Source organism: Marmota marmota, unplaced genomic scaffold, assembly GCF_001458135.2.
Source record: "Marmota marmota marmota unplaced genomic scaffold, marMar, whole genome shotgun sequence".
In the NCBI taxonomy this organism is placed as follows: domain Eukaryota; kingdom Metazoa; phylum Chordata; class Mammalia; order Rodentia; family Sciuridae; genus Marmota; species Marmota marmota.
Window position 1 is genome coordinate 57,742,470 of NW_026000174.1, and position 55,974 is coordinate 57,798,443.

At 35.4% G+C, this 55,974-nt stretch overlaps 4 protein-coding genes across 6 annotated transcripts; all 4 read right to left on the bottom strand.

Annotated features, from left to right (window-relative positions):
- Positions 1-4,009: 4,009 nt before the first annotated feature.
- LOC107134985 (olfactory receptor 4C15-like) lies at positions 4,010-4,972 on the bottom strand. Its single transcript, XM_015476963.2, has one exon. It carries the CDS (start codon positions 4,943-4,945, stop codon positions 4,010-4,012), a length of 936 nt encoding a protein of 311 aa, XP_015332449.1. The 5' UTR covers positions 4,946-4,972.
- An 8,098-nt stretch (positions 4,973-13,070) lies between these two features.
- LOC107134996 (olfactory receptor 4C15-like) lies at positions 13,071-16,168 on the bottom strand. 3 transcript variants are annotated; one of them, XM_015476976.1, is made up of 2 exons: positions 16,158-16,168; positions 13,071-13,992 (listed from the first exon to the last, which is right to left on the bottom strand). In XM_015476976.1, the coding sequence occupies exons 1-2, from the start codon at positions 16,166-16,168 to the stop codon at positions 13,071-13,073; spliced, it is 933 nt and encodes a 310-aa protein (XP_015332462.1). The 3 variants fall into 3 exon arrangements, with proteins under 3 accessions (XP_015332462.1, XP_015332458.1, XP_015332467.1); XM_015476972.1 differs by lacking the exon at positions 16,158-16,168 and adding an exon at positions 14,369-14,382; XM_015476981.1 differs by lacking the exon at positions 16,158-16,168 and having other exon boundaries at positions 13,071-14,009.
- A 14,896-nt stretch (positions 16,169-31,064) lies between these two features.
- On the bottom strand, positions 31,065-31,973 carry LOC107135023 (olfactory receptor 4C6-like). Its single transcript, XM_015476991.1, has one exon. The coding sequence runs from the start codon at positions 31,971-31,973 to the stop codon at positions 31,065-31,067; it is 909 nt and encodes a 302-aa protein (XP_015332477.1).
- Positions 31,974-38,746: 6,773 nt separating this feature from the next.
- LOC107159001 (olfactory receptor 140-like) lies at positions 38,747-47,279 on the bottom strand. Its single transcript, XM_015505552.2, has 2 exons — positions 47,108-47,279; positions 38,747-39,585 (listed from the first exon to the last, which is right to left on the bottom strand). Exons 1-2 carry the CDS (start codon positions 47,208-47,210, stop codon positions 38,747-38,749), a joined length of 942 nt encoding a protein of 313 aa, XP_015361038.2. The 5' UTR covers positions 47,211-47,279.
- Positions 47,280-55,974: the final 8,695 nt, after the last annotated feature.

The following is a 55,974-nucleotide window of genomic DNA, read 5'->3' on the forward strand; positions in this document are numbered from 1 at the left end:
TGATGATAGAAATCTAAGTGCAGATCTAATTTCATTATACTTGAAGGAATAAATTCTAAATAGCACATGGCAATTCAAAGATTTGAATCTTTTAAAACAGACGTTGTTGTTTATTGGCACTTATGTTTTGGGTACTGTCCTGTGGGCTCCTCATGGATTACATCAATTACTTTTTTTTTTTAGTTTGGTAATGGTCACTAAATTGAGGAGGAGTCTGAGTCAGAAAGGCTGAGTAATTAGCACAAATATACACAGGGTAGGGCTAGACACTGCATTAAACTTGGTGCCCTCAATCAATATCCAGGTTTAATCACAACATTACAACTTGAAATCCTCCAGGCAAAAATGTGAATTATAAATCTTACCACTTATCAGTTCCTTGGAAATGCGAGTGACAAATGTCTCCTTTCTCCATGGAGAAGCACCTATTCAGTGGTGGCCAAACTGTGAAGGTGTTTCCAAGTCTTCCTTCTACATCTAAGGGAGAGACAGGAGGAGCACCCTAGGCACTTGAGATGGGTAATGTTTACCCTGCATCACAAGTGCTGCCATCAACAGGGTCAAAGGAAAAAAGAAAGTGAGGAAGCAAAGTTTCCTCCTTGATTTCCAACTGCAATTTAAAGAGGATTCCCTGAGAGGTCATGAACCTGTAAAATCGCTTCTCAGTTCCCTGTAGGGCTTGGGAATTTTCCATCAGCATGATTTGCCAAGAGACAATTTTGTGTGGGTTTTACACTTGCTCAAATGTTTGTGAAACTAATATATCCCCCCAAATTAAAGGCTTTCTTTTTCTTTTCTTTTAACTTCTCCCGGGTTTCCATTGGAAGATGTGTTCATGTGTATCATGGTAGAAATAGGTCACTGTGGACAGGGGGTGGCAGTTAGTGTCTGCTTGCACAAGTAGAACAAGATGCCATTGCACTTACCGAATGTAAGAGATGAGTTCTGCAATAAGGCAGCAGCAGTCACAAGGACAGTATATTTATATTGTATGTATATTTAGGGAAAGATTTTTATAAACTACAGTGCAATTTTTAGTCTCAGAAATTGATTTTAAGATCCTATGATGTTAAAACTAAAAGCATAATATCTAGAAATTATTTTTTTCTCTGTAAGTTTATTTGAATAGAAGTCACAACAGTCTGTTTAATAAAAAGAAATAGACACTGAGACTGAAACTGGAGGGAAAGCTAGGACATAAGTTCTCAGCCCCTTGAGGAATGTCCAAAGCCTTCTGAGCCACATGGTCAGGTTAGTCATAACAACAACCCCATTTCTGCTTCAGTGTGACCAAAAGACCCGATGAGAAAAATGTAGAGGAGAAAAAGCTTATTTTGCTCAGGGTTTCAGAAGTTCAGTCCATGGTCAGTCTACTCCATAGCTCTGGGCCTAAGGCAAAGCAGAACCGCATGGTGGAAGTGTGTGGTAGAAGAATTCTGCTCAGAGCACCACAACAAGCAAACAGAAAGCCCTCCACTCACCAGGGACAAAAAATGACCACCAAATCATGGCCGCAGTGACCTACTTCTTTCAGCAACACATTAACAGCCCATAATAATCACCTAGTTAATTCAGATCAGAGGATTAGTTCACTGGTTGTGTTAGGGCTCTACTAACCCAATCATTTCACTTCTGAACATTGTTGTGTTGTCTCACACATGAGCCTGTGCGGGATACTTCATATGTAAATCAGAACACCTACATTAAATAAAACTCCTGAAAATGATCTCTACAACTCCATTAAACAAAGAGAGGGGCAGTAATAATGTAGAATAGGTAGAAAATTAGGCATTAATGAGAGGAAAGTTAATATTAAAAATAGAGAGAAAAAAGGAAAGGAACATAAGAAGAAAGCAAAAGAGAAAGAACAAATTATAAGAGAAAGAAATAAAGGAGAGTAGGGAAGAGAATTAAAATGAGATAAAAGACAGGAGATGGAAAAAATCCAACTAATGATTTGTTTAAAATATGTAAAATGACTTAAATGTGTGAAGAAACAAGGAGAGTAAACAAAGCAAAGCAACAAAAATACTACACAAGAAAAACAAAGGGATAAACAAGAAGTCTAAAATTCCTCCTTGGCAAGGTATTTAAGATGATGAGACCTCTTAGAGAGTTTCTGGTTGTGAAACCCACCAGGTATCCAGGGGTGGCAAATGTCCAAGCTACAATACTATATCTTTTGAATACATGTGGGTGTACAAGATCAGCATTGGGCTGTAAAACTGTGATTATTTATTACCACATCTAGACATTGAAAATGGAATGCAAAACCGAAGAAATAACTGTGGTAGCCAAGATTCTGAAAAATTTATTAATTAGACGGCTAAGAAAAAAAAATTGCTGGGTAGATGTTTATTAGTATTTGTTTATTTTTTCTACTGAAAATTATATCTTCTTTACTCATGTACATCATTACCTTAGTATAAAATGATAAAATAGGTTTGTATACAAGTACATGATGGACCAGATATAAATCTATAGTGGTCACCATAATCTGTCCTAAGTAAATGTTTTATTTTATGGTATTTCAAATATTGGCTTCACAGATTCATAAATGTTGACCTAGTTGACGTAGTTGACCTAGTGATACCAGTTCCTCATTTCTCATGGTGGATCTTGAGAAAAACATGAACTATTTAATGAAGAGAACTGTGTCCCTACTATGAGAACAGACTGGTGGAGAAGAAAGGGAACAGTAAAGGACAGGTTCACTGGCATGCCTAAGCCTTTGTGACATACCTGGTCTGCTGCAGACCCTATGCTTTGTCCAGTTGGTGTTTTAGACCACATCTAAATGCTAAGATGGCTTACCCCAAAGATCAATGGAATCCTTTATATATTCTTTCATATCTGTTTTGAGGAAGAAACTAATATATGCATTCTTTTACTTTGAGCCTGGCATGAATGATTAAGAAAATAACAGAAAAAAAATCAATGTTTTTGTAGAGAATACTCAGTAGACATTTCATTAATAATGTTGATGGGCTTAGGAGAAAATTGAAATGCTTTTTTCTGTAAATATATTTATTCCAGAAGCCACATGGCAACATAGTATTAAAAAAATCTTAATTATGGGAATGACAAATAAGATGTGTTTAAATTTGAATGACCTCTTTATTGATAATTGTTTAAATAGAATTATTTTCAACTGGGTAGCACGAAATCACAAAAATTTAAATCACCAAGTAAATTAAGATATATTCTTTTGAAACTTTTTTTTCTAGATTTATTCATTCTTGATGCTGGGAGGAGTCAGTTCTTCACATCTGCAGCTGGTCCTGGTTTTGTTGGTAATGAGGCATCTCAAGAATTCCCTTTGATTTTGCTCTATTAGGAGATACTCTTGGCTGACTCCCCCCTGGAATCTGCCTCCTCTTCTCCTCATGAGCCTGATCCTTACCCAGGAGGAACTCACAGTAGGCAGCACTGAGCCACACTCAGGGTTTATCTCTCAAGAAATTCCTGAGGCTACACCAATTCTACAGAAATCATAATGGACTCACCTTTACCAATGGAGTCCTGTGATACAGAACTCCTAGCAGAGGTTCTGTTATTGCTCTTCTCTACGCTCTTCCTGAGTTCAGGTTGTTTTTGATTCCAAATCACTGAGCTCACCATCCTCAATAAATCTTTTTTGCACTTGAAATAGTTTGAGTAAATTTCTGATTCTCATGTCAAAAATGTGCTTGTCTTTTCTCCCCAAGATTTTGGAAAGCATGAAGTTAATGTTCAGCATTCTGACAAGTAATTTTTCTTTTCATTCTTTATCTTGATTAGATTTCCACTAATCATAAAAATCAACTCCCTTTAATTTACGTATCTGGATACTGACTGGCCAACTCAGAGTATACTTGCTATAAATATTAAAACATCATCTTCAATGGTTCAAATGCATTTTTTCTATAGAAATGTATTACCTCTTAGTAGGTACTGAGAATCCTATAAAGTTTTGTCTACCATAATTTTTATTTCTTTGCTCTTTATACTATTTTGGGGGTCTAATATCTTATTTTTCATCAGAAACTACCAACAATCTCTTCCACATTTTCCTTATAGCATTTTTTACTTCCCTATTTCTAAAAGTATAAATCAAAGGATTGAGCAAGGGAGTCAGGATGGTATAAAATATTTCCACCACTTTGTCAAAGGAGAAAGCAGAAGGAGGCCTTGCATATATAAATATGCATGGGACAAAGAACAAAACCATAACAGCAATGTGAGATCCACAGGTGGACAGAGCTTTCCTCCGCCCCTCAGCACTGTGAGTTCTCAGGGAGAACAAGATGATGCCATAGGAGACCAGCAACAAGCAGAAAATTATCATGCACATAAATCCACTAGTGGCAACCACCAAAAGGCCTAGGATGTGAGTGTCAGTGCAGGCCAGCTTCAGTAATGGGTACAAGTCACATATGAAATGATCAATGATATTGGGGCCACAAAAGGGCAACTGGAACATAAAGATAATCTGTATGATAGAATGCAAGAAGCCCCCTGTCCAGGCCACCCCCATCAGAATGCCACAGAGCCTCCAGTTCATAATGGAAGAGTAGTGCAAGGGCTTGCAAATAGCCACATAGCGGTCATAGGCCATGGTTGTAAGGATGATCATCTCTGCCCCACCAAAGAAGTGCTCAGCAGAAAGTTGAATCATGCATCCTTTATAAGAGATGGTTTTTCTCTCATATAGGGAGTCCACAATCATTTTTGGTGTGATAGCAGAGGAGAAGCAGGCATCCAAGAAGGACAGGAATGCTAAGAAGAAGTACATGGGGGAGCCCAGCAGTGCAGGGCTACAGAGGATGGTCACTACAATCAGCATGTTGCCTCCAATAGTTGCAATGTAGACCAACAAAAACACAACAAATACTGTTTTCTGAACAGTAGGATTCTGTGAAAGTCCCAGGAGGACAAATTCAGTTATGAAGCTTTGGTTTTGCATGATTTCCAAGGAAAGGGTAAACACAAATCTATTATCATTGAAGTTTGCAATTATGATAAAGATTTGATTCAGTCCAGTTTATAGTTTTTGGATCATCAAGTATTTCAGTGCACCGAAATGTACCATTGTCTTTAGTACTTTTATTTGTAATTGAGAACACAAATTTAAATATTTATTGAAGATAGGAGATTTAGATCAGGCAGAATTGAGGCGTCAATATAATATTCATTACCTTGTTAGAGCTTCTATAAAGATGAATGGAATCATCCATATATGGTAGAGAAGAAGAAGAATAGCTTTTAATCTCAAAAAAATTATTGATGATTTACTAGTGACTTTCTTAAGTAGATCATTGGGAAGCATTCTTCACCTCACCTCCATAAGGAGGAGATGAGGACTGTCACCGTATTATTAATTTCAGCCATTTTTATGGGAGTAGGCATTGGTGACTAGCTAGCCATCTCTGATCTGGAGACCCTCATGCCTACAAGATAAAATGACATTCAATTGAAGCTGTAGTTGTAAAGCATGGCTATCCCTCAAAACTTTCTTTATGATCTAAACTGAATTTGGTCTTTTCAGGATTCAATTTCTTCTTTATCAATGTAAAAGATCTATGAAAACAAACCAAGTGACAGACAGCAAATCACATGATGACACTAAATGCTTAGGTTTTTCTATTTTAAACACCTCATTTAGAAATTAGAAGAAAAGTTTATAAAACAATATTTTTTATTGTTTTTCAAATTTTCAAATGTTGTAATAGTGCATAAGTGAAATAAGGAAAAGAAAGCAATTATGCAAGATTCACTGCACAGGGAACATGCTAGAATTTATATCCTTATTTATTTGACAGGAAACTCATGCTTCCAGAGGTTATGTTCAAGCAAGCACCAGGTGCTTGTTCTGAAATATTACACAGAACATCTGTCTCCACAACAAGTCCTTTGCACTGAATGACTCTGGAAAGGAGTAGAGATTTCTCTTTTCCATGGAGGACTTCAGTGCTGGGATGACTTTTCTAGAGTTTCTCTCCACCTGAGTGATCACACCCTCTGATTCATCAATGAATAGGAATCTTAGGGAAGAAATGGAGGAAATGATGAGGAATCAGAAGGTGATGGTCAATCAGTTACATATGCAAACTGGTTACCAGCATCTTTCTATGTCTTAAGACTTGATTAATCATTTTCCAATAATTTTTACAATGTGGGTGTAACCAAGTGAAATTCCCCAGTATGCTCATTTATTGCTTACCCATTCATCTCCCAAGTTCATGTTAAGGGTCATATTTGGAAACTTGAAACTTGGAAATATTGCTTATGATAATATGTTTTTACTAATTATAGTTATTATGAAAAGCCAGTTGCCTTTTACACTGAAAGCATTTCCATGAGCCATCCAATTACTCCAAAAGGATACTTAAAATTCTATAAGTCTCAGGTAATACTGTCATGGGAGTTTAGTAAGAATGACCATCAATAGGACTCCTGTGAGGATCAGATTAGACCCTATGGGTAGAAACACTCACTGTTCAAAAAGAAAATAAGTGGAGCGGAGGTTAAAGGAAGACAGGCCCTATGTTAATTTAATAATTAAATAAATCTTGCCCTTTCACATCCTTTTCTAAGGATGTTTTTAAAATAATGCAATTTAAACTTTTAAATATTCATTGAATATAAAACACCCAACTCCTTATTTTATCAAATAAAGGAATTTCCTAAATTTGTGTCAGAATATCAATAGTGGAGAATATAGTGTGTTAATGGTTTTTATTACAAGGTTTATCATCTTAATTTTTTGAAAGACAATTGTCTTAAAGGCAATGGGTTATTTTAGATTTAATTCAAGAATAGAAAAAAAAACAGTAGTAGAAAAATTTGTTAACTGTAAATATAATATATTGTTTAGTTAAGGGTAAGTTACTAGTCATTATTATTTCTAGGCTAATTTAATATGAAAATATTAGGGGCAAGTGAATACTAGTCAACAACAGAAAGATGTTTATGCAAATCAGATGTTTACAAATTGATACCATATGATGGTAGCAAAACTGTTTAAACATAGGTGAAGCACTTTTACAGTAAGCTAAATGAGAAAAACAAGAAAATTTCCAATAGCTTAGCTTATTTGGAGTGATATATTTAAGATAATGTTATAATGTTATATCTGGAAGAAAATATATGAATGATAGAAACTTTCAAATTGCAACATATATCTGGTTATGGTTTTAATAATACTTAAAATTGATCATAAGTTTAAACATACAATACTAGATTTCCCATCATTTAGAGTTCAGCAAAAGAAGGTGAAGTTAAGGGAGATTGATTTGTGTAGGAGAAAATAACTAGTTAATATAGAATAACATAGAATTTATACCAAAAAATTTTAACTATTTTTAACTTTTCATAAAATGCTGCCCCATGGACAGAACCCTTCCTGTCCTGTATGCACTATTTTTTTAGATCAGTTTTAAACAGGTTCTCCTATAGCAGCAGCTTATTCTGTCCATATTTCTCCTAGAACATTCTGTGGTCTTTCTTTTGTGGTTGCCATACCGTTGAGTATGCTGGAGTTGTACCTGAAATTTCTCAGGGCCCCTTGGCAGCATGAACTCTGTGAACAACTGGGCCATCTCCTGAGCAGTAACGTTGGGAAGTTTGCCTCTCTATGTCCCACTACTCACATTGCCCACTGTTTCCTTTTCAGCAACAAAAGTAACTCTATCACCAATTGTACTGAAAATAATAGAATTTCTGTTTCAACCTAAAAGTACATATAACATTGAATACTAAAAAAGGAATTACTAGTGAAGTAGTCATTGTAAATAGTGTTATGCAACTATATTCAAGTAGTAAATTTCAAATGCAGTTATTATAAACATATGTGCATATCAATCACATTTGCATCCATATTACTATTTCAAGTAAATACTGCTATTACAAATTAAGAGAAAGATTCAGAATCCTATTAATAATTACCCTTTTTGATAAGTTATTTAGCCTCCATATTTTTGATCCAGAATTATCATTCATCTATAAAATATTTACTCCTTGTCCATCTAGCTAAGCAATTTTTTTGTGACAAGCTAAAAAATATGTTATTTTCAGACTTTAGCGTATTTTCTATATCATCATTATGACCCTAAATATTACATTATTTATACACTGAATATTTCTGAAATTAAAAAAAAAAAAACACATTTATTTGTTTCCAACTTGGACCTTTCTTATGGGTGCATGAACTTTCTTATCTCAGTAATTTAGCTCATTTTAAAGAAGTGACTAAGTCATGTCAAGAAGCATTAAAGAAGTTCAGAAATTCAGGCACTTAGATTCTCCTGAATAATTCTGAGGAAGGAAACTAAAGCAGTTTTTCTTTTTTAGGTTTATCAAAAAAGAAAAAAGAAAAAAGAAAAAAAAAGCTTACTGCCTTAGTATTCATTCAATTTACAAAAAAACAAACAAACAAACAAACAAAAAAAAAAACCCAAAGAATAAGCTCTTTGCTTTATTACAAACATATCAGGATTCTGAGAATATGTAGAAGTCAAAATTTTGCATATGCTTGAACAGTTTGGTATTAATTGCTGCATGTGAATCAGAACTAACATAATATGGATTTGACTTGGCGCATATGTTGAGTTTAATGCATTAATGCATATCTGTCTTTGTTTGTTCAAAACTTTCTATGGCTGAGCAGTAAGCACAATATAGTTTGTGCTGACAAAAAATACATTCCATTTTCCACATATATGCAAACAAATATGAAAAAAAAAATTGTCCTGTTTTTTCAAAGGTAAAAACTCTATCTTAAAGCACATCTCTTTAAGCTCAGTTCTTAGGCATTCTTCTCATGGTTTAAGCCAATTATTCTTTTTTAGAGTTAGGGATTTATCACATCTAATGCACTATTAGAAGACTGTACTTGGTGACTTGAGTTCTTTCTTATTTTTAATGTCCTTCTATGTGCCTCTTGTAAGTTCGTAGTTATGGAAATAGTAAAACCTACATTCTACATCAACAATTGTGGATAATACAGCAGTACTTACCATGCTTCAACCTTAGTACATTTTATAAAAACTCAGAAAATTCTACTTTTGGATCTTAAACCTCCAAATGGGGAATACATTAGAGGATAAGTGATAAATTAAAATTTATTAACAACAAAGAAAATGCTGTAGGACAACTAGGACAAAAATATGAAGTTGTTGCCTTCTTAAATTATTTGGCTTTAACTTGTTGATGAAAATCTAAACATACGTCTAATTTGGAATCATGTAAAAGATGTTTTATTATCAAGTGCTGTCTTACAGGATCCACATGTATTATTTATTCCCCCTTCACTGTCAGATTCTCATCTTTAATGAACTTGGTAATATAACGTCCATTAAAGATGAGAATCTGACAGCCACAATGGCTGAGTAATAAGTTCAAATATGCACAGTATTAATATGGCCAGGCATTGTATTAAACTTGGTACTCTGACCAAAAAACACACACTTTAAAACACTGCTTCACAATTTGAAAGCTCTCTGAAAAACATGAATTATAAATCTCACCACATATCAATTTTCTGATGATTCTAATGATGAACACCCACTATTCTCTTAGGAGAAAATTCCATTCAGTGGTGAACAAAATGTGAAAGTTGTTTCCAGTTCTTCCTTGTATATGTATGATGTGACTGAAGAGCCTCTCTGGCAGTCAAGGTGGAGATTGTTCTCAGTGGTCCACAATTGTGATCTTGAACATGGTCTCAGGAAAAATAAAAATGGAGAAGCAGGTTTCCTCCTTGATTTACAACTGGAATTTAAAGAGGTTTCCCTGAGAGCTCACGAACCTGTTGAATTGATTCTCAGTTCTCCCTGGGGTTTGGAAATTTTCCATTAGCATTATTTTCATGACAGATTCTGCATGTTTTTTCATTTGCTCCGTTATTTATAAAACTTTATGTCAACTACCAATTAAAAGATTTTCCTGCCTGTTTTTAACTTCTCTTGGGTTTCTATGTGAAGATACATTCGCTCACCTTGATACTCAGGAATGGAACACTGTGCATGTGGGGATGTAATATAGGGTCTCACTATAGAAGTAGGGTGAGATGCCAGTGTACTTATTAAATGCAAGACCTGAGCTCTGGGATAAGGCACCATCAATCCACAAGGACAATGTGTGCTGTACTTGGACTGGGGCAGCAATATGTGCTTGTTAAAGAGACACATTTCTGTAAACATATGGAAACTTTTACATTAATCTAATTTTTTACATCAAAAATTGATTTTGAGATTCTATGACTTTCAAACTCCAAAGCACAACTTCTTGAGATTAAAATAATTTTTCATTCATTTTTAGTTGAAAAGAAGGTACAATAGTTCTGTTAGATGAAAAGGAACAGGTCTTGAAACTGAAGTTTGAGGGGAAAATGGTACTTAGCTCCTCAGGTCCCTTTGGGTGGGACCACACTAAGACATTGGCTTCTTTGTATTATTTATGTGAATATCCTTCCTTTTAGAATATCTTTCTTTCATTTTTGCTTCAACATCTTTAATTTATTCTATTTTACTATATTTTGTGACACAAGATGGTATCATTTCTATTTGTGTGCTTCAGCCTAAACTAGGAGATAGAGTTTAGCAGAGAGAAAAATTTCAGAACCAGAATCCAAGCTTTTATACAACAAGGAAATCTCTAACACTCTGCCCCACACTGGCATGCAAAGTGTCACACTGCCACCTTCCAGGTGGAGCCAACCTAAACCCAAGAACCCACAGACAGACAATGAAGGAAACCACTGACTTGTTCAGAATACCTACTGTATACCATGGGTGCAAACTTCAGGATGAGTCAGCCTGATCAGCACGGATATGTATATTTGAAAATGATAGCAGGGAAGACATAGGAATATTAAATAACAGTGGGAGAATTCAGAGCCAAAAGGAAAAAAATATATATATTATTTTCAGTGAAAGAAAGTTAAGGAAGAATAATCAGAAAACCCCATAGTGCAAGGATGTTCAAAGATCCCTGGTAGGAATAAACAGTAGTTTGGGATTGAAGAACACTATGAGATTATGAGCAAAATTATGATTTTTTATCTGAGTTGTGATGCAACATACTATACTTCCTAAATAATTTCATTATTTAAACTTGAAATCAGCTATCATCTTGCTTCTGATATGTAGTTTCTTAAATTTTTACTTTTTATATTGGCATTATGTTTCTGAATATTAATTTGATAACTACAGTAAGTACAATAACTTGAATTGTAGTAAACAACAGTTACATTGCTAAAGAGGTAAAAACATTAGAATGAATTTCACCACACCTAGGTAAAATCAGCATAGAATAGAAAACAAAGCTAAAGCAATGACTGTTTTAAAGAGGCTTCTGAAAATTCTGTTAAGAAAATTAGAAAGAAAAAAAAAACCCTTTGACGTCTTTTATTATTTCTTTATGCTTTTGCTGAAAGTTTTGTTTTCTTTAATCATGTACCAATACCAGAGTATACAATGAGGGGTTAAGTCTTAATATTAAAAAAAAAATGGTCTATTTCAAGTTTATGATGGATCAGATACAATCTATGGTGGTCACTGCAGTAAGTTCAGAATAACATTTTATAGTATTTGAAATTTTGGATTTACAGATTCTTAAAGTCATTGAGCCAGTCATAGCAGGTCTGCATTACTTGAGCTAGCTCTTAGAGATGAATAAACTGATTTGAGTTTGTAGAGAGCAATGTACTTCTGTGGGCATGGAAGAGACATGATACACCTACTGTAAAGACAGAAAGATGATGGAGAAAAAAGGGAATGGTGAAGGTCAGTCTAAACATGTGTCACACACCTGGTCTGCTGCAGGACACTCACATTGTCCAGATGAAGTTTCAGACCCTAAATCTTAATCTCTCTGTGGATTTACAACAACAGTGAAATGTTACCTGACCCCTACCATGTTTATTCTGGGGAAGCAAACGATTCTCACACACTCTTTTACTTTTGGCCTGGCAAGGGAAAGACCAGAAAGATTTAGTGTTTTTTGTTTTTTTTTAACCCCACAATATTCAGTAGGAGTTTTATTGGTATTGATGGGCTAGGGAAAACTGAACAATTTTACTGTAAATACATTTCTTCTGGAAGCCACATTGCAACCTGAGATCAACCAACCTTAACTATGAGAATGACATATATGATGTATAAATTTGAATGATGTCTGTATTGATATTTGTTGAAATAGAATTATTGTCACTTGGGTACAGAAAGCCATAAAAATGAAAATATCAAATAAATTGAAATATTATCTTGTTTTAAAGTTCCCTTTCCTCTCTGGTGCCTCTGGATTTCCTCTTTAAGGCTGGAGAACATAACTCTCTGCTTCCACAGTTGGCCCTGGTTTTATTTATGTCGTATTTCAATTCCCTTTGATTGTACTTGAATAAGAAATACTCATTGTTAAGACCTCCATGAAAGTTGCCTCCTCTTGTTCTCCAAACATGATTGACATGAATTATGCTGACCAGAGAGGAGCTCATCGTCCATATGCAGGTCTGGGCCATCAGGGTCTACCTGTCATGAAATTCAAGAATGACTAAACCTGTACAGATGCTAAGGGACCCATCTTAAAGAACAGGGTCACATAACAGAAGAAACTTAAAGAAGTTTCCACTAATGTTCTTCTGAATGCCCCTCCTGAGTTCCAGTTGTTTTTTCTCCAACATCACTGATATCAATATCCTAAATCAAAATTTCTTTTCTCTTGAAATACTTGAAGTATCTGTCTCTAATTTCTAAGATACTTTTGTGATCCCTCCACAAGTTTTAACAAAGCATGGAGTAAGTGGTCTGCAATCTGCCAAGTATTTTTTATTTCCTTTTAAAATATAATAGATTCTAAGTAAGCATAAAATTCAATTAACTTCAACCTAACATAATAGGATGTTGACTTGCAAACTTGAGTAGATGCCTAAAAAGATAATGGAAAACATCATCTCTGACCCCACAGTGCTGGCATTTCTATAGAATTGTGTTGCCACTTTAGAGACAATGAGGGTCTCATCAAGTTTTTCTTGTTTAAGACCATTTTGAATTTGTTACTTATTATATTATTTTTTATGAAGTTTAATAGTTTTATTTTTCATCAGAAACCACCACCAATCTCTTCCATACTTTCCTCATGGCATTTTTCATTTCCATATTTCTAAAAGTATAAATCAAAGGATTGAGTAAGGGGCTTAGCATGGTGTAAAATATGGCCACCATTTTGTCAAAGGAGAAGGCAGAAGGAGGTCTTGCATATGTAAATATGCATGGGACAAAGAACAAAACCACAACAGCAATGTGAGATCCACAGGTGGACAGAGCTTTCCTCCTCCCTTCAGCACTGTGTGTTCTCAGAGAGAACAAGATAACACCATAGGAGACAAGCAACATGGTGAATATTATAATACAGATAAACCCACTGTTAGCAACCACAAAAAGTCCAAAGATGTGAGTATCAGTGCAGGCCAGCTCCAGTAATGGGTACAAGTCACATAAGAAATGATCAATGACATTGGGCCCACAAAAGGGCAGTTGGAAAGTAAAGAGAATCTGAATGATGGAATGCAAGAAGCCCCCTGTCCAGGCCACCCCCACCAAAATGCCACAGAGCCTCCAGTTCATGATGGAAGAGTAATGCAAGGGCTTGCAAATGGCCACATAGCGGTCATAGGCCATGGACGTGAGGACAATCACCTCTGCACCACCAAAGAAGTGTTCAGCAAAAAGTTGAATCATGCATCCTTTATAAGAGATGGTTTTCCTCTCATAGAGCAAATCCACAATCATCTTTGGGGCAAAGGCAGAGGAGAAGCAGGCATCCAAGAAGGACAGGAATGCTAAGAAGAAGTACATGGGGGAGCCCAGCAGTGCAGGGCTACAGAGGATGGTCACTACAATCACCATGTTGCCTCCAATAGTTGCAATGTAGACCAACAAAAACACAACGAATACTATTTTCTGGACAGTAGGATTCTGTGAAAGCCCCAGAAAGACAAACTCAGTTATGAAACTTTGATTCTGCATGCTTTCTGAGAAATAAGTTTTCTAATAAAAGGTATGTCTACTTTAAGATAAGCTATTCTGCTAATCTACAATTATGATAAAGAAATATTTTCTTCATACCAGTTTATGATTTTATAGTTCTCAATAGTTAGATGCACCCTGATGCAAAATTGTCTTTAGTGTTTCTTTTGTCACCGAGAGCATAAGTTAAGTCATTTACTGAGGCAGGAGTTGGAGATCGAACCGACTTAAGGGAGAGATGAATCTTTACTTATTAGAATGTCTAAAATGGGGAATGGAAGCATCCACATGTGATTGAGAAGATTCGTAGTTTCATCTTGAGTGTCAGCTTTGGTCATTTACTTGTGACTTCCTGAAATGACTTGTTCAGAAGCATTCTGAAGCTCATCTATGTAATGAGGAAATATGGACTCTAATTGTAGTAGTCAGTCGGCCATTGTCATGGAAGTGGGCTGAGGTGAATAGTCTCTGGCCTGGAGACTTTTGCATCTATAAGTAGAAGAAGTAATATGGATTTTCATGGATACTCCTCAAAAGTTTCTTTAAATTGTATTCTGAATGAGCTTTTTAATGATTTCTTTCTTATCTTTTTTTTTTCATAAAAAACAAGGATCTACGGAAAAGTGCCTGGCTACAGATGTAAGTATGCATAAAAGTTTTATGTTTTTAAATTCATCATTTAAAAATTAGAGCAGAATTTCACAGAGACAATAATGCCTACTTCTGATTGTTGACATAAGACCAATTGAAATAAGGCAAGAAATCATTTACCATATCATTTCCCATATTGTTTACAATAATGATACACCATAGGGGAAAGAATTTCCATCGGGAATCTGCCTTTGGTCAGCTCACCCCAGGGCAAAGCAGGAAGAGAATGAAGTGAAAGCAGCGAGAACCATGGTTCCAGGCTCTTCCACTGTATGCACCAGGTTACTTAAAAGTCCATGAGCTGAAAACTCTTTGGCCTATGATTAATAAGCACATCTGTCAACTGACTTCTTGTGAGAATCAGATAAAGACTTGGATGTAAAAACATCGATAGTCAGTAGCACTGCGGAAGATGAGGTGTGGGGAGAGTGACCTGCCCCAACCCCTCACCCAGAGCACAGATAGCATCAGTTTACTCCAAGTTCCTGCCTCATCATATCTTAGGCTTCTCTTTTACTCTTCTTCTAATGGTTATTAAACACAGAATATTTCCTTTGGGTAGTCATAGTGAAAAACTTGTTTTTAAGTGTGTGACACTTTTAAAGGTCCTTGGTAGACCCTGAATATTTGAAAATTTGATAGACCTTCAATTACTGTAATGGCAGACCCACATGTATCTACTCCTGTTTCATGTGGCCTCATTGAACAACAACAACAACAAAGCCAAGAAGGCTGGTGGTAGGAAGGAAGACAAGGTGCTATATGAATCTAATAACACTTCTTATGTCTCCACTTTCTTTACGTGAGGTGCTCTAAAAGTAACACTATTTTAGAATTGAAATAATTAACATACGCATACAATCTAAACAAACCAACTCATTCATTAGTTAAATAAAAAACCTAAAGTTGGAAAATAATGTGCTCATGGCTCATGATTTCAAGTAATTGTCTTAAATTCAATGAGTTATCCTGAATAGATTAGAGCAGAACAATCAGGGCAGTAGAAAAATCACTAATAGAAATGAGTGAAGGATCTTTGTTTCAAAAGGGGTTTATTTATAAAGCGTCTGGAGTTAAAGCAGAGGCTTAGCTGTAGGAATGAAGAGATTAACTGAAACTGAAAAGATGATGNATATATATATATATATATATATAATGGTATTTAGTTAAGAGTAATGTATCCATGTTTATTTCATCATCTTGACAGATGTAACTATGAGAATATTAAGAGATACTGCATGAGAAATATGCAGGAAATTTCTGTACTCTCTGAGTAAGTTTTCTCTTGATCTGAATTTATTCCAAATAAAAAATAAATTAAAAACCATTCATTTTCTGCCACCAAAATGCCATCAATTTTAGTTTCATCATCTAGTCGTCAAGTGTCTTTGAAAAAACCACCTTGTTCTTCTCTCCCCTACTATACAATAGCTATAGTACCAATTGTCCAGCTTCTTGATCTCCAAGAATCAAGTTCATGGTCATTATGAACAGTTTTACTAAGAATGCATCAAAAGGAAGATGAGAAATATCAATGTTGGCATTATTTTTAAGCAGTATTAACAAATGCAAATAAACTAGAAACTGAATTAGCATAAGAATAAAATATGTATCTTAAAAATCATGCTGTTATTAGTTACACCTAATAAAATTGCAATGAAACTGGTTTGTTCATGTAACTTTTTACAAGACATGTTGGTAAATACTTCTGGAATCATAATCTTATATGAGTAATACAATCCTAAAAATAAATAAAATTGAAATGACATGGAGAAGCTTTATTATAGAAAATAATGTATTAATATGAAACAGTGAAGTATCTAAAATATCCAATGAAACTAAGCTGTTTTTTCAAATTATACTATTACACATTAATTTCATATGATGCTATGAATAAAGCAAAAATTAATAATGTGAAGATTGAGAAGGTGAAGCATTTTGCAGTATGTTGTTTGTGTGCGTGTGTATGTGTGTGTGTGTAGGGGGGGTATTGGGGAATGTACCAAGGGGCATTTCACCACTGAGCCAGATCCCCTGTCTTGTTTTTGTTTGTTTGTTTGTTTGATTGTTTTGAGACAGGGTCTTGCTAAGTTGCTCAGGCTGGTCTTAAACTTGCAATCTTTCTGCCTCAGTCTCCTGAGTTTCTAGGATTCCAAGTGTGTGTACCTTTGCACCTATCAAAGAAGAAAATTTCTAATGACTTTTCCTATTTGCACAGATATTTTAAATATAATTTTACAATCTGTAAGGGAAAAATATAAAAATGATAGAGTTTAAATTCACAATACAAATTGGTTACTATTAGAACATTTAAAATTGGACATAAATTTAAAACCACAGCACCACATTCTTCATCTAAATAGTTCAGAAAGAGGATAAGAGGTTGGAAAAAACAATTTGTTTGTAAAGGTGAAATTAACATGCTAATATTTAAAAGCATCTTATATTAAAAGAAGAGTAAACTATTGTAAACTTTCTATTAACTGTTATACAATGGATTTAGCCCTCCCTATCCTTTATGCATTTATTTTGTTATAAATTTTAAATTCACATTCTATTACATTCTGTCCTTTTTTCTCCTTGAATATTTCATGGCTTTTTTTTTCCCTGAAAACCCATGCCCTTGGATATCTTGGAGCTTCCTGAGATTGCTCAGGGCCCCCTGGCAGCTGAACTGTGGGCTCTGAGCCATCTCCTGGGGAGGTGACCTGGGGAAGTTTGCCTGCCAACTTGTTCACTGCCCACATTGCTCACTGTTTCCTTCTCATTCATTTTAGTCAAAACTCATTCTACCATCCATCTCTCTGAAAAAAAAAAACAACAGAATTTCTGTTTCAAGTTGAAAAGTTGAAGTACATATAACATTCAAACCTAAAAGGGAGATTAGTAGTATGTCCATTATTATAAGTAGTGCTTTGTAACTCTACCAGTAAAGTTCAGATGCATTTACGTGTGTATATGTGAGTGTATAAGTCACATTTACATCTGTAGTCTCAATAAATGATTTATAAATAAATATTATTACAAAACAGAAGAATAATTTAAAATCCTATTTGTGATTAGCCAACCTGCAAGTTCATTCAATTTACCATATATATAAGTATATATATATATATATATATATATATATATATATATATATAATTTTTTATTCAATATTATTATTTACCAATAAAGGTTTATTTACCATGTGTTTCTCAAAGCATATTCCTTTTCATGACTACCAGGAAAACACATTCCTTTCAGATTTCAGTAACTTTTGTTCCTTTCAATGTAGCTCTATTGGTTTCCCCAAATGTCTCAATGTTTATTCTCTTCCTCTTTTGGGATTTTGGAAGAAGAAATCCATCTCTCTCTTTCCACCTTCTTTTTTTTTTTCTATTGTGAGCTTTCCTAAACAATTCTCAGGGAAGAACCTAATGCTACTCATAACATCAAATGCACTGAGAGAAGATTAAATGGACAGAATTAAATTAGAAGACTGTAATCTGTGACTTTAGTATGTCTTTCTTACCTTAGTGCCCTTCCCCATTCAATCTGACAGTTTGTGGTTGTTGATATAATAGATGCCACATTCTACATCAATAACTGTGTAAGGTCTGATAACACTTGAATTTATTAGACCCCCACAATAGCATTCTATATATGGCTTCAGAAAATTCCATATTTTAATCTGAAATATAAGGATGGGAAAAACATTAAAAGATGAGGGATCAACAAAATTATATTTAGAAAGAACACAGAACATGCTGTTGGAGATAGGACAAAAAATGTGCACTTGTAACATTTCTAGGTCACTTGGATTTAACTTGAAGTTGAAATCTCAATATAGTTGTAATGACATTAGTTTTGAAGAAATAGGTTCTCCTAACCACATTACTCCAGGTGTACAAAGATTTGATTCATTTAAAAGAGCTGCTATTGTGACCTGTTGTTTATTGGGTATCTTTCATGTATCAAGTGCTGTTCAGTGGGCTCCTTGTGTACTGTTTCACTCGCATACACACCCTTTTAACTTGGAAATGCAGTCCCCATTAAAGATGAGGGGTCTGAGAGCCAGAAAGATTAGTAAGCTAGCTCAAGTGCACACAGTCCTTGGCAGACCCATTCATAGTATTAAGCATGGCACCTGGTCACAACACACACACTTTTAAGCACTACATCATAGTTTAAAATCCTCTCTGAAAATGCAAATCTGTGAATTAAGAATCTCACCACGGATCAGTTCCTTGATAATCCTTGTGATAATTTTCTACTCTCTATGAAGAACAGTCCATTCAGTGATGGCAAAAATGGAAAAAAAATGTTTCCAACTCTTCATTCTGCATTTAAGGGAGAGAGAAAGAGCATCCCTGGCAGATGAAAGGAGCAGTGTTGTCACTACTGCTGAGTGCTGCCTTCAACATGTCTAAGGAAAAGAAATGAAGAAGCAAAGCTTCCTCCTCAATTTCCACTGAAATATAAAGAGGTTTCCCTGAGAGATCATGAACCTGTATACTTGCCTCACAAAAGCCCATGGGACTTGGAACTTTTCCATCATCATGATTTTCCATCACAAAATTTTGAGTGGTTTTACACTTGCTTAAGTGTTCATAAATCTCTGTGTCCCAAATATTATTTTCCTTTTTTTAAAATGTCTGTATTTCTATTGCAGATTTTTTTCATGTCTTGTCCTGTTCTGGAATAAAACAATGCAAATAATGGGATGGAGAAGTGTCCCTTTGCATCATGCCTGTGTTCTTATCAATTTTAAGATCTGAAATAAGATCTGAGTTCTGAAAGAGGCCAGCATTAATTCATTCAACAACTTGCATGGTATTGTGACTGGGGTAGTAAAGAGGGCTTATTAAAGAATAACATATATGTATATGAAAAGTTTATGTGTTAATCAAAATATATATTTTTCTCAGAAATTGATTTTGAGATTCCATGATTTTAAAATTTAGAACATAAATACTAGAGATTAATTTTCACTTTTCATTTTTCTTGTTTTTTTTTTTTTTTGCTTCTATTGGTGTGCTATGGCTGTACACAATAGTTAATTTTCACATAATCACAAGTGAAATTTAATTTACTCCAATTCAGCCCCGCTTTCCCTTCCCCCTTCCCTCCCTATATTCTCCTTATTCTACTCTTATTGGTCTACCTTTCACTCATCTATACATGTTTAATTTCTGGTATAGATGTACATAAAGATGGAATTCACAGTGGTATTTTTGTACATGTACATAATGTGATTTTGCCAAATTCTTTCTACATTTCCTCCCCTTTCTTTTCACTCCTTTCTCTTCCTCAATCTCCTACTCCACTGATCTTCACTGTCTTTATGGTATCCATCCCCCACACCTTTCCCCTTTTGCTCTAGCTTCCACATATGAAAGAAAACATCTGACCCTTGATTTTCAGTCAAGCTTATTTCACTTAGCATGCTATTCTCCAGTTCCATCCATTTAACAACAAATAACATAATTCCATTCTTCTTTTGGGTTGAGTAAAACTCATTGTGTATGTAGCAAATTTTATTTATCTATTCATCTGTTGATGGTTACCTGGGCTGTTTCACAACTCAGCTATTGTGAATTGTGCTGCTTAAACATTGATGTAGCTGTGTCACCATAGTATGCTGATTTCAATTCTTTTTAATAAATACTAAGGAATGGGATAGCTGAGTCATATGGTGGTCCCATTCTGAGTTTTTTGAGGAATCTCCATACTGCTTTCCATAGTGATTGTACTGATTTACAGTCCTACCAGCAATGTATGAATGAGAGTACTGTTTTTGCACCAGCATTTGTTATTATTTACATTTCATAATAAACAATCTGGTGATTTTCACAGTATGCAAACGTTGTATTCTATATAAATCACAAAATATCTAGTAAGTTTCCAGAGAGATGGCTCAACATCTTAGCAATTTTTCTGTTCTTTGGAATTCTTTATTACTCAGCCTACCAAAAACATTTTACAACCAGAGGTTTACTGTATGTTCAATGTCTAACAGATTGAGTACTCATTGTTATTTCATATTGTTGTACAAACAAGCCTGATATTCAAACCTGCCCACATAAGTTTTAGCATTGTCTTATCAATTTCTCTGAAAAAAATGGTTTGTTATTATGAAGGAATGGAGGCAGCAGAATACTTTTTTGTTTCTTGCAGGAAGCTCATTTTATATTCAGTGCATTAATTTACATTCCCACCTATGACGTATTAGAGTTCTTTGTTCCCTGCATCCATGCTAGGATTTATTGTTTGCATTCTTTATGTTTGTCATTCTAACTGGAGTTAAATAAAATCTCTCTATATTTTTAATACACCTTTCCCTATTTGCTAAATCAGTTCAAGTTTTTTATCATATAGTTGATATTGGCCACTTGTAATTCTCTTCAGAAGTGCCAGTTTGGTTCACTTACCCATGTAGTGATTGGGTTATTATTATTATTTTTTTAATGCTGAGTTTTTTTCTTTCTCTCTCTCTCTCTCTCTCTCTCTATATATATATATATATATATATATATATATATATATATAGTTAATGGACCTTCATTTATTTATTTGGATGTGGTGCTAAGACAAGAACCCAGAGCCTCACAAAGCTAGGCAAGCGCTCTACCACTGAGCCACAACCCCAGCTCCTGTTGAGTGTTTTGAGTTCTTTACGTATTTTTGATATTAGTCTTCTGTCAGAGGCGAAGTGAGGAAAGATTTTCTCTCATTCTCCCAGTTATCTCTTCACTCTGCTTTTTCTTTTGCTGTACAGAATTTTTTTTTAAATTTGATGTCATCCAATTTATTAATTATTTCTCTTATTTCTTGAGCTATAGAGGTCTTATTCAGGTAGTTTGTCTGAGACTACATGCTGAAGAATTTTCCTTATTTTTTATTCTATCTGTTGCAAAATTTCTGGTCTTAGATATTTGATCCCTTTTGAGTTTATATTTGTATAGGATGTGGGGTAGGGATCTGCTTTCATTCTCCTACAAATGGTTATCCAGTTTTCCCAGGACAACTTATTTAAAAGGCTATCTTCTCCAGTGTATGTTTTTGGCACTTTCATCCATAATCAGATGACTGTATCAGTGAGGGCTTGTATTTGAGCCTCCATTCTATTCCATTGATGTACATGTCTATTATTTTGCTAATACCATGCTGTTTTAATTACTATGGCTGCAGAATTTGATACTGGATATTGTGATGCCTTCAGAATTGCTCTTTTGGCTTGTGTTTTCTTTGGCTATTTAGCGTCTTTGTTTCTCCACATATATTTTATGATTTTTTATTCTGTTTCTGTGAAGAACACCATTGGTAGTTTGACAGAAATTGCATTGAATCTGTTGACCTCTTTTGGAAATACAGCCATTTGAATATTAATTCTACCTCTCCAAGAACATGGGTAGTGTTTCCATCCTTTACTGTCTTCTTTCTTCAGAGTTCTATAATTTTCACTACAGAGGTCTTTTACCTCTTTATTTGGTTAGGTTTATACCTAGGTGTTCTTGTTGTCATTGTTATTTGTTTGTTTTTTTAGTTATTGTGAATAGAATTGTTTTCCTGACTTACTTTTCAGCAGATTCCTGATTGCTATATAGAATACTTCTTGATTTTTTATGTTGATTTCATATCCTGTTACATTGTTGAATCAGTCTATCCACTTTAGTGTTAGGTGGAGCTTTTAGGGTTGATTATATCCTATGCAAATAGGAATAAGTTGATATCTTCACTTTCTATCTGTATCTCTTTCACTTATTTCTGTAGCTAATTGCTCTGGCTAAAATTTCAAATACTGTACTGAATAGGGGTGGTGAGAGCAGATATTCTTGTCTTATTCCTGACTTAACATCATTCCATGTCCTCTTGTTCTTTGGAGTTTCTTCTGAGAAAGCTACTGTTTTTCTTATGGGTTTGTCTCTACAAGGGATTTGGTATTTTTCTCTTGCAGCTTTTAAAACTGTTTCTTTCTTCTGAATTCTTGGCATTTTAACTATTATGTGTCATGGAGAAGTTTTTTTCTTGTCCTATATGAAGTTTGAAAGCCTCCAGTAATGTTATGCACATTTCCTTCCCAAGATTAAGGAAATGTTCTGCATTATTTTACTGAATAAGTGTTCTATGTAATTAGTCTGTATCTTTTCTTGCTTCAAGGTCTGTAATTCTTTTTGTATTCCCCTGGTTTAGTCAGAATGGACATCAAATTTGACAGTGTTATAATGCCTAAGCTCATACTAATCATTTCTCATTGAATCAAATTTTTGAAATATTTATTTATAAATTTAATAGCTATCTTTGAAATTAATCAGTTCACTCAAAAATCATTTTTCACACACATTTGCATTCGATTATTTATAATAATAAGATGTTTACACTTTTTTCCAGTATCGATCTGAACATAAAACTAACTTAAGATATGGGTTCTAGAACAAATATAAAATGGCTGGTCCAGGGTGAGACAACTAACTAGAAAATTTGTTCTAGAACCCATATCTTAAAAGGTGAAATAAGAACATATTTAAAAAATACTAAATGTTTTCTTTGCCAAAGTGTTTAACTATATTCTTTCAGATTCTTCCAGAGTTGAAATGAACAAGGTATCAGAGCATGAAAAATGTGTCCAAGACGTGGTTACATACCCTCTGAACGGCTCTGGAGGGAAACGGGAGACAGCATCCCAACCACTGGGGTCAGCATTGATGTGGGTAGTTCTGTATTTTTTTTTTTCAGAATCAGGGACGTGCTTCAAAAATTTGCAAAGCTCAGGCACTGTAGACTATAATCTAGTCTTCACCTCAACTTCCTCTCATCTGTAGTGAAAATAGGCAATTTTATCTCTTCTTGCATTTCCTTGGTGTGTAGTCAGGAGCACCAAGAACTGGGTTGATCACAAAGACTTCACCAAATGCTCCTCTGGTGCAGATCTAGATGACTTCAAAGGATCCAGAGCTTCTCTGGGAACCTGTGGGTCCTCACTTATTGCAAAGGAGCTGGTGCAAACATATCCCCTGCTTAGTGGAACACTCTTTGATGTATGTGTTGGTAGTGCTTTCTATGCATTCAGAATCCATCAGTGTGTGAGGACTAGCCTGTGTACATGGAGAGTGGATCAGGTCTATATCTCTTCTCCCTGATGGGCATTGTGTTTTTCAGTCTTTAGTTTAATCATGACCACACTGGCACAGGGAGTAGTTTTGTATGCTCATGGATTTCTTAATTAGCAGAAAGAATTCCTAGAGACTTGGGTTGATAAAAAAAGAGCAACACCCCTGAGTCTGTACCAAAGGGGAATTTAGGTGGCTCAGAAATTCAGTGACTGGTCTGGGAACCCATGGGCCCACTTGTATTAAGGAGGGGTTGGTGTCAGGGAATCCCATAAGCAGAAGACTGAACCTAGTTAGACATGGGAACTGCACATTTTATGCACTTTGGAGTCTTCAGTGTGTTAGAAGAAGCACTGTGCTCCTGAGAAACAGAGTGGCCTTTGCTCTATTCCCTGTTGGGCAGCAATTTTTGCAGACTTTAGGCTGGCAGTGATTTCACCATATAAATTATTCAGATATCTTGATAACAGTCCATTTTTCCATAATATTATTTGCTGCTATCTCCAGGAGAGATGAAGTTGAAGGGAATTATATTTTCCTAAGATGAAGGCTTAGATATTCCCAACAAGATTGTTCTTTGCTGGGGCTGGGGTTGTGACTCAGTGATAGAACACTTGCTTAGCATGTGAAAGGCCCTGGTTTCGATCCTCAGCACCACAAAATAAATAAAATAAAGGTATTGTGTCCAACTACAAGTAAAAAAACAAAAAGATTACTCCATGCCACAGTTATCCATGTATGATTGGGAAAGTGGAGTATTTCTCACACAGTGCTATGCCGTGCTGTGTTCAACTCAATCCGGACTGATGTTTTCCCTCTGCCACTCTTTCTGTCACAATTTTGTGAAACATGTCTCTCTCTTTCTTTGTGTGAGTCTTCCTCTAACCTACCCTAGCACTGGCAGGGATGCCAGTTAAGACCTGATTAAAAATGTCTCACTCTTTATTCCAGTAACCAGAGGCTCTGAGTCTCTCAAAGTCTTTGGCCAATATTGAACTTCAGTATATCCCCTCAATCACCCACCTCACTGAGTAGTTATTACTCAGCTGTTTTGATTCTCTCCTGCAAAGGAGCTGGGACATGCAAACTACTTCTATGATGCCATCTTCCAATTCCCTTCAAAGATATTTTCTTGATAATGATTACAGACATAAATTTAATGATAAGGCAAAAAAGAATGTGAATTCCTTTCTAATGATTACTTTCTAGGCCATATCAAATCTAAAGGAGTTTTATTATGTAAGTATAGAACTACACATTTTTTGTCCTTGTCTTCCATTGAACTTGTTAGGTCGTAATAAGATTCCTAGAATGCATTTTTTTTTTTTTACTTTGTCCACATACCTCCCTTCCATGCACTGCCACCAGCAGGTAGAATAGAGAAAAGACCAGACTGCCAATAAAGAAAAGTGGTCCAATTCGTGTAAGTCATATCCCCGATTACCAGGACTGAAGAACAGAGGAACGCATAATACGTACCACATAATATCCAATGAAAACCAAAGAGCACATCAATTTATGATGAAGAGAGGGGAGCAAGTCAGCAATACAGAACAAAATCCCTGAATTTCAAAGTGATACGCACAAATGTCCCTACAGAAGTGCCTGATACTTGCCATAGGGACTATGAAAGAACTCGGTGACATCCCTCAGTGATTATAGTTGGGACACACAGGATGAATACTGCCTGCCATACATCCACCACCTGCCATGATGTAGATGTTGGCAATTAGGTCAAAGAATAATAGGCAAAAGCTCCTAAGGGTTCACAAACACATGACCAATGGTAAGAGAATAAGGGACCATTTGTAGGCTACAATCTTGAATTTCCTATGTATCCCAAAATCTGTATATCAATACCAATCTATCAATCAATGTAGTGTAGTCATATCAAGAAATAATGAACTATCCTTCTATAATGGTTCTGGCCATTTGACCATAGGCACAATAGCAAAAGCTTCTGAAGACATCTGGTAAACCACGTAGGTATAATGTTGGAGAGCTCCCTGTATGGTTTGGATCTAGAATGTCCCCAAAAGTTCACAGATTGAACACTTGGTCCCTAATACAGCAATATTCGGGTGGGGCTTGAGGGAAGTGATTGGACTATGAAGGCTGTAACCTCATCAGTAGATTATTCCTTTGATGGATTGATAATTTGTATGGACTACTGGGAGAAAGTGGAAATTGTAGTTAACTATGGCATGGTTGGAGAAAGTAAGTCACTAGGTACATGCCTTTGTAAATATATCTTGCCTGTAGCCCCTTCCTTGCCTTCTCTCTCTCTGTGCTTCCTTGCTACTGTGAGGTAAGCAGTGTTCCCCTCATACCTTTCCATGAGGATATTCTGCATTGCCTCAGTCTCATAGCAATGGAGCTGGCTGACCATGAACCAAAACATCTGAAACCATGAGCCAAAGTGAAATTTCCATTCATTGTTATCATCAGATATGTTGGTCACAGTGATTACAAGCTAACATACCCTAAAATGGAAGAATCAGGATAAAGTCCAGGCCCTTGATTCTCATCTGAGATACTTCTTGAGAAGCCACTGCCCAATTCCAGATGCTTAATGAGAATTTTGAAAATTTCAACAAAGTTACTACAAGATACGGAGTCATGCCACATTGGCCAAGGTCTAAGAGAAGAACTGTCAGAAGTATTTTCTCTTCCAGTCAATTAGCAGTTAGTGAGTTAGTTATGAAGATAGTGGGGGGGATATATTGTAAGCAGACAACAAAATGGTCTATGCAAAAGCCTTACTTCAAGAACATAAATTCACAGTGACACACACCTATAATCCCAGTGATTTGGATGGGTAAAACAGGAAGATCACAATTCTAAAGCCAGTTCTAACAACTTCGTGAGCCCCTAAGCAACTTGATGGTAGCCTGTCTCAAAATAAAAAATAAAGAGAGACAGGGAGGTGACTCAGTGGTAAAACACCCCTGGGTTCAATTCCCCAGTACCAATATTAAAAAAAATTATAACCTTAAAAGTAGGAGAACCATAAAATTACCAGAGTTATCAATGAAATTGTCAAAAAATCAATTGTAAGAGAGTAGTCAGAGAGAGAGGGTTAGCTATATTTTGGCTGTCAGAACTTTAATGATTGTAGCATGAAGTGTGATGTAACCTGACTTATAAGTTTTAAAGACAACTCTGAATACTGTGATGAGGATCAAATATAAGAACAGGGGATACTGAGATAAAAGTAGGGAGAGTAGGCAAGAGTTCAGATGAACATTGGTGGTGGCTCGGAACTATATGATAGCTCTAAAAGTCATTAGAAGTTGTTGAATTTGGGATATATATTGCAAGTTGAGTCCACAGGATTTCCTGATGCACTGGATTTTATATATGACATAGACAGACCAAATGTGCCATCAACTGACAGAAAGTGTTTTAGGTAGAATAGACTGGGGGATAATGGTAGAACTAGGAAGACAGTCTTGGACATGTTCAGTTTGAGAAATTATCTGTTCCGGTGAGAATGCCATGGAAAAAATTGGATTTTCACAGTATAACATGAACAAATAAGTCTAAGCAGGAGATACTAACTCGAGAATCCTAGTCTTGTTAAGACAGTATGTCAAGAAAAACCAGGCTAAAAGTTGTTAATGGATTTTATTTTCTAAGGTGAGAAATGAGCATTGGCTATTAAAATTAATGACATAGGGGTCATTTGATATTCATCAGAAGAAATAAGCATGGTAAAGTGTTTTACAAGCTTACAAGGACTTGTAGAAAAATAAAAGGAGAGATGAAAGACAACATTATGGAGATAGCTTCGGTTTTGATTCAAAAGAGAAGACACAGGGCAGTAACTGATGAAGGAAGTGGGTTCATGGGAAGATTTTTTAAGATAAGAGATTGATTCTTTGCTAATATAAATGATCCAATGGAAAGGGAAATTAAAATAAAAGAAGAAATTAAAGCTAGTTTTAGATCAGTGGCAACAAGGAGAGACCTAAGTCTAGTGCATAGGTCAAGTGGCTTCTCTGGCTTTGAAGTGGGCCACAGATGATGCCTGTTTGGTAGCAAGTAGGACCTAAGTGGTCGGATGCTGTCAGATCAATAGAACCAGCTGTTGGTGTATGGAGAAGTTCTTTCCTGAGACCTTAAATTTTCTCAGTGAAATATGAGGCAATTCCACCTAAGAGTTAATGTTTTAGTCATTTTTTTTTGTCACTGTGAATAAAAACAACAAAGAGGATACAAAGTTAATTTGCTGCTCATGGTTTCAGAGGTCTCAATCCATAGATGGTTGAGTTCATAGCTCTGGGCTAGAGGTGAGGCAGATCATCATGGTGAATGGGCATGGTGGAGGAGAACAGTTCAGGACATGGGAATCGAGAAGCTGATGTTTCCTCACACCAGTGAAAAATATAAACCCCAAAAGCATGCCCCGAGGGACCTACTTACTCCAGTTATACCCTATTTGCCCAGTTACCACCAAGTTAATCCATATCAATGGATTAAGCCACTGTTTAGGTTACAGCCATCATAATCTGATCATTTCCCTTCTGAACAGTCCTGAATTGTCTCACGTATGAGCTTTTGGGGGACACCTCATATCCAAAATAGAACAGTTACCATTAAGTTTGATGTGTGCCCTTTGTTTTTGATAAATATTATTCTTCCAATTAAAGTGTGCCCTTCTATTCCTACTTTTCTATGCCTTTATATCATAAATAGTAATAAATTTTTCAAATTCTAATATGCAGATAATCATATGCTATAGTAGCTTTTATTGATAAGAGCCAGTTACTATAAAAAGATTAGGATTTATTTCAGAAGTGAATGTGTTAGAAAAAGTAAAGTGTTGAGCTGCTAAGTAATGTGTTTACTGAGCAAAACTTTTAAATGTGAATTAATATGGGGGATGTATAGAATACAGAAGACAAAAAATTTTTGGAATTTAAGAGGCCAGCAATAATTTCAGCATGAATTACCAGAATGGGTCTTTGCATGGTGTTAGAAAAATAGGTCCTGGTCCTAATTTTGACACTTAAAAATTATCAAGCAAATTGTAAACATTTAAGATTAGGGATCTCATTTTGAACCTTCCACTTTAATTTTGTAATCAAACTAAGAAAATTATCTACATAATGTCTTATGTACACCAAGTATCATACTATCAAGATCATTTTCTTCTTCTTTGACAAGGTAACTAAATATAAAATGAATCTGGGTATTTAATTCCAAAATAGTCCCATCATGCAGTAAATATTATCTTCTACTAATGATACAGCAAAGGGTAAGTGAAAGCTGTGTGCAGCTATTTATATGCTGTTTCTAAATTCATCTATAAATCCATGTATGATTGATTTTTAATTGTAGTCTAATATTAGAGTCTCTTTGATGTCACTGCTCTGTTTTAACTTAAGGATGAAAAACTAATAGCATTGTCTACCAGGGCCTGGTCTGCTTTTCCTGTCTCACCTTGTCCTACAGCCCCACTCCAACTGCAGTGCACTGATGACTCCATTTCTGGTTTCTCTCTCTGTAATATTTTCTCTTCCCACAGATATGTTTGAAGATGGTTGTTCTCATCATTCAGATTTCAGCTTAAAAATTTTTCTCAGAAAGTTTTTTTGCTCACTTCTCCAGAATTCCCCAGTCACCTTTGTTCTACTCCCTTAAGATTTTCTGAACATGTGATTACTCTATGATTTTTGATTTTCATTTTCATAAGTTGTTTGTCTTCTGCACTAACATATAAGCTCTGAGGTATAAAGAAAGTGAGTTTTCTTGTTCATTGCTGTAACCTAGCTCCTAGCAAAGTATCGGTACTTTATACAAGGTCAGCAAATATCTTTTAATCAACAAATGAATCTTGAAGTTACAAATACAGTTGGGGATTATTACAGCTAGATTCTTATAGCACAAGCATATTTTATTTCAAAATACAAATATTTGATTTAAATATTACCTTATTTGAAGCCATAATTCATGCTGCAATTATTGTCTTCATATATATCATGCATATTTGTTTTAATAAGGAAACAATTTGCTAAATCATGCTAGAACTTTAGGCTCCTACATACCCCAATAAGGGTGGTGACTTGAAACATTATCAGTGTCTTTTAGTCATTTCCACAGCAGAATCTTGGAGAAAATAAACATCTTTGGATTTGAATATATGCATTTTGAAGTTAACAGCAAAATCATTTTCCCCATAATTAATAAATTAGGTCTAGGTGTGCATAACTAAAAAGAACCAATAAAATAAATAAATAGGTCTATACTCTTGTTTTTTTCCCATAGAGAATATATAACCTTAAGACATAGACAATTGATTTGAAAGCATCTTGACTTAACTACCAGTAGAACTTGTTTTGCTTCTCTGAAGAATAGTAAGAGTTGAGAATTTGGGGAAGTTGAGAATACTTCTACCCTTTGTATTAAATAGCACACTAATAAATAAAAAGTGTTTCCAAATGGGACACTTGACTGTATGCCAAATATGGGGATTCTAACCCCCTAAAGTGTTTATATATATTTGTCTTCCCCATTTCTTTGTTTATTTGTAAATATTTTAAACTCTTAAGTCTCTTTTAGATTAGGAGTCATCCAATAAAGTTTATTAAGCACATATTGTGTAACTAGGAGTGTTCTTACCCCTGAGGATATAGCAGAAAGGAATAAAAATAATCCCTGCATTGACGATAACTATGATTTGGATATGATTTGGAGAGCAGAAAACGGAACATGGACCTGAAGATGTATTTTCAGGTAAAATTTGTGATTGTAGACTTTGAGGATAAAAGCTGAGTGGAGAACTGGAGGACAGCTGAAGGGAAGGACTGAGGAAAGACATCAGAAAATTCATTCTCTTTCTCTCTCTCTCTCTCTCTCTCTCTCTCTCTCTCTCTCTCTCTCTTTCAGATAGGAGTTCATTTGAAAATAGAAAAAAATAAAATAAAATCAAGGATCCAGCCAAGCAAAGGCTTTGGGAAAGACCATCTCCAAGAGAGAAAGAAACCCCTAAACTCGGGAAGACTAGGGTTGTTCAAAATAGGATTTAATTTAAAAGCATGCCTAGAGGATTGTGAGGAAGGTGAGGTAGTACAGAATGTACCTGTGTAAGTCGTAGAGACAAGTCCTAGTTAGACAAGACACTGCAGTATCTTGACTTTTTTTTTTTAATGGATTCTGCTGTGATATATAAGTAAAGAAAATGAATAAAATAAAATGATGCATCTAGTTGCCTGTGCCCAATGAATTGCAGTTATGGGGAGGCTAAAACTCCACTGGCATTGTGAGGCAAATTTGTCCCTTGGTCTGTAATTCAGTGACTACCCAGGGTCCCTCATTTCACCCATAGTTTCCTCATGGCATGTTTCACCTCTGCATTCCTCAAGGTGTAGATCAAGGGATTTAACATGGGTTCAACAACAGTAAAGGACACAGCCATAGCCTTGTCTATGGGGTAAGTGGCCACAGGCCTCACATACAAAAAAATACATGGCACAAAGAATAACACCACCACTGTGAGGTGGGAGCTACACGTGGAGAGGGCTTTGCGTCTTCCTTCAGAGCTATAAGACTTCAGGGAGCAGAGAATGACCACGTAGGAGCCCAGCAGGAGAAGGAAGATGATCATACACATCACCCCACTGTTGAGGATGACCAAGAGACCCAGGACGTGGGTGTCCATGCAAGCCAGTTTCAACAATGGAAAGAAGTCACACATAAAGTGATCGATGATATTGGGGCCACAGAAAGGTATTTTATATATGAAAAGAAGCTGTATGGTTGCGTGTATGGACCCGCCCAGCCAGGCCCCTCCCACCATCAAGTAGCACAGTCGGGGACTCATGATGCTGGTGTAGTGCAGGGGCTTACAGATGGCCACGTAGCGGTCACAGGCCATCACAGTGAGCAGGATGATCTCCACACCACCAAATAAATGCCCTGCAAAGATCTGGGTCAAGCAGCCTTTGAGGGAGATGGTAATGCTCTCATAGAGGGAGACCACAATCAACTTGGGGGTAAGGATAGAAGAGTAGGTGACGTCTATGAGGGACAAGGAAGTAAGGAAAAAATACATGGGAGACTTCAGACTCTGACTTGCACTTATGGTTACCACAATGAGGAGGTTTCCCAGTACTGTGACCACATACATGACTAGAAACAAACCAGAGAGTATTTTCCTCAGCTCTGGGTTGTTTGTAATGCCTAAAAGGATGAATACAGTCACATTGTTTGGATTCTCCATTCAATGTAGGCTGAGGACAGTGTGTCACTCTGCACTGGAAAGTCTGCAAAAGGAATATCAGTTCAGTTTTGATTAGCAATCACTAAGTGCACTGGACATTTTTTTGCATGCTGTCCCATACCCTCTTAACCGACCTTTTCCTCCAGCCTTTGCTAAAGAAATCAGCTAACAATAAAAGCCTAACAGCAGCTTGATCCTACTAATCCACACAACAGCTCTTCCTCCCTCTGGTACAACTTCTGCTCTCTGTTCCACTGGTTGTTGCTTGTGATACTTAAGAACCCTGCTGCATGGCGGCAGTGCATACCTACACCTGGAAACATGAAGAAATTAACACCCTTGGGAAAACCCTTGACCATCAGTGGATAGGACCCAATGGATAAATGAGTAAATGGCTTAACATTTTTTTCCCTGTCTCATTTTCTCCAATATTTCCATTCAGTTTTCCAAAATAAACCACCTACATGCAATCCTTTCTTTCAACTCCTATTGGTTTGGTTGTTTTTTTAGAATATCAGGCTAGGTTGCTAACCTTCATTCCTCACACTCAAGAACTTAGAAAATATATAAGTTCCATTGATATTTTTCCCATATATTCACTGAATACATAGAATGTGCTAGTTGAAGAACTGTGAAATGGGTCCTATCTGAAGGACTCTGTTTTTATTGTGCATTATACTCTTCCCCTCTACATGTCTACCTTCTAAAATTGAATTGTGATAATAATAATTATTATTGTATAGTACTGCTATTCAACTAGTTCCTACTGTATCTTAATATCTCAGGAAATATTTTCTTTTTTTTAAGAGATAAGAAAATAAGACTTAAAGAGGTGAAAAATAATGACACTGAATTCTTACAACTAGTAATTACTGAAGCTGAATTCTAATTCAGATTTCCAAGTTCCAAAATTAATGCTAATAACAATCCATATTCGTTTTTTAGGGGATACCAAGGATTGAACTCAGGTCCACTCAATTACTAAGCCACATTCCCAGTCCTATTTTGTATTTTATTTAGAGACAGGATCTCAATTGCTTAGCAACTCGCTTTTGCTGAGGCTGGCTTTGAGCTGTGATCCTCCTGTCTCAGCCTCCCAAACTGCTGGGATTACAGGAGGCACCACTGTACCTGGTCATATAGTTTCATCTTATGAAAATTTCAAGTGCTTAATATCTGTATTTCTACCTATCATCTATCTATTTCAATTCTAAAACTTGGTTACAACTATTAACTAATAATTAATAAAAATTCTAATAATTTTTCACATGTGCTTATTCAAGAAAATTAAGCCTTAAGCTTTTTTATCAGCTCCAGAAACCCAGATCTACTTTCTAGCTAATACCATCCTTATGCAGTCTGAGATGGCAAATCACTGTAACCTCCCAGCTTTCTATTACTACTGCCTATGCCCTCCTTTAGCAAATCTATCACTGTTCCTTCTCCATCCCTTACTTCTTCCCCTCTACCAGCTTCATCATTGCCATCCTGATCTTTATTACATGCACCTATATAGATCATATTAGCAACAATTCAATTATCTTCTTTGCTCAAATTTCAATTAAAATTGCATGTTGGCTTTATCACTTTATGGATATGCTTAAGGATGGCTATTTTATTATATTTTAATCATATTTCTAATAATGTGCTATACTAGTAAACACTAGTCATTTAATTAAGTTTAATTAAATAAATACAATGGAGTTCCTGCATGGGAAACTGCATTAAACCATGAAGCCCAAGCATTGCTGCTATCAGTTCTTGCCTGCAGAAATGACAGCATCATCTTCTGGGCATGGCTGCTATTATTCTGGCATCCTGGTTCAAATATCCTATTTACCATTTTACATCTGTAGCATTTCCTTTCTTAGACATGCTTTAACCACAATCAGAAGCTGCACCATACCTTTCACTCTTCATTCAGTGTTGAATCATTGCCATCAAATCCTCCTTGTGATGTTAATTTCTGACAACTTGCCCAAAGAGATTAAAGTACTGCCAGCTGCAAATTGTTGATAGCTCAAGGCTCTTCATCCTGAGACCAATTTGTGCCTATAAATAAAACAAATAGATGAAATACTGACATGTTTAAAACATAATTGTGTTCCTGTTAGGTGGTTTCAATTATCTCCACAACTTCAAACTAGTTCCTCAAATTAATAGAAATATGTTTAATATTCAAGTAAAATTTCAAGGTTACCTTCAAAAAGTTCGGTCTGGTGAAGCAAATAAGAAGAAGTCAAAAACTGTGTAAGTAAAATGTCTATGATTGCATAGAGGAGACAAAAGATGTAGCCCCATCCAGATGTACTCACATGAACTTTCTTCTCCAGAATTAGGAATCATAGCAAAGTACAGGTCTAAAATAAGTAAGGACCTGCACAGAGAATAAACAAAGCAATCATTCAAAGGGGAATCATTTCAATAGAAATAGACTTTCTAATGAAAAGAAAGATTATAAAAGGCACTCGAAGTATCCACACGCTTAAATAAGAGCAACCACTGTAGTTGGCACAAGACTATGTTTCCTCTAAATAAGATAAGTTGCCAAAAGGGGGAAAAAAGAGAGAAGTGGATCTCTAATAAATTTTTGAGCTTAATTTATAAACAATCTCCAACCCAAGTTTTAAAAGATACACCATCAATAAAATGTTATCCTTCCGATAATAGACATGGGGTAAAAACTACTGAGTGCCAGTTCTAAGTGGTGCAGAATTCCAAATGTGCATATTTGCATCATTCCAATTGGATCCCTTTGAGGCTGTTTCTCCTCTGACTGAGAGCTAATCACTGCACCAACAATTCCCATCTGCCCTTGCAGTGATTGGTGTTTCCCCAGAGTCAGAGCCTCACTAGAGCCAAGCCAAGCTGATGATTTACAAGCAAAAAACAGATCATAGTATTAACCATTCAGTTATTTGTTCCACAACTAAACTTTCTTCAATACAGAATGGCCACTCTGTGACAATCTGTTCATTTTTTTTTTTTTAATACCTATGATTGAACCCAGGGTTGCTTAACCACTAAGCCACATCCTCAGTCCTCCTCCTCCNAAACATTAATTAGATTTAGTTGATTAGGATGAATTCAACTGTGTCCCTACTGACGTTTTGCCTGCTTGGCCTGCTGGACTTTGTTTCTCCTTCTCCTCCTCCTCCTCCTCCTCCTCCTCCTCCTCCTCCTCCTCCTTCCTCCTCCTCCTTCTTCTTTTTTAATTTCTATTTTGAGACAGGGTCTTATCAAATTGCTGAGAACCTCTTTAAGTTGCTGAGGCTGGCTTTGAACTAGATATTCTCCTGCCTCAGCCTCCAGAGTCACTGTAATTACAGGCATGTGCCACAAGTCCTGGCTCACAATATAAATTCTTTAAAACTGAATGACTTATTTTGGCTACCTTGCAAGTACCAGAATCAAATTTTTTTTCACTTTGTCTGCTACTCCATCTATTGAAACTAGGTCATATCTACCTGTAGGATAGCTGCCATTGTTTAAAAAAAAATTAAATACCTCAGTCAGAAAAATTCTCATGCCATAACAGCATTCTCAAATAATACATTTTCGATGTGGAAATATTTGGACTTACAGCCTGAATTCTTTTTTTTAAAACTTCAATATTAAAACTTACTAATATACTACATTCACAACATATTTTACAGGTTACACATCGTTCTTTAACATATTTATCTATAAATCCCAGGGAGTCTTCTGAGAGAATAAAGTGACTCCATTTTAGGAAATATGATCCTCAGAACTGACAGGCTAAACTCGGCATTTGGATTCTTAAAATCCAAATCCACAAGTCTGTGTCTAGTTCTTAAATTCTGCTTCACACTCTTAAAACTATTTTCTTCAACATGTTTACTATTATACTAATGAAATTATATTATGTATGATATGTTTGTTTGTTATACACATATTTCTTGGAAATTAAGTTTGAACACCATTCTTGTTTATATTGTGACACATCGTATGTCTAGTTCATGAAATTATCTGACTTACTCTAAACACCAAACAACATTTTGAAATAGATAAGTGAAAATTTCCTGATAGTAACTCTCCATATAGGCACTTTCAAGTAACCATATTAATGCTATGGAAGAGTCTGGGGAAATTCCTGCAGAAGCACCATTTGTCTCTGCTGGTTCCTAACCTTATATCCATAAGGGGCATCAAGCTACCTCCCTGACTGCGTTGCTTATTTTTCTTCTAAGCATCTCTCTCACCATACATCAGTTTCCTTGAAATTGAACCTCTATCACTAACTAGTCAGTTCTGGAACCCTGGACTTTCCACTTTGGATGGTGCTCATACATGTGTGGAATGAGATCGTCAGATGGCTTTTACCTGACAGGAGGAATAAAGAGAGTGTGGGAAACCCGGGAAATGGAGGCCAAGCAGAGCTAAAGGGAGGAAGGTACCTCCCAAATAAACAAAGAGATAAACCTGAGAACAATCTTCATGACACAGCTAGTGACCAGGTCTGTGTTTTGATGTTTTGCGTGACCGGACCAAGAATTGTTGTGACAAGAATGGCAGAAAGGGTAGAATCCCAAAGACTTAAAACCTTGCTTAGCCTGAGAGTCACTTTCCTTTTGTAGAAAATGGCATTCAAGGATACAGTTTGCTGCATTAAGAGAGGTAAAATATGTAAAGGATATAACAATATATACGCCTCATAATTAGCCTTACTTACTTTCCTTATTAAGTAGTGTCTAATATTTTCATTGAATTGAGTGTCCAGATTAAACTAAGTATCCTTATATATTAAATTATTTTGTTGTTCATCTTAAGAGCTTTTAGAAGAAAAAAATACAGTTTTCCTTTTAGGTTATTTTATTTTTAAGCACTAGAAAAAAAAATCAGATGCAGTGTCTTCATGAGAGATTTTTAATGATGAATGCCAAGGATCATCTTAACAATCCCTAAAATGTTTGCAAACCAGTAAGACTGTCTACTGAAGATGTCAGGTTTATTTACATCTCTTCCTTTAGTTCTTACACCTTCCAAGATTGTTGTTGACAATTTATAATCTCATTGATCTCACCCCTCCACTGAGCAGTTGGTGTAACCTCAAAGACAGAATCATTGGCCTGAGTTTCCCCCTTTAAACTAAACTCTCTTTTATCTTGGACTAGAAATGACAGTTTTCTCAATGCTGCTCCCCCATCCTTATTCCTGAATTACTTGTGTCTTGTGTCTATCATAAGGCAAAGTGAATCACAAATTATTTACTCTAGAGTCTGTAGAAATGTTTATTTATTTATTTTACTAGCAATGAAAACTTAATCATTCTTACTGGATCAAGGGCTGACTACATCAGCTTCCAGGTGTAAACTTTATGACTAAAAGGTTCTATTTCTTATGATTTTGAGACATTCATGCATAAGTCAGAATACCCCCCCCCAAATAAAAACAAAAAAACCCCAGATGTTTCATATCTGATTTTACTGCATGGTCAAATTATGGGAGAAACAGCTCCAAGTGACCAGTGAGTATGAGAAAGGGGACATTTATGAGAAGAAGCAGGATTGGGACAGTTGTAATCAGAGAAGTTTGATTCACAAAGACATTTGCAGTAACATAGACTGACCTGATATTTTCTAAACTCATAGAGGAGCATTGCTGCTGAAATACATTGCTACAAGTCAGAAAAGGATACAACAAATTTGGCCTCATTGTTCTCCAAGGATAAAGTGAATCTTGAGACTACATATGAAGTCCTTATTTATACACATTTACATATGACAAACAACTGTGTTTTATTAAAGAAAGTAGAACTGAGTGTTGGAAAACCCAGATTCCAATTTCATAGCTGAAACTGTTGGATGTGTGAACTGAGAAAAGTACATTAGACAGTTTCTGAGCTCCACTTTGCTTCTTTGTAAATTGGGAAAAGTTATCTTGAAACTACCAGTGTAGTACATGCATTAAATTACCTAAATAAAGTGAATATGTTCAATATATAAAAAATATATTCATTTAAAATAAATATATGTATAACACATATCACACCCAACGGCTTTATGATCTTATGCCTTTTTGGTGAGATTAAATAAAATAATGTTTACACTTGCTTCTGCAAATGGTTTCTAAAGTATTGGTAAGAAAAAATAAACCTTCCTTTATGTTCAAGAAAAACTGTGAGCAATGAGGATATCTAAGAAAATAAGAAATCAACAGAAATTTCAAAATTTCTGACTTATTTTTATGACAGGATAAAAATAGAGATAGGTCAGGAATCATTTCTTCTGAGGTTATGAATTGTTTCCTTCATCCTTTTCTGAATACTTCTCTTTTTATATATTTAGGTTGCCAAAAACAATGTAAAATAATGAAAATCAACAGTGATTCTTTCACTCCCCAACTGTCAACCTCCATATGTTCATCTGAGGATTTCCTTCATCACAAAAGGCCAAGCATTTTTTTTTTTAATTCTAAGACCAAGGTTCTGTAAGTAGAAAGCCAATTTCACCCAAATAAACCACATATGAAAAACTTAATAAAGTCTCACTGAAACTGTTTCAGGAATGCAACATCAAAATCATCACACCAGAGATTTACAATTCTTATGTGAACATTGTAGCTTTGGTAAAACACATTAAACATTATCAAAAGTGCTTAGCAAAAGTCTAACCAGTATAAGTACCCAAGAAAAAAAAAATGTTAGTTTTTTTTGGTGGGGGGATTGCCTTTTCACCAATGATCTGTAGAATGTGTTACTTCTCTTGCGGTATGTGTGCGGCAGATAGCATCCTCCATAGTTATGGACACCATCACTTTCTTGGCACTGTGAACTGACCAGTTACTCTTCTCTTCCACAAGCTCCTCATGGCACTTTTCACCTCTGCATTTCTCACTGTGTAAATTATAGGGTTCAACATGGGAGTGAGGATGGCAAAGAACACAGTCACCAACTTGTCCACAGGGTAGGTGGCCACAGGACGCATGTAGGTGAATATGCAAGGCACAAAGAAGAGGACGACAACGGTGAAGTGGCAGCCACATGTGGAGAGTGCTTTGTGCCGTCCTTCAGAACCGTGAGATTCCAGGGAGCTCAGGATGATGATGTAGGAGACGAGTAGCATGGAGAAAATGAGCAAGCACATGGCTCCACTATTGGCTGCCACCACCATTCCAAGCAGGTAGGTGTCTCTGCAGGCCAGTTTCAATAATGGGAAGAGATCGCACATGAAATGGTCAATGACATTGGGACCACAGAAGGGCAGGCTGATCATGAAGAGAATTTGCACAGTGGCATGCAGGATCCCTCCAATCCAGGCTACCACCACCAGGAGGCGGCAGAGTCCCTGCCTCATGATGGTCATGTAGTGCAAGGGCTTGCAGATGGCCACGTAGCGGTCATAGGCCATGACGATGAGGAGGATGATCTCTGAGCCACCCAGGAAGTGCTCCACAAAAAGCTGAGTCAGACAGCCACCCAAAGTGATAGTTCTCCTCTGGTAGAGCAGGTCGATGATCATTTTGGGGGTGGTGACAGAGGTGTAGGAGGCATCTATGAAGGACAGATAAGTGAGGAAGAAGTACATAGGAGCTGAAAGCCTGGGGCTGAGGGAGATGGTGATGGCGATGAACAGGTTGGCCAGCACGGTAAAGAGAAAAATGAACAAAAAAACGATGAAGAGGAGCCTCTGCAGGTGTGGATTCTGTGTGAGCCCCAAGAGAACAAATTCAGTCACATTACTGGGAGGCATGAGGTGATCCTTTGAGGAAGTAGAACCTTCCTGGGGACTGAATTACCTGCAAAAAAAGATAAAGAAAGATAGCAAATTAGCCATGAGAGGGTTGCAGGCTGAGTTTCATAGTACAGAGATGGGGCAGTCATGGCTACTGTGGAGCATGTCCTTGCCCACCCCTGCCCAGTGATTGTCTCAGTCATTCTTTTTCATTTTCCTCCATGATGCTCTCTTCTCCTCAGATACCTAGTACTACCTGTCACATATAAAGCCTCTGTGAGTTGACAGTTATTGTGTAATTTACTGAGAAAACACTAGGCTCTACACATGAGATCTCAGTTCTCCTGTTTCCAATCCAACCTGCTAAGTAATCCCAGCAGTCTCTGCCTTTGAGCGCCTACATCTGTGAATTCACAAATTATAGCTCTGAGATGTAATTTGTAAGCTATAAAGAGCTGCACACTAGTAAAGGTATTCCCTCTTCCAAAATTTACATTTGACCCTACACTTTACCTGTGAAAGAACTTGGCCAGGACTATCTACAGTGAGCAGGCAGATAGGAAATATATAGAAATCACAAGAGATTCACCTTCTCTGACACCTACCATATAGCAATATGCTGCTGTCTCTTTCCTTGGTGTAATCAGGACATTGTCTGACACAGTGTCTTCAGCATCTGGCTCCTGTGAGATGATGAATAAATGCATGATGAATTCCCTCACTTCCTACATTTCCATGTATGAGGATAAACATGCTTCCCTGGTCATAAACCATGAAAGAACACAAGTACCCTTGTCTTCCCAATCTGCTTCTCCATACCATCTACTTTATGAAAAACATAAGTTTCTGAAACATAAACTTCAGTTCAATTTCTAGCACATTTAGGGTATGTTATTGGGTAATTTGGCTTTCAAGATAATTATAATATTAGTTAATTAATAGTGCTTATTGTTCAAAATGAAGTTCTACATATAATTTAATATAGTCCCATTCATTATAGTTCCAATAGAGTGGAACGAAAAAAAAAAAAAAAACTTCTTGAATAGGATTTCAGTTCATGGAAATCTATTAAGCAAAAGGAAAACCTGATTACAAAGTTTTTAAAATAGAAATTCAATGTGGAGATTAGAAAGACAGTGTCACACACGATAGGTAAGGTCCTATTCTGAAACACACACATATCAGTACAAATGCATATATTACCCTTAATAACTGCAAATGACCATTACACTTTCACTCACTCCACAAATATCCATTGGACACTTATTATATATATTAATGTATTTTTGTTCATACATGTGGTATAAATATCTCTACCAAAAACCTTGAGTGATTCCTCCCTGGTATTTTGTTACTGCACAGCAGCATTTCATCCATTCTCCATGTTTCTGCAATGCACATTCTCCTGTCTTTGTCTTTCCATAGCATCCATCATGCATAACTCTTGGTTAAGGAATATTTCACCATGAATGGAATGGGGAAAAATCATCCCAATTTGAAAACATAAATTCCCCAATGAAATGAACAGGAAAACAAAATATAACCAAATGTATTCTGCAAAAACAAAAAAAGACATCATTTCTTTCCCTTTCAAAGTTTAAGAAGACAAAGAGTTTTCATTCTTAATTTTCAAAAGCTTTTACATAAATGAAAAAGAAGTAGAGAAGCTTCATTATATTCCGTTATTTTGAGGTTTATTTGGTAGATCTCAAAGAGTATGGTGAACATAAAATAAAAAGAAGCAATTAACAAAAGTAATTAAGAAATAATTATGAAGAAGTGGACCATCATTTTGTCTTATGTCTTTGACTTTTACAATATTCTTTCTCGAATTGAACCCTAAAGGAAAATATTTTCACAAGAGGAGAATTCTTAGGTAAAAATATGTTCAGCAAAATTATAAAGAACCTTGGAAGACAAATGTGTAGAAGGTCCAACATTAGAACAGTTTATGAGTATACTATAGTGCATCCCATCGCATAATGGATAGCTGTTAAAAGAGATTTTTAAAATATGCAATTCTTATGTTGTAATAATGTAGATAAAATTCAGAATGTAAATTTTAATGAATAATATAATTATGATTGGTTTAAATCATTATTTCTAAAGGGAAAAAAATGACCCAAAATATTTTTACTCCTAAATTGGTGGGATTACAGTTGATTGAATTTTTCTTGTGGCTGACAATGCTAAAGAAAAGATTGAAACCATAGCAGCTTGGTGAAGATAAGTCATCATATGATTTTTAGGGTGCATTTAATCCTGAGAATTTGTAATTACATGATTTCTCACCTATTAACTTGTCTGACATAGCTCCATGGCCAGGGCCCCCAAGCAGCTTCTAGTTCACCAAGAGGTAAAGTTAGGTAAAAATGTCATGTAGCTCAGAGACAATGAGTCTTGTTGATTTATAAGTGCACCATTGGATGATGCCTTCCTCTGGAGCCTTAGCAAGAGCTGCCACATATCCTGTTTGCAGACAATTTCTGTTAACTATCTTAGCTGTGGCTAATTAGATCTCAGGGGCGTTTCATTGTCAGCAGACCTTGCCACAAGCCAATTATTTTACCTTAACAGAATATTAGAGAACTTTCACAGCACTCATGTTTAATTGTTAACTTTTTCCTTAAGTCCACACAAACACAAATCACTCTGTCAAGAGAAAACAAAGCAAAAATGAGTCTGCCATTACAGAATTTGGATATTTAACAATACAGGAATTTAATATATTAGCATGGAGTTTGAATATTTGGTATGGTATAAATTAGACATTTGAGTAGATAACTATCTTATTTATTAAATTTTATTATAATATTTTCTTTATCAACCCATCCTTCATTGTTACACTTTTTGTTGTTGTTTATGCAGTACTGGGGATGGAACCCCAGACCTTGAGCATGCTAGACAAGCTCTCTACCACTGAGCTACATTCCTAGACTGTAATCCACATTATAAGAACAGCACTTCACATCAGGAACAATTCACAGTACTACTTCAAAGAAGTCGTTTCTCATGCTAACTCTAGAACTATATTAACATCATAATGAAAATAATTATATTCTCAAATTATATTTAGACATGTTGAATGCATTTTTTCAACCTTTTAAATTTAATCTAATAAAATTCCTCTGTAAAGAAGAAAAGGCATCAATGTTCCTGCCTGATAACGTGGAAAACTGAGTTAGGGAATCAAAACATCATCTGCCAAGGTAACATAAAAGCATTGGGTCAGGTTACTTATTCTTAGATTGTGTTTTTTTTTTTTTTTTATAACTGTGTCATGACATTTTTATGTTGTCACCAACTATGAGGCCTATAGGAATCATCTGCAAATATAAACACATGTCAGTATTTAACATTATTTTAAAGAACAAATTAAATTCAATTAAATGCAAGAATATTCTTATATAAAATTCTATCCACTTATCCATATTCAAATATATTTTCTACAATAGGAAAAAGAAATTGTACAAACATGTGAATTGGCTTGAGAGAATTCTGTCACTGTGAGCAGTATGTATCAGGGTGGAAAAACAGTTTCAGGAAACTGAAACAATATGATCAAATCTAGTTTGACCATACACTTGAATATTGTAGTGCTATTACATTTGTGATAGTAGGTGACAAAGAAAATTGAGTGAGAATTTGAAACTATGTAAATAATTATAATGAATATGCATTTTGCTGAAACATCATCTGTGAACATTTCTCTAATTTCTCTTTCAGCTCTGGAAGGAAAGCACAAAGTCAGACTGGAGAACAAGCACATACTTAAGTTTCTCATGCCGAACCTAATGAAATATTAAATCCGATTCATATTGACCCATCATATAAATATGATACTATTTGGAAATTACTTTTTGTCTATCAAGTATTGCTACAGTAATACCAAGTAAGAAAACACATAAAACTCTATACCTTAAAATTTAACATTCCTTGTTTGCAGCTGACTGCCATCTGGCTTAGCCAGCAAGGGCTCAGAGTGAGAAAAGTGCTATAGAAAGTGAAGAAAAGAAGATCCTACTGATGTGATGGTGGAACGCTGCACTGTACTGCTACCTGTAGAAACATGAAAAATACCCTTGATGCACCATCAAAGGAGGGTCCTGGGTAGAGATATGATGATGTCTCCAGCTTCTAACTGCTTCTAGTAATATTCAAGAAGAAACTGAAATATGCTAAAAAAAAAAGAGCAAACAAAAATTAAGGAAGTAATGTGGGTTTGTTTTTTTTTTGACTTAAAATATAAAGCTACTTTGCTTCAAATAAGAAAACATTCTGAAGTTAAGAAACATCAATTTCTAGAGAGATCAAAGCCAGAGCTCTGCGGGGGAATACATAATCAATGATGAAAACAAAGCTAAGACTCTAAAACACTTGGTTGAAATCAGAGAATTATTTAAAAAAAAAATTAAGTAATTTTTAACAGACACAAGAATTCAAGGTTATTAGGGACATGCATGAGAGTCTTGCTCTAAATAATAAGACTTGTAAGAGTCTATAAGGTGGTGTTTCACAGCCTCTGTACAGGTATCCTATAAAAAAGAAAAGCATAGTTCAGTGATATTCATCTAATAGAATATACCCCAATATGTTTTAGGAAATTCACAAAAAAGTACAAGGTTTATACCAGTGTAGACAAAAAGAGACATTTGAAATGAAAGGCAAAAAGACTTTGGACCTCCACCTTCTATGAGAAGCAGTAGGCTGAGAAAACTTCTAACCTACAGACACATATGATGGCTTGTGGGAAAACAGTGGGCACCTTGGAAGACATACTCAGAAGTCCAAAGAGAGAACACAGAGTCATGGAAAGTCACTGCCAGAATGAGGACTGGTGACAATCAAGGAATGTTAACAACATATACCTTAGTGGTTTCAAGATTACTCTAGAAGAGTCTCTCCTGTGTGCATTCTGTTTTCTCTTCTTTCTGAACATAAGCATCTGTTGGGGTTATCCCATGTCTGTCACACTATTCTACATTGGTGTTATGGGGAATGAAGTGGTAGGTATGGCAGAAAGATCAGTACAGTAGAGGTAAGGGACAGGACAAGGGAGGAAAAGAGGGAAAGGAAAATAATGGGGAATGAATTAAAGCCAATTATACTCCATGCTTTTACAAACATGTCAAAAGGAACCCTAATGTTATATGTAACTAAAAAGAACCAATACAATATGAAAATTTAAAAAAAAAAAAACAAAACAATACATCTTCTACTTGGTTCACTTTCTTGGGACTCATGCTCTTTAGAACTCTGAGCCACCATAAGAAAAGTTTCATTACCCTGGAGTTAGCTTGCTGGAGAGAGCATATGGAGATCACATAAAAAGAGAGATGCTCAAGGAGAGCACCCACCATTTTAGACCCCACTGTTCAATGTAAGATTCTTTTAAATAACCAGCACCAACCAATTTCTGACTGAACCTCTGAGATATCTTAAGCCAGAAGAACCCAGCTGAGCTGCTCACAAATTTCTGACCCATAGAAGCCACCTGATATAGTAATAGGGTGATGGTTGGTATTGTGGGCCACTAAATCTTGCGGTGATTTATACACAGCAATAGTATCTGAAATTCTACAGCAATTTAGGTACTATGGAATTGGCTCACATATAGACAAACTAAATGAACAAAACAGAAAACTAAGAATGAGAATTGATATATAGATTTTTATGTATGAAAGGTGGCATTTCAGAGTAGTGGGAATCTGGTTATTCAATAATCATGCTGGGAAAATTAAATACTTTTATAAGAAAGCAAAATGTATTTCATCTCATATTGTATTGAAAATTTCAAATGCTACAAGGCTTAAATTTCAAAAGCAAAACTTGAAATTTTTAGAGAAAGTTAACATCATATACGACATGGCAAGGAAGAACTTCAAGAAGCAGACATAAGGGCTTTCTTCTGAGTCCAGCTGCTTCATCTCTGCCCCATGAGCCCCTTGGGTCAGAGAACTCAACAGTGTTCACACCTGTATCCAGGTGCCAGATTCTCCAATTCCAATAATTACAAAGTTTTCTATTCTCTGTATTGGATTCCTTTCTCATGAAAATAACCAGAGTATTTTTTATTTTATCCATTAAATAAGAAATGAAATTTCACACTGGCATTTACTCCACATATGCTGGATAACTGGAGGTGTTAATATTGCTAAGTTCCTCAAGTAAATCCATTATAAGTTGAGAAAAGGATGGAGAAAGAAATGTCAGTTTTTCATTGTGCATGTTATAGTGGACTTTTCATCAAGCCCTAACATGTAATACCAGAGCTATCTGAAAAATGGTCTTTGAAACACAGTGTTAGATCTCCAAATGTACTACAGAGCAAAAACAGAGAAACATCTTTGATTTACCATGCAAGGCAACAAGAACATATAGTTTATAGAGAATCAGAAGGGAATTTGTTCTGTAAACTATAACAATCTGTTCCCAAATCATCTAGCATTCAGTGCATTAAAGCATAAATAAGTGCTCCCAAAGAGTTGGATTTAATGTAGTCAGGTCTGTCAGTTACTCTGTGGTTTGTGAGACTTAAAATAGGTTTTTCTTCTATTGGAAGAACCCAGTTTATCTGCATATATACAATGGTGTTGAACAGAACCTCTAAATGTTGGTCAGAAGTTACAAATTCAACCACTTGCTACATGAGCATCTTACCTGCTCATAGTACAAAATTAAATAAGTTAATTTCTTATGAATTTCTCTTGATCTTGGAACAAATGATTTGATATTTGAAATTCATCCAGTTGACCAAGGCCTGTTTTTATGGTTAGATAGACAGGATTCTGCTGTTGTTTAGTTTCCATGGCTGAGGATTGAACTCAAGGCCTCATGTATTCTAGACAAGCACTATGCCAATGAGTTATATCCTCAACCTTTAGATTAAGAGTTTTTTTAAGCACTCAGAATATTTGAATTTAAAAAGTCCTTCTCTTGAACCAAAGAGAATGCGTTCTATTGAGTCACATGTTTTGTGTGCAAGGAGGCAGCATAACCCCCATACAAGAACAGATTTCAGCATTCTTACCAAAAAAGAAATGATAAGTTAGTAAGGAAATGGATGTTAATTAGCTTGACTAAAACTTTTATAATGTGTACATGGATTTAAACACCATACTGTATTTCATAAACATATACAATTATCATATGTCAATTGAAAATAAACTATCAAATACAAAAAGAGGAAAGAAAATTAAAAGAATGTGAAATGAAAAGATACTATTGTCCACCAAATAATCTTAAAATAATATGATTACACATATAAGGAATTAAACCCATGCCATTATCTTGGTCTTTAAAGGGCATAACACATTGCACTTAAAGATTAATTTATGTGGCTGATTCTGAATAAATACACTAAATTACCAAAAGAGAATGGCAATACAAATGGAATCATGGAAAGTCAAAGTACTCTTTGCTGCTGAGAAATAATGAACATCATGTAGATGAGCAGGAATGTGACAAACAGAACTTTTTGCCCTTCACGATTCTGGGTGAGGCCCAGGAGGATAAATTCAGTCACATTTTTCCTGTTTTCCATGTGATCTTCTGAAGCTGGAAACCTTGGGTGGCAAAGCCTGCAAAGTAGAGGGCCAATAATGAATTTGAGATGATCCCAAGTTCTACTTCAGAAATGGAAATGATCAAAACATTAGTGTTCAGGTAGGAATAGGCCACAATGAAACCCACCATTCAGTGCAATCACTATGCACTAATAAAAAACAATACTTATAAAAAGAAAAATGGGATGGCTTTCCCAACAGTATTTTCTCCCTGGGCCTCACAACGAGGAACTCACTAGAAAAGGAGCATTTGGGATTTCTTCCCACAATTATTGTATTTATTTCCATAAATTTCTTCCTTCAAATCAAAGATGAGACTTCAAGTTTCTAGCTGGCAGATATATATGAGGGAATTTATATGCAACAGGATTTACTGAATATCCTTAAAGTCACTTTCTCCAGAATATCTTTCAGGAAGACTACATTTGTAGCAGTATAGAATTTTTTATTTTCCTGATGACATTTTGGTCCTCCAGGACCTATCATGAAAACAAGCTCATGGGTAATAATCTCACACCTTACCTATGTAAAATAATACCTATTAAATAGAACATAAATTTACAAGCCAATATTTACATATTTGCCTACCAACTACTTTTCTATAAGTCTCAGCAATCTAGGAATAACTCATAGCAATTAAAGAATCAGGAACACCATGAGTGCTTCCTGAATGTTGATTAGACTTTAATTAAACTGAATTTCAAAGCTCACCAGAAATCAACTTAGCAAAATAATGAATTGACTTATTCCCCACCATGAAAATCCAATTAAAGCAATGGATTCTGTTAACACACATACACACACACACAAACAAACAAACAACAAACAAGAAAACTGAATTGACATTTATTGCAAACCTCTTGCAGGTTTGCAGATGGCCACATATCAATCATAGTCACTCACCACTAGAAGAATGTCTTCTGCTAACCATGATATATTTCTAGATGTCAAAAATTTGAAGTGGAATCATGGGGAAAAACTCAGTATGCACATCAAAGCGAACAGAAACTGCATGGATATTTTCCCCATTTATTCACATTTGATAATGGCTAACAATGAATCAATCCAGAAGTCAAAGATTTAAAGCAGAATCATGGGAGAGTAGAAAGAACTCTATACTAAAAATCTGGAAATATTTGTTGATTTTAGTTAAGTCATTTTGGGAAAATTGTGTCCTACCTTTATTCCTTATTGTAAATGTTGTGGTCTTTTAACATGTATGATTTTCTGGATGATTATCATTGACAATTTTTTTATGAAGTGGTAGGTTCACATTTTTTTACGGTAGATCATTTTTATATTAATCTAGTTTACATAGCTTACTCTAAAGATTATTTGATTAGAAGTCATCATTTCAGGAACTATTTTGTTCATATTTGTAATTCTTTACTCTCTGAGTTCATGTTGAATTAAAGATATTCATTCTTACTTGAGGAAAATAAATCCTGTATCAGACTTTTCAGACCTAATCCTGGGCTAGTCTTATGTATAATATGTACAATTTCTTGTTGGCAGGATTATTTTTAATATGCTCCTTTTCAGTGCTACATTTCTGGATGATCATTTGTGAAAGCTGGAGAATATTCTATCTTTTGTGTTTCTAGGCAAGCAAAGCTACACTAAAGGGAGAGTAAAAGTATAGGCATCAAGAAAATAAGAGATAACCCATAGAAAGCAGAGAGATCATCAAAGAGCCTAAGCTAAATGAAGGAAATATACTTTAAAATTTGTAAACCATTTTTTGGGTGATGGCAAATGGAATGAATTCATAATAGAGATGCCCTACATCTCCTGGGTTGTCAATCAGGAGGTTCCCTAAAAGGATCATTAATATCAGCATTTGTTTCTGGAAATTGTTATACTTACAAGTCAAAGAAAAATGGAAAATTCAGATTCTAAACATAGGGATATATCAACAGAAAAGATTAGCTGCCTAAAGAAAAAGTTTCAATTTTGTGGTTTCTTATACTCCATATATACAAAACTAAGTATCTTCATTCAAAGTTATTATTCTATATCTATATTTATAATGGAAAGTAAAGACCAATCACAGGAGCTTCTGAGCATTTAGAGATGACTTATGGTCGGATGTTCTCTCCTATTGTCCTTACAAATCCTTAACAACACTTCTTTATGTATAGCATTGTAACTGCACCACACGTATTTCAGAATTAAAAATATTCTTAAGGACATTATTAATCTGGACTGTTGAAAATCATTGATTTGTCTGAATGTCACAAAATTGTATAATTTATCACTGTAGTGATAAAAATTGTTATAAGCAATAGGTTTTTTAAAGACTGAACAATAATATAAATAATATAGCTAAAATTTCAGGTCCTAATAAAAATCAAATCAGATCAATAGATATCTTTTAAAAAATAATTTTTAAAGAAATATCACATTTTTTCTCTAGTCAACTTTTTCATAGAATTTTAAATTGCTGGATGTAAAACCTGCATGAAATTGGATGGACTTTTAAACCAATAGAAAAGATTAATAATGAAGGGTAGGGCTTCCTGTTCCATATGGAGTGTTTGATAGTTATAATTTGCTTTGCTTTGTTATTTTGCATGGCTGGCCAGGGATGTCTGCATTAGTATAGCTTTTGAAATATCAGATTCTAAATTCTGGTTTGGAATTTGAGCCTCAGAATTTTTTTTTCAAATATTTTTTTAAATTTATATATGACAGCAAAATGCATTACAATTCTTATTACATATATAGAGCACAATTTGTCATATCTCTGGTTGTATACATACTATATACACACCAATTCATGTCTTCATACTTGTACTTTGGATAATAATGATCATCACATTCCACCATCATTTCTAACCCCATGCCCCCTCCCTTCCCCTCCAACCCCTCTGACCTATCTATAGTTTGTCTCTTACTCCCATGCTCCCTCTACCTATCCCACTATGAATCAGCCTCCTTATATAAAAAAAATAATAATAATAATTCAGATTTCGTTTTGGGGGATTGGCTAACTTCACTTAGAATTAACTTCTCTACCTCCATCCATTTACCTGCAAATTTCATAATTTTATTCTCTTTTATTGCTGAGTGATAGTCCATTGTGTATATATGCCACATTTTTTATCTACTCATCTAGTGAAGGGAATCTAGGTTGGTTCCACAGTTTAGCTATTGTGAATTGTGCTGCTATAAACATTGATGTGGCTGTGTCATTCTAGTATGCTGTTTTAAAGTCCTTTGGGTATAGACCAAGGAGAGGAATAGCTGGGTCAAATGGTGATTCTATTCCCAATTTTCCAAGAAATCTTCATACTGCTTTCCATATTGGCTGCAACAATTTGCAGTCCCACCAGCAGTGTATGAATGTTTCCCATATCTTTACCAACACTTATTGTTGTTTGTCTTGATAATAGCTGCCATTCTGACTGGAGTAAGATGAAATCTTAGAGTGGTTTTGATTTGTATTTCTCTAATTGCTAGAGATGTTGAACTTTTTTTTTCATGAATTTGTTGATTGACTGATTGTACATCATCTTTTGAGAAGTGTCTGTTCAGGTCCTTGGCCAATTTATTGATTGGGTTATTTGTTTTTTGGAGGTTTAGCTTTTTGAGTTCTTTATATACCCTTGTAATTAGTGCTCTATCTGATGTGTGAGGGGTAAAGATTTGCTTCCAAGATGTAGGCTTTCAATTCACCTGACAGATTGTTTCTTTTGTTGTGAAGAAACTTTTTAGTTTGAGTCACATTTATTCATCCTGTATTTTACTTCTTGCGCCACAGGAGTCTAGTTAAGGAAGTTGGGGCCTAATTCCACATGGTGAAGATTAGGGCCTACTTTTTCTTCTATTAGACATGGGGTCTCTGGTTGCATTCTTAAATTCTTGATCCATTTTGAGTTGAGTTTTATGCATGGTGAGAGGGGTTTAATTTTATTTTATTGCATATGATTTTCCAGTTTTCCCAGCACTGTTTGTTGAAGAGGCTATCTTTTCTCCAATGCATGTTCTTGGCATCTTTGTCTAATATAAGGTAATTCTAATTTTGTGGGTTAGTCTCTGTGTCCTCTATTCTGTACCATTGTTCTACCAGTCTATTTTGGTGGGATCCTGAACCAAAGGCTAGGGTCTGGCAAGTGTCTGCCATGCCAGAAAATGGGTGGACCAGGCTTGCTGTGAACCTGGGCCCTGCAGAGTCCAGTGTGGGTGTATCTGGGCCACTGGGCTTGACCTTCCACAGTAGTCTGTTAGTAGGAAGGGTTAGAATTTGTTTTCTCATGGACGACTTTGGATAAATTATTCAATATTGTCTGTGGAATGAAAATTGTAAGAGCATCTAACATGTAGCAAAATTTTAAGGATCAAATAGGATAATGCAGGTAAGAACTCAGAAAACTGGTAAACAGTGAACACAGTAAGTTCGAGTATTATTTTCTATTATTTCTTTCCCCCATAGAACTTTAATTAAAGCCACATCTTTATAGAGTTGTATGAATTTTCCCCAAATCCCATCCCTCAGTACCCAGTGGAGCATTCCTGGAGGATGGATTGATTGATTACATCACTATTGTATATGGGTATGGAGAGTGTCTTTCATTTACCACTCACATCACTGTAGGAAAATCCATTGTTTTTCTTTCTCCACATGCATAACTGTCTTGGAAATTCATCATAGAAATTAAATTGAAACTCAGGAATCTTTTTAATCAGAGGGTTAATGGTGTGCATCATGTCACATGCCCAGGTGCATTCATTGTATTTTTAGGACTCTAGATATGAGAAAATGTCCATACAATTGACCCATAGAAAGAAAGGCATTTTTTTAAGATTCTGTAGATCTTGTACCTAACAACATTAATGACTTCTGTTCCACCACAACATCCTTTGAAAGAGTAAATGTGGCTATATAAATTAAACTTTTCTGAACATGAGGTTCCACATTTTATAATGAAAGGTTATTAATTTATACCTTAAAAGGTGTTTTGATATTCAATTCATATGTAAATATTGAGTTTACACATCTAGATAAGTTAGAAGCATATACCTAAAAAGAATAGCAAATGAAAAACAGAAAAAAAAACATTCATACACTAATGTTTATATCAACATTTTTTATAATAGCCTAAAGGTGGAAACAACCCAAATGTCTATCAATTAATAAATGGATAAACAAATATCCTAAAATTGAATAATATTTTATTACATAAAACAAGTAATTATTGTATTGTTTAAATTATATAAATTGTATATGATATGCTTTTAATATAAAATATATTATAAATATGATAAATATATGTCATGCTATAATGTTATATTGTACCATATGTTTTCTTTATTTTGTTATGTATTTAAAATATCTCTAATATAAAACTTGGAGAAAATTATTGCCATTGTACTTATTCTAGTAACATATTAAGAAATGAAGAAAATCCATCTACTCTCTTCTTGGTTTTGGCATAAAACTTTTTAGATAAATTATAAAACCTACTTCTTAAGAAAGTTATGCAATTCATTCAAAGTAAGCCTGTGTTGCCCTATCAATAATAGAAATGATGAGTTTTGTAAATATGCTACCTTGGTTTTCTATTTCTTCTTTGGTCACTTGCTCCAAATCCAAGTTTCTCCAGTTTTACCTTTGGTCCTAAAAGATGATGGCTGAGTTTGATGAAGGTAAGTCAGGACTACCACCATGCCAATCCAGAGGTGACTGCTATAAATGCTTTGTCACACAGAAATATAACTCCTATAGCCTACACACATTCTCAAAAGCATTTTACAGTGTAAATTATGGATTTATCCAGAGTTGGCTTCAACAATATTCAGTCAATATCCTTAATGGATCATCAAATTTGCGAGTTGCTATTGAGAATATAAAAAATAAAGGAAACTTTACAAAAATGTGTAAAGTACGTTCCCCAAAGCAATTGTTTCTTATAGAGATTCAGGTGCATGTGATTTATTGGTGTGTGCTCTAGGGGAATAACACCTGTAAGAAAATTGTAGTATTCAGAGGGAGAGAGTCATATGAATGTGGACACATTGAAGGCCAATATTATAGAAAATTCTGCAGTAGATATGGCCTCAGAGATATCTACCGCAGGTTAACTAGGCTAAACTTCTGTACCATTAATTCAACCAGTAACTAGATTCAGGCAAAGATAATCCATGATGTAGCATGCATTTCAAATATGCATAACTTTAACCTCATAAGAAATAAACTATCAAATCTGAAACACATTCCACAAAGAAAATGGGAGACACTTGTCAAATTGTTAGGCAACACTAAAATCACACTAATGAAGGGCAATTCAAAGGTAAAATAAATTGTGACATAGTGACTAAATTCAAAGCATCATCCCAGATTTAACTCTGAATATTCCCCTTACTGTTCCCTTTGAGAACCACCCTTGAATGACTGTAATGAGCAGTATTCTGCCTGAAGTCAGCACTATGTGAATATAAGCCTCATTTTCACCTTTAAAAGAAAATGTGTTAACTCTCAGCTTATTCCTCACAAACACACAGGTGGGAATGAGAAATGTGAAGAAGCACAGGGACCAAATGAGATGGGAATTTGAGCTTAGCAGTTATGAATCTCTGTTTTCTTATACTAGCCATTATACTGATATATTAAAGAGATGTGTGACAAAAATACTGGAAAGAAGAATCAATATTTAAGATGGTATCATTTTGCAGGGGTATGGGGGATTGAACAAGGAATTGAACTCAGGAGTACTCCACCACTGGGTCCAGCCCTATTTTGTATTTTATTTAGAGACAGGGTCTCACTGAGTGCTCAGTGTCTCACTTTTGTGAGGCTGGTTTTGAATTTGTGATCCTCCTCTCTCAATATCAAGAGCTGCTAGGATTACTGGCGTACGCCACCACACCTGGCTAAAATGGTATCGTTTTTTTAACCTAGTAAACCCAAAAAAGTAAACTGAAAATCTGTCATATAAAGCAAGGGAGGAGAGTATAGTGAATGAACTAAAAGTTAAACTTTCTTGAATACCATTCACAATGATGCAGAAAATAAAATGTAGAAAGAAATCCTAAATTAAAGCAACGCAAATTACAAATTATAAACTCAAACAAAAAAGGGAAAGATTTAAATTATAGAAACAAACAAACAAACTGAATTACTGAAGAATCTCGAAGACAGATAATAGACAGTTCATGTTTCCAAATAGAGTTGTAATCAATATGTCAATTCTTTTCCAAGTTAATGATACATTAAATACATTGCAGGTAAAAAAATCCTAGTGGATTTATGCAACTTTATGAAATTCTAATAATAATGTTTGAATATGTTGTTCTAATAAGAGTTTTGAGTGGTGAAACTTTTATTTACATGAACTAATATAAAAGGATATTGGCATAGGAATAATCAATCTCAAGAAGGTAGTATAGAAATGCATAAATATTAAGCATTAAATATAATGAACATAGGAGGAGTTTTAAAAGGAATGTGTTACAAATGGTTTTAGGATAAAAGAATATTAATAATGAGAGTAGTAATGGTAAGAAAAGAAACAAACTTATTTTAAGATGTGAATAGTATCTGAATAATCATTTATCAAGACCAGCAGATTTATGGGAAAAGAGTCAAAATCACTAATCACCACAGAAATGAAAATTAAAACCACAAGGAGATACCACCTCACAGCTATATGTACCTACAGTGCATGAAATCAGTATCTCTGAGAGACATCTGCACATCTGAGGTGACCAGTGTGGCCAAACTAGCAGGTTCCAGTGAGGGGTGATGGGAGATTGTAAGAAATAAAGAATCAAAACAAGCAGATCTTGAAGATACAGCTGGGGTCAGATGGAGCGATGCTCTCTGATGGAGAAGCAGGTCTAAAGAATTACACCAGCAATCTTTATTATATATGTCTCTAAATCAGATTAAAGACTATGCAAGCATTATTCTTTGTATTTATGAAAGTTACAGAGTTATCAACAGTATGCAGCTATTTCCTCAGTTACATTTTACATTGCAATGTGCAACATTAGGATCATTGTGCAGCTCTCAAGAAAATCCATAGTTTACAGTTATTAAATCATGGGCAGATACAGGAGCAGAAGAACTGGTGAAACATTGTGGTTAACTCAGCAAGGAAGTTCCTTCATTCCCAGGAGCTGCAGGGCCTGAGAATAGGTCTAGGCTGATAAGACTCTCCAGCATGGAGGATATCTCCATAGCCACTTGGCATCCTATGCTTTTGCACAGAAACTTTCCCAGCCATGAAGTCATCAGAGACCCCAGTCTTAGGCACTGGTCTCCCAGACACTGTCACCACTCTCCACCCCCCATCTATTTTTCACTGCAGTATTATTGAAAATAGAAAACACATGCAATCAAGCTAAGTGTATATCAGTGGATGAATGTGTGGGTAAAGAAATAGTAAATGCACAAGGGAATAGTAGTCAGACATAAAACAGGATATTCTTTCATATATGGTCACATAGGTGAACCTGCAGAAGATTATATTAAGTTAAACAAGTCAGGTGCACAAATACAAACACTGTGAATTTGTGTTTATATGTGGAATCTAAAAAGCTGAATTCAGAAATAGCAGAATGGTGGTTACCAGTGCCTAGACTAAAGGAGATGGGGAGATGCTGGGATAGATATTTTCAGAGAGATAAGTTCAAGACCCCTATTATACAACATGACAACCATGGTTAATAAAAACATGTTATTGAAAGTGGCTGAGAAAGTAGACTGTAAGTGTTCTCACAGCAGAAATGCTAATTATA

What these genes read in the sequence shown, in the direction of transcription:
- LOC107134985 (XM_015476963.2), bottom strand. Translation starts at nt 4,945, where the DNA reads ATGCAAAACCAAAGCTTCATAACTGAATTTGTCCTCCTGGGACTTTCA.
- LOC107159001 (XM_015505552.2), bottom strand. Translation starts at nt 47,210, where the DNA reads ATGGAAAACAGGAAAAATGTGACTGAATTTATCCTCCTGGGCCTCACC. An exon ending in ATTCCTGCTCATCTACATGA is followed by an intron (nt 39,586 to 47,107) that starts TGTTCATTATTT and finishes TCATTTTTCTCT; the next exon opens with TTACCGTGCTGGCCAACCTG.
- LOC107135023 (XM_015476991.1), bottom strand. Translation starts at nt 31,973, where the DNA reads ATGGAGAATCCAAACAATGTGACTGTATTCATCCTTTTAGGCATTACA.